Source organism: Spermophilus citellus (genome assembly GCF_964194105.1).
Source record: "Spermophilus citellus genome assembly, chromosome: 7".
NCBI classification, from domain to species: domain Eukaryota; kingdom Metazoa; phylum Chordata; class Mammalia; order Rodentia; family Sciuridae; genus Spermophilus; species Spermophilus citellus.
The window spans coordinates 137,719,428-137,791,516 of record NC_138188.1 but is presented as its reverse complement, the minus strand read 5'-3'; the positions used below and the strand labels follow the sequence as shown (position 1 = coordinate 137,791,516).

The following is a 72,089-nucleotide window of genomic DNA, read 5'->3' as shown; positions in this document are numbered from 1 at the left end:
TGGTGCTCTACTCACAAAGGAGTTGCATGATTCTTTCAATTAGCTTTAATAAATATAATTCTTATCATTCTAACTTATGGTGGGCTATAAAATTAACAAAAATGTTTAAAAAACCTCAATTTATTTAACGTGTATCCTATCTTCTAAAATAAATGAACACAAAATAGAAAAATTTTTTGGACAATTAAGTATTAGATATCAAATATTAATGAAATATCATTCTATTTACTTATTCATTATCAAGATTTAAATACATTAAACATATCCTCTCAAACCTGGCTGGCAAAAGAGGTAGATAATGTAATACTTACATAGCCAACTTAATGTTCATTATAAACAAGTAAGAAGTAAAGAGGCAGGAATCCCCATTGAACTCATATAACAAGTTAATGACTCAAAAGCCAATCCCATAATAATAATCTTTCCTTTGGTATCACTGTCATATGTCTTCATTTTATAAAATAAACCTGAAGTACAGTAAGGCTCAGAAACAACTTGAGTGAATGTAAAAAATAAAATGTTATTAACAAAGGAAACAAAGCCTGTTTATAACATATTCACTAGGAACCACATACAACTCTTAAATATTTGCATTGTTTTCTTTTGGCAAATCTAATGTTCCTAATTACAGCCTAATTGTACTTGAATATTATAGGAACAATCTAGAGAAATCACAGTACCTTATCCACAAGTGTTCAGTAGCTGACTTTTAGTTAATAGTTTAGTGAAATTTCATCATCAGTACTAAAATAAAATGATACAAAGTATATTTCTTATTGGCAATGGGTCAAATATATTATGACATACAAAAGTAGTACATTATATTATTTTTAAAAGCTTTTGTCATTTGAGGCAAAAATTGAATAGCAAATCAGGTAAGTCATGTTTTCATATATTTCAAAAAAAGACAAGACACTCAGGAAATTGGTCAGTTTTCTTTAAACAGAATCAAGATCAATGAAGATACGTATTATCTGAAGGTAATACTAATATCTTTTCTTTTTCTTACATTTTCGGAATTTTTGGCTGAATTCATTTCCTCTATTGTTTTCTGTGCTACTGTCACTGTCACTGGTTTGCTTTTGCCTCTTTCGGGTATTCATCTGATGAAGGTCAGAGTCACTTGGTTGTTGGATAGTCCATTCACAGGAGCTAGGTCCAGCATCTAGATCTGGAACATGACTCAGTGAGGAAGACCCAGACGTGCTATTGGGAAGTTGGGCTGTCATCTCATAGTAAGGAAGCTGCAGCACTGGATTATGTGCATACCGCTGCTGTGGGGGGGGGGGGAAAGACAACTTATATACCAAAACAAATCCAAAATGCTAAGTTAAATGCATATTAAAAAGTCTAATGCATGTTAAAAGTAACATGAATTATGCAAATAGTCATGAGTAAATCAAATTGTATTTTGGTATAAAAAAGGCAGTGACTTCATAGTAGGAGTGTGGGAGCTCCCTTAAATCCTTAACATAAACATTTAAAGGTTTATTAGTTTACTACAATATAGATTATCAAAGAAATATAATGCAAACCACATATGTAGTTTTAACTCTTCTAGGAGCCACAATATAAGAATAAAATGAAACAGATAAAAATTTTTACAAATGTATTAATCTCAATATATGATAGAGATGATAACTAAAATTTCTAACTACTCAAAGCAGATTAGAAATAAACTGTGATACCTTGAACTTGTCTTTCAACTCACTTCCATCTCTATGGGGGGGGGGAAGAGAGAGAGAGGGAGGGAGGGAGGGAGGGGGGGAAAGAAAAGAAAAGAAAAGAGAAGAGAAGAGAAGAGAAAAGAAAAGAAAAGCCGCAGTCTGGCTGGGCACAATTCAGGAGCCACTTGTCAAAAGAAACAAACTTTATTTTTAGAACCACACAGGCCAAACAAAACAGCTCCTCAGGAAAAACCTTCAGAGCCCAACTGCCACCACCGGCTTCCCACCAGCCTCTCACACAAACACACAAGCCTCTCCCACTCCCACAATCCTCCTGCTCTTGAGGCCGATTGGCTGGGTCACGTGGGTGGAGCCAAAGAAATCCCCCAATGAGCAGCTCCGTGGTCTGAAAGGGCAGGGAAACAGCCCAATGAGCATCACCGCAGAGGAGCCAATCAGGTAGATGTTGCTGGGGCTGCTGTGAGCCAGTCATCAGCTGGCAGTTTGCAAGGGCGGGGAAACAGCTCAATGAGCATCTCCAATGAGCATCACCACAGAGGAGCCAATCAGCTAGATGTTGCTGGGGCAGCTGTGAGCCAATCATCAGCCAGCAGCTGGAAGTTTGCTGGCAGCTGGAAGTTTGCTGGGGCCCCTTCGGCTGTGGCTCTCAACAAAGAAAAGGAAAAGAAAAGAAAAGAAAAGAAAAGAAAAGGAAAGAAAAGAGAATAGAATAGAATATGTTGGGAAAAATACTTTCATAGTTTCAGGTAATGAGTGGTTGTTCATTAATATTAACTATTTGAGAACCAAATACTAAGAATGTTTTTCATGTTCTTCATAAATTTGTGTCATACATATGCTAAACTAAATGGGTATCAAACTTACCATTTTCTGAAAGAAAAAATATTCTTGAGGTAAAGCAGTATTATTAATGGGAAAAAACTGCATGGGAAAGGAAGATCTGCCCAAGATTTCTTCATTCCTTTTGAGAAATAAAAGGGAAAGCAAAAAAACCTTAAAATTCTTAGGCACAAATATTCTTTCCTCTTAACAACTTAATGAGGGTTGTCCATAATTAGAAACAGAGACAGAAAGAACTTCTCTGATAGCAGTTAGAATTAAATATCTTAAACAAACACATGCAAATAATCAGTTATTATATTGATAATGTAGTGTCAAAACAATACATTAATTAATTATTTCATTACTAAATATTGAAATTTCAACATTCAGAGTCACATTTGGTTTTCTGATATGAAAATGTTAGACTAGCACTTGTATTTATATAAAGACATACAACATTTAGATAGTAACAGAACAATAGCAAGTCATTAATCATCACTGGGCGTACACTTCAATCTTCTACAGATATAAAAACAAAGGGGGAGAAATTATCATCAATTTATTTTTAAAGTATCTTTACTATGTAAATATATAAACTGTACTCCTTCCTAAATGGACTACTAATGTTAACACAAACATGTTGACTGATATCTTCTAGGCATTAAGATAATCAAAAAAAAACATCTCTAATTAAAAAACTGTGGTGTTCCCACATTTCATTTATACATGTGATAGTTGTTCTCATGGAGATGTTATAAATCCTGGCTAGGTTCTGCAGCTACTCTTCAATAGTCTACTAGCTCTATAGTATACCCTATTTTAATGCTAACCACTAATCCTTAGGCTAGGAAGCATACTGTAAGGGGGGCTGAAATCAGCACAGGCAGATGGGAAGAAATGACAGAATATAGTCAGATGGATGGGGGAGACTCCATTTACAAATACTGAGAGTATATCCCAGAAGTCAGTAGAAATCAGAAGTCCATTCATTAATAAAGAAATTAGAAAAATATAAGTTGTTCCATAGGGGTAAACTGAATAAACATTGAGGCTGCTGAATGGCTGATCAGAAAGTTCTCATCACCTCAGAAAGAGTAGCTCTCATATAACAGTGGGGTTAAAAAATGCACAGGAATAAAGGATGTGAAAGATAAAAATATTTATTAGTGAGAGGAAAAAGAAAAATATGGGAGCCCAGTTAGGAGACAAGGTGAAAGGTGAAGGGAAATTACAGAGTGGGGAAGACGCCGCAGCAGAGGGGAGATAAGCTGCATTATGAAAACAAGTGTCAATTGTCTAAAACCAGTATCTTTCCCACATGAATCTTTGGACACATAGTTGTCTGCATGGAGGAATCACATGTAAATTAAAAACTGTTATGGATTGATACATTCTCTTCATATTCAGTTAATGAAACCTTAGAATGTGGCCATATTTGAAAACAGGATCATTGCATATGTCATTGGTTAAGACATGTTCATGCTGAAATAGGATGGATCCATAACCCTTTATGACTGGTATTCATATAAAAAAGGAATATTTGGAGATGAAAACAGAAGAACAACATGTGAAAATAAAGGCAGAAATGTGGGTAAAGCTTCTGTCATTCAAGGAATACCAAGCAACGCTATCAAAACAACAGAAGAATAGGGGAGAGGCATGGAATAGATTCTTCCCCACAGCTTAGAAGAAATCAGTGCTTCTAATACCTTGATCCTGGATGTCTAGCCTCCAAAATTGTAAGACAATTAATTTCTGTTGTTTAAGCACTCTATAGTACATTGTTACAGTGGCCCTAGCAAATTAAAAATTAGTTCATCAAAGAGGAAGGCATAAGAGGCAATAAGAAGTCAAAAAACCCATTTACAAGGAAGACTAATGAAAGACTAGGAGATTACATTTGCACATCACAACCAGGACATGATAACTCATTCTCATCCTTACTTTATGAGATACCAAATACTAGAAAAAAGTACTACCAATGAAATGTAGTGTCATGGGATATACTCATAACTTTTTGACATTATAGTTTAGACTCTGTGATGATTTACAAACCATCTATCTAGTTATACTGCAATCTTCTATTGCCTGTCTAGTCTTTTAAACTCCAAATCCTACAAATATTTTGTTCTTTCCCCAAACCCAAAGAAAATGAAGTAGTTTTTCACTCTTGGTATTAAAGAAGAGGGGAAGCTATTACATCACATATATGGCTCAATCCATAAGTCTATAATGATTTCCCTATCTTAGTAGTAATTTTCCTTTTGTTGAATACTTACAATATATTCAGTATTTTAAGTATCTTGTATTTATTATAAAATTTTATTCTCATAAAATTTTTTAGGTATTATTTTTAGAGATAGGATACAGAAAGGTAAAATAACCTCCTCAGAGTCACAGCATTAATAAAGTGGCACTGGCAGAATTCAAATCCAGGCAATCTGATTTTATTACCTACTTTATTAAGTTCTCTTTATTCTCCCCAATATAGAAATTCTGGAGAGAATAAAAATATGGAGCACACTTATTTGGGGTTTAATACTTCTGCCAAAAATAATTGTGGGTATTTGCCAGTCCCAAAAGGTCACTCTCCCATGCCTTAGAGGGCTGATATAGTTAACAAGGGATAGGATGTTTGGTTATTATTAGTTTATTTGAAAATATTCAGTTCTGCCAAAGACAATAAGAAAACAAACAGGATGGACAAAATTCTTAAAAATGCTTAGTGTAGATTGTAAGTAAGCTATCGGTTTATTAATAGCAATGGAACTGTTAGGGATAAAATAAGCAAGAAACCTAGGAAGCCAAGATAGAATTCATAATATATATTAGAGGATAGTGAATGATTTAGATCTTATAAGACACAAGAGAGATGGATACCTACTCCTGATCATGCCTAACAGTTATATTTCTCTTCTTCCCTTCATTCTGCCTAAGATAATTTGAGATAAAATCTACAGAAAACAAGCTGATGAACCAGGATGCTTCCTCATCAAGTAAGTAATATTAGTTCCATGAACTTTCCATCCGAAGGGATAGCCTTGCTCAAACATACACTCTCATCGTCATCACCACACTATCAGTAGGGAAGGTTGACAGCACAGAAACAGTGTATGAATATTAATATAACCAGAACTCAGTAACTTCATCCTTCTGCCCACTTACAATCTATTCTAAGTGTGCTAAACTATCCACCAACCATGCTCTTACTTTTCACTGTGTTTTTCACACTGATTTAATAAACACTGTGACTTTGGAATCTTAAATTGGTTTGGCAGACTTTAGGTACCATAACCTCTGGATACCTTGCCAGACAGTTTACTGGAAGGTTATCACTGCATCAATATATCAGGCTACACCAAATTCTAGAACACAGAGAAGTTCTAAACATTAGTGAAATAAATAATTGAATGGCTTAACATCAGAAGACTTAGTTTCAAGGCTAGCACTTTATCATCCTTGTGACCTTGAGAATTGGTTAACTTTTGTGTCTGCATTTACGGAAACATAAAATATGGATAACAATATTTCTATGATCCATCACAGCAAGACTTTGTATGCTTAAATGATTTAACAGCTAAGAAAAACATACAGAAAATCATAAAGAATACCTCAAATGTAAATCTATGTCACTTACTACTTTAAATATTAAAACTGACCTTTAAATGAAAATATTTTCTCTCAGTTTCCATGGGTTCAGAAGAAATGAACTTCTTAATCTAATCCTATGTACAAATAGTAATATTCTGTAATAGTCCAGAATAGGATAGAAATCATCCTCTCACATATTTATTATTTTTCATTAATATACATTATAAGAACATATTTATTTTCTTTACCTTTATGAAAAAAATATATTTCTAATTACCTGTAGGTGTGTGAATTTATCTTAACACAGCCCTCAAAATTTTGGTTAGCTGGTTCTGAAGAGCGAGAACTTCCTTTGAAAGAAATACAATGATTACTTTAGGGTACAACTACTTGGAGTTTAAATATTAAAACATCATATAAACCAATCTTTAAAGATATGGTAGTGACTTAAAATTCCACAGTTACGTAAAATATGTGCATATCTATCTCTCAAGTCATATTTAAATATTGTATATATTACTGTAAATGAATGAAGTATAATCAATATTTATCCAAAAGCACGTCATAAATAAGAATAAAAAGATATGGAACTATATAAGATATATGATGTTGTTTTGTAATACTTACCTAGAAACTAATAATTACAAATGTCAGCACTCTTTGCCTCCAGGGTAGAAGGCATGAGCTCTCTAAACTGTTCAGACAAAAGCCAAGTCAACTTTTTATAGGATGTGTCAGAATATAATAAGCTCTGGCCTATTCTATCAGCTTGTGTGAGTTAGCTGGGTAGAATCAAAGAGCATGATGCATCCATGCATTAAACTAAAAAAGAAAATGTGAAATGCAAAGAGAAGAACTTTTACTATGCAAGAAGATATTGCTTTTTTAATTCTTATTTTTCATTTTTAGTGGATCAAGAGAAATAAAAACCAAAGGAGTGATACATCAATAAGCCTGATGATTTATGGCAGTGATACTCAATATGTCTGTACCATTTATAAAATGTTTAAACACAATATTCTAAGAATCACTCAGATTGGTCCCTGAAAAGATGTGAGGCCAATAGTAATAGTTTTCTGGGCAGCTAATCACAGATGCCTGGTTCCTAGCATGAATTCAGGACAAGGATTTGAAGCCATTGAGTCAGGAATCTTTCCTCCCCTTCTAGCAAGGCTCTACAGGTACCTTTGTCCACTTTGCTCTTATAGGGGCTTAAAACAACTCCAGGCAACAGAATGAGTTCCCCAGAAGGCTAATTTAGCCACTTATCTTCCAAATAGTAGGTATTTGATACCATACATTAGCAGTGACAAGAAGATTGGCAAACAACCTTGCTATATAAAAACTACTTATGTACCTTCAGTTCATATAAATTTGATCAATTTTAGTCAATAGCAACCTTCATAGCTATCTCCTGATTTTAAAATAGTACATTTTAAATTTTACTTAAGAAGAGATGCTACAAATTTGGTAATATAACTGGCAATATATAAATTAGATATGTGTTTGAAAAAATTAAGAGACTACAGAGAGACACTTTTATTGTCTTATACTACATGGAAAACAAAATGCTTACAACTTCTGAGACTAGCAGCAACCACAAAACACACTTTGAAAATTCATCAGTGAGAGAACCTACCAAATCGATACTGCACATTAATTGGTCTTCCATATAAACGGATTCCATTCAGCAAAGCTATTGCATAAGACACTGATTCTGGGTGCTTAAAGCAGACAAATCCAAAGGATTTCGGCTTTCCTTCTCTGTCTTTGCATATAGTCACTTTGGTTAGTGGCCCAGCCTACGAGAAACTTAAAAATTATTTTCTCATAAATCCAAAGATTTATTTTTACACTCAGAAAAATTAATTAAACTTTAAAGAAAAAAAGGTTAGCAATAGCTTTATGTAGCTCTGCTAATAATGCATTTTCCTTACAAACATCACACTTACTCATACTTCCTTTATATTTTCTTTAGCAAATTCTCCATGGGCAAAATGTAAGAACATAAGCTTACTTCCTGATCTATTAAATTAGGTTTACATTCCATTTAAGTGGAAAAAGGAAATCATAAAAAAATGAGAAGATAATATATATTGCCTTATGAATCCACACAATTGATAATTGTGATCCAGTCCTTATGGACTAGAAATCATATATTTTTTGTACAGGTAATTGCAACCCCACATTCATCTCTCCCCACCCATTTTTTGGGGGGAGGGCTCAACATGAAAAACCCTTGTCGAAGACAATAATTTTACATTCCTTTCTTCCTTTTTGGTGGTAAGATTCAAATTATATTGGTTTTTAGAAAAAGATAAGGTTTACAGGTTTTGTTTTAAAGGGCAAACTTAAAAAGGTAGCAAATTAAAAGGATAAACATAAAGTCTTAAAATTAAAAATATTTTTCAAATAATGGAAAGTTTTACAATTAGGAGAAGAAACTGTGGTCCTGAACAGAATATTCTCTACTAATCTATGTGTATCTATTATTAACATAAAGACACTTTAGTTTAGAGATAAAGTGGGTCCTTCAAAACCAAATAAATTCTTTCACCTCTGGTACTTATACTTAATCCTAGACATTTAGCTCTGCTATTGTCTCCCTTGGAACCCTCCCTTATTCTGACAGGAGGAAGTCACCTTTTATTTCTGTTAATGTTAGTTAGCATTACTACTAATACAGGCAGCAAACACCTAGTAAATGCCAGCTATAGATTTGCTTTATTTAGGTTAACTCATTTATTCATCACAATTGCATCATATGATTCTTCAATATTCTCATCATATTGTAGATACTATTACTCCCATTTGACATTTGAGGAAACTAAGAGACTCATGTACTGGCCAAAAGTCACACTGCTGACCTAAGAGCCCTGCTTTTCCCATACTATATATCCCCGTCTTTGGTAGATTACCCTAAATAATGGTAATTAATGTTCATTTTCCCCTTTAACAAAGTGTAAGGAATGTTTCTAAAATTTTTATGTCCAGCACCATACTTCGTGTTTTCCCTGTGATTCTGGATCATTAAATGGTTAGATGAGTGGCTGAATGAAGATATACCTTTGGCAAGTGAGACGTCCTGTGCACCACAGGTAAGTGTTTACAGAACACAGGAGACTGAATCCCAGACTTAATCCAGACCTCAAAAAGTTTCCTAAAGTCCTCTTGGAATGCAGAAAAAGACCTTGACCAGGGAATCAGTTGGTCACAGTCATGGTATATTAGTTGTCCATCATCTCACATCTCATTTATCATTCTAGAATAAAAATACTCCGCATAAAAGGGCTTAGGAGGATGAGTAATATATATGAAAACATTTTTAAAAGCGACACCTCTCACTTTGCAGAATGCAAGGCATAAGGGTGCTTATTATCTGAAGGAAGACAGTGACAGGGCTGTTTTCTACTGGAGCACATCCAAGGCCCGGTAAGCCCTTAATGAGGGCTGAGAGTTAGGGAGGGCCCAGCCACTGCCCATCCTCAGAACTCTGCAGTGGGGATGGGGCTAAACCATCTCCTTCACCAGCCGCTCCGCTGCGGACAGGTGCATCCAGTCAAAAATAATTAAAAGCACGGCACAAGAGGGGGCGGGAAGGGTGCCGGGCCGCCGGTGGTCCAGGTGTGCTCCGCCCCTCCGCCGCCCCTTCCCCGAGGACGGTACCTGAAGGAATAGCTCGTAAAGAATCTCTTCCCGCACGCGGGGCTCTAAATTGCCCACAAACACGGTCCTGTCGGCCTCCTCCTGAGCTGGGAACATCCCTCCGGTGTCAGCCCCAGGATGGAGGAAGGGCCAGACCCGCCCCCTTGCTCCGCTTCACTGCGCTGCTGGGGCGAGGGAGGAGGGGCGGGAAAGGGAGCGCGCTAGTAGTGGAGCTAAGCTGCGGGCCACGCCCCCCGGAGCCCGCGGGGACCGCCCACCACGCTGCCGCCACGCCCAGAATCAGGCATTGGAAGAGTGTTAGGTAAGGAAGATTGTTGTTAAGGGGCTTTGCCCTTTTGCTGGTAGAGGGTGCTCTCTATTTTCTCCTGCTTTTAATAGTCTTTATTTAAAATGTCGGTTGAGTAAATCCAAAGGCAAAGACTACAGAGATGATTTAAGGTTTTAGTAACTTCACTTCAGAAGCTGCTAGGCTAATAAGGGAAGAATAATTTGTCTCCAAAGAGTCAAAGGATGAGTCATTAAGATTTTTAAAAATTGAATTGTTATAGAAAATGATATTGAAAGAATGAATGCATGTATGGATCTTGTTACAATAGAATACTGAAATTAAAATTTTATTTACCCAGGAAGTGCTCCCAAGAGAAGTCTTTGAAAATGGCAACCCAAGTTTTTGGTGGGCTCCGAAAGCAGTTGAACTGGAGAAAACAGTCATATCAAGGAACCTTTGGAAAATGTCTACGTAGGATCCTGAAACCATCCTGTAAATATCGTAAAAGTAATGAGGACACCATTCCTTTTAGTTTGGGAATTCATTTTGAATTGAGGAGGCAAGTTTTTGCTTGTCTGATGGACCAGAAAAATCATCTTTTCAAAAAAAAAAAAAAAAAGATACATTTTAGGAAATCTGCTTTTCTCCTTTTACTCTGACATTGCTTAGCTTTAAGACTTTGAAAAAATAACTTCTGTTTGGAATTCAGGTTATGTTCCTTAAGGAATGGATCAGACTAAATATAATGACTTCATTTAATAGGTATTTTCTGATCTCTATGAAATGAAAGTGAACATAAAACTCTGCATAATGGGAGAGACAGAGGTTCTATACATACAAATGCAATAAAGTGTCAGTAACTCTAGTAATTATCTTAGTTGATAATTCATGAGTCTATAAATTGTTTCCCTTTCTTCTCTCTCTCTCTCTCTCTCTTTGTCACCAGTATAAGCATATTAGGGTAGAAGGAGGTTAAGGAAACTAGTACAGTGTAAGCAAATAACAAAGAAATGCTGACCAAATGAATGGTTACCTGCAAGTCTCTGTTATGTGTATATCTGCTGATATACATGTATTTATGTATCTTATACAAACCAACATATTCCCTCCTTGACCTACCTTCGGATACTACTTGTCTTGGAGCTGTATCTTCAGCTTTCTTTGTAAAAATAACTTCTGTTATTTTTGACTGTGCATGCTATAAATCTTTGTATTTGCAAATAGTGTAATTAGATCATATTATATTTTTATATTGAAATTTACACCATTCTTTTGTCTACAGATGCACATGAGTTTGGTGTTCTTAATACATCTTCTGTTTTGGTTGTACATAATTTATAGTGCTTATAATTCTGGAGTACTTATTCAATGTTATAAACTATAAAATTCAGCCCCTTTGGCTATTTGTTTAGAATTTAACCTCAATAGATCTTTTTTAAAATGTATATATACTGTGTCTCCTAACTCATGATAGTAAATCTAGCAATAACTAAAAAAATCACTTTACTCTCAACATTTACTGGACCATTAGTCACATAGAAGGCATTGCTTGTTTCAATATGAGGAATACTTTATTATAAAGAATTAGCTTTTCTTTATTCATACCAGGATGTCTTATACTTCTACCTGTATGAACCTGTCAAAATGAAAAAATATATATGCAAATTAGTTTATATGCTTATAAAACTGGAGCTCTTTACTCTTTCTTCTTCACCCAGATGACTCATTCTTTTTTAACTCAGTCCAGGTAGGATTCCCTGATCTCTGCAATCTAGATTAGCTGAGGGCCCCACCTGTATAAGTATCATAATTTCCTAAGTATACTTCTTTAAGCCCTCCCTTATTGTGAACTATCATGCAGTAAATATACTGTAATACCTAGAACAATCTCTGACATGTCTATAGGCCAATAATAAATAGCTGCTGAAATAATACTGTTTGAATAAATGAATATTCTTACTTTGTATTTGTATTCCCAGCAGGTTAGTCTATGCTGGGCAATCCATAGGTGCTTAATAAAAGTTGCATAAATGAATGACCAAATGAATGTCCAAATGGAAAATTGGAAATTTACTGTTAAAGGACTCTTTTTTTTTAAATTGACTTCATTTTTAAAAATTCTAATTTTGTCTTTATTATGATTTTCCTGCCCATATTTCCTCCAAGTAAATATAACATTTTTTGTTCTGGTTTTTTTTTACATGTATTTTAGATGTGGTTATTATAAAGAAACATTTTTTTTAATTTAAAGAAATAAAATTAAAAATTACCAGAAAATATATTGCATAGAGATAATAATTTTGGAGGGAAAACTTGGATTTTGAACAATATGTATGTACATATAACACAATTTTAAAATCATACTGTCTATATCATTTTTGAGCTTATCCTTTTCTCCTTAAAAGCATAATGAAGGTTTTTTCTACACCTATAAATACGGGTCTGTCTGATTTATAAATTTTAATCTGCAGTGTGGACATAGTTAGGCTAATCCTACATGGTTAGACATTTATATTTTTCCATTTTTTTGGCTATTATACCAATGCTCTGATGAACATCCTTGTTGGGATACATTTGAGCACATGTGGATTGTTATTACTTTGGAGGACCTTGGATTTTTATAGAAAAGTACCCTGGTGTTAAAAATACCTTGATGAGTGAAAGGGTAAGATTACTAAACATTTTGACACATTGCTAAGTTAAATAAAAGGTTGTAGTAAAGTGCATTCTGATAAATAGTTACTTTGCCATCACTATAAATATTATTCAACTATTATAATCACCTCAGAAGCAAGCCTGGTGCATAGAACTCAGTTTTCTTTCTTCTTAATCATTATCATCACCATTATTGTCAATGTCATCATCACCTTGGTGTTCTTGTTCACACTGTATGCATGTCAGCCAATGTCTTAAAATCATTTTTTTATATCCAAGGAAGACTAAATAAGTACACAAGTAAATAAGGACCTATTAAACTATTGGCATTTTATATATTATTTTGTCATTTCTTTATAATTTGCTATTTAATCCAATAGGCTTTAATAACCCCAACTTTCCCAATTGACAGTAAGTATATGATAATTAATACATGTATTTTGAAACTCTGCTTTGTATTGTACTATATGAAATGCCAAGTTCTTATGATCTCTTTAGAATGATAAAGATAAAAATAATGTGTGAGGGTCATATTATAGTATTACCTCAAAAGCATGAAGAAAAGGGAAATTATAAATTAAATAGGAAATATTGATCTTTTAATTTATTCAGTATACATTTGTTAAAAAATGTTTTACATGAATAATGTGTACATTATCTTTCTCCACTTTCTGAAGTGATGTGGTTTATTTATATCTCTGTTATATCCCAGTGCAGTTACTACAGCTCAGTGCTGTGGAAGGACCTACATTATTTGGTGGTAAACAAATTATAGTAATGGCAACCTTTCAAAATAAAGCCTCACATAAACATTCAGAGTTCAAACATGTCAAATGATGATGCTTTATCAGCAGTTAAATTTTCATGATTTTAAAATGAATTTTTGTTTGTGGACTTCTGAAGCATGATTCCAGACTCAGATGAGTTTCTGCTGATCTCTGATGTACACTAAACACTTCTGTTCTTACTGAATCTTTGGAAGTTACAGAGACATGAATTTTCTAAAAATAAATTCAATTTTTGAACTTATAACCCATGTACTTAGAACTCTCAATTTTATTTGCTGAAGTTCATAGCTGGGAGGAAAATAAGACTTAAGTCAACATGTAAAAAGAAAGCTTGTAATAATTTAAAATTATAGTAAAAGCAAAAGTATTTTTTTTTTATTTTCAATTTCTAGCCTTAAGAGACAAGCTAGAATTTTAAATTTAAAATAGCCTCTGTGTTTTGGATGCAAAATGATATAAACCTGAAAAGCCCATAGTTTACCCTTGACAGCTTCATGGGTATGGATTTCATTATTGGTTTTCTGGTATATAAAGACAACTTAGTTTGTAATCAAACTGAACATGAACCACAACTCTTTCTGACTCTTTCCATTTCTGGCATTTTCTAGCAACACATTTTTCTTTTCCCCCCTAGGCTTTCCACAATAGATTCTTCTAGACCACTTCTGAAATCCTGAGGCTAAAAGAAATAAAATATATAATTAGCCTTTTCATTCCCTTAAATTCAACTTGTGTAGTTGAAGCTTTGTGACTTATTACAGAGACTTTGACTTGAATATCCTTCTCACGACCTCAAGTCAAAAAGGAAAAAGAAACTACCTCACCTTTTCAACAAAGAGGGAGGAGCAAAAGTCAGTTTTACAGTAAAGCCTGCCAGCTTGTGACAAGCCTATCAAAGAGAAACCTTAATGAATTACGGAATTTCTTTTTTTTTTTTTTTTTTTTTTTTTGTGAATCTGAGTGCTTTTTTTACTTTTTCAGATTCCAAATGAGAGTATACATTTTCCTGTGTTTGATGTGCTGGGTAAGATCTGGTAAGATACTTATTAATAATTTGTCTTTAAAACCTCATATAAAATAATTAGTACAGTTTGTATTCTGGGATAAAGAATGCTATGACATCATAGTATGAAAAAAATATGCTATGATCATAGGTATATTAAACCAGATTACTATGATGATTGTATGTATATGTATACTTGTGTGTTTAATATTGGGAAATTGATGTTCTGTATTTTATTTACTTTTCAGATAATTAATAATTAGAAAACCTTTTACAAGAAGACTACATAGGGAATAAATTTATAAAGAGAAAAAATAATTGAATAATAGAGAAATTAATTCAGTGATGAAAATCATAACTTAATACTATAAAGAGAAAAAATAATTGAATAATAGAGAAATTAATTCAGTGATGACTTAATACATGTTGTATTTTAATTTCATTAATTCAAATAGCCCTCCTTTTTAGAAAACTTTTTACACAGGTAAATTATCAATTGCAAAGCAAACTAATCATAAAATACAACTTTCTTCCTTGTTTAGCATAATACAAACCAAAGCCGGTATATGCTCATAAGGAAAAACTTTATTCAATCTTGATTTACTGGTTTAGGTTAATAAACTTTACTAATTTTAGTAATTTACTACTTTATTAGTTTTTATGGCAATAAAGTAGTTCTTAATAACGTAGAGCAGTTTGTTCTACTTTATGATAATGAAAACAGCAAATTCAAAATTCAAAATGAAGAGTTTTCTGAGGAGTTTTGTGAAAGTAGATTATTTTCTTTATGTTTTAAATGTCTTCCTAAAATATTCTTGCATGTATACTAAAAAACACCATAAAATCTGAAATAGAAATTAGCAAATATATAATTTTATATTTTCAATTGCATATTTAAGCTAATTATTACTTCTGGAAACATTTGAATTTTCAAAACAGAATCTAAAGAATAGTAGTGTACAGTTTATCATATTGATTTCATCATTTATATTTATATTTTGTTGCATAAGTCTCTTAATGAGTGTTTTGTTTATGTAGTGCTTAATTTGGGCACTTTAATTTAAAAGTTAGAGAAATTTGAACTCTGGGCTCCTAACCTTATGTGTAATTTTAATGTCATAGTTTGTGATCATTTTTATATTGTAGTTTCACTATGAACCGTTGGGCAGACTTCCTGAGATTGTTTTGACTAAAGATTTAGTCAGTTGCCTGAGTTTTTAATTAGGAAAACTCAAAGAATATTACTCAGTATGTTTCTGTCTCTGTTGACAGTTTCATTCTTGTATGATAATGATTAAAATATAATAGAACCTTTGTATATTAACAATAGCAAAAAGAAAATAAGGTAATCAAAAATTTTGGTGTGTCTTGAAATCATTTTTAACCCATGCAAATTCTTAAGATTTCTCTCATCTTCCTTGAATCTATACTTGATAAGGGAATTGTGTTGAATTTTCAGTAGATTATTTCACATGATTGTTTTATTCAAATCATACCTGCTCTTCCTAAACCTCTAGATATTGACCTCTAGGATGGCATGCCTTGCTCTTGTTGACATGAGAAATCATTGATTACATCTGTCTTTTAAAAAGGAAAAACATTCTGATAAGTGAAACTAGTCAGGTATTTTTTAAAAAATGAATATAATGGAAGTGGAGACGTAACTGTACAAACAATATATAAGTATTTATATGTCTCTCTATGTATATTCTAATTATATGCATATATATTTGTAGTATAGTTGCTGACTCATACTACCTGTAAAAATGGCAGTTTTTGTTGTTGCTATTATTTCTGTAGCAAAGGTTAGCAAATATTTCTGCAAAAGGCCAGAGGGTAAATATTTTAGTTTTTGTAGGTCATCTATTCATCTCCGCCAACATAGTATGAAAGCAGCTGTAGACAGTATGTAAAAAAAAAAAAAAAAAGGGAGTGTGGCTGTGTTCTAACAAAACTTATGGATGCATGCTAAATTTTGTATTAGTTATAATTTTCACCTGTCACAAAATGTTATCATTTTGATTTTTTCAGTCATTTAACAATATGAAAGCTATTCTTAGATTTCTGACCGTATTTGTCTCATAGGATATAGTTTTCCAAATCCTATGTTTTAATATTCTGGCAAAGATGTAAAAGATAGATCAATTTAGCTTTCTCATTTCATAGATGAGGAAAGTGAAATACAGGAAATTGAGTCATTTTCCTAAAAATCATGAAACTTGCATTATATGGTAAAGTACGCTTAGCAAACTTGGTAAGATGCAAATTCTTATTCATGGGCTGGAGAGGAAGCCCCAGTTTCTGCATTGCTAATAAGCTGTTAGGTGATACATGGGTACGTGAAGCACACTTCAAATAGCAAGGGAATAGCATAGCAAGTCATGCAACCTTAATAACCAGTATGTAGGACAGTGACTTTTCCAAGACCCATGGGATTCTGAGCCCATCGTCTCAAATAAAATTGTTATATTTGTCTAAATTGTACCAATACTCTTCTGATGTGTCCAGTAATTTATTACTGTTGACTTATGAAAATCAAGTGCATACAAATGACTAATTTACTGGACTAAAGTCACTTTAATACAAGGGTGATGTGAAAGAACATGAAATGTGTTATTTTAAATTCATGTCCTGGTGGCTAGATATCAGGGCTAAGAGACTCAGCCTCCATGAACTTCAGTTTGCTCATTTTTAATTGAAATAGTTACAATACTACCTCATAAAATTGTTAAGCTCAAATGAGATAATGTAAATGTGTGATGTGATAGATTATAAAGCAATAATCCACTGTTTTCCCTTTAAATGCATTTTCTTTTAATTCTGTTGGATAATTTCCAAATGTAGATCTTCTCCATGCAGTTTCATGGACTACTTGAATCTCCTAGGCTATACATTTAAAAATGCAAATCTACCTACCAATCAGAATCTCTGGAAATTGCCCCAGGAAACCACATTCTGAACAAACTTGCCCAGTATTTTTTCACACCGTTTTTTAAACCTATGCTTGGGAAATCCTAGTTTGTTTTGCTTGTGTAGTCAGATTCCTTGCCAGTCATTGGCCACATATTTTTATAAATAAGTGATTGAATATCTTGATTTTTGTATAACATATTGAATCAATATTTATTTTCTGAATTTGCATTGATGGCTCAGAACTAAAATTTAAAATACATTTTTTGCCTTTACTTTTGCTTTTGGCCACTTTCCTTGAGGAATCTTAGAGTTTCACCTTACAATTTTGTTTTGACTGCTGCTATAACCACATAAACACCTGTCTTGGTGGCATCAGTGGGTCAATTGTTTCAGGTTTGGGATTCTGCTGTCCCCAAAGGCTCTTTATTCTTGATATACACAAATAGGCAAATGAACTAGTGAACTTCTGATGGGGTCTTATTTGTGTTGCTCAAATGTGTACAAAATAGCTTATACCATAAATATGTTCCTATGGCTTTTTTATTTCACCTGAAAATGTTCTGTTGCTTCTTATTTTATGACCTTAGGTTATTTAATCTGTTTAATCATCACTTTATTCATATGTAGAATGGATGTGAAGAGTAGGGAAATATAAAACAACACAGAAGTGAGTTGGCATGGAGTGAGTGCTAAATAATCATATGCCATATGATTGTTGTTGATATGATTGTTGTTGATAACAAATCCATTTTGTTTTCAGAAATAGGGAAAGAGAAGTAAGGAGATTTTTCATGTACACTTTTTGGGATGAAATTGTGGCTTAAGGGGATTATCATAGAATAATGGATGAAATTCAGGACATGTGTGAGGATTTGTAACTTTTTATGCAAGTGTTGGTCAACACTGAAAGTCACAAGATAAAATCATTTGTCTTAGTAGTTTACCAACCAGGAAAATGTGTTTGGAGTCAAATAATATTATAGTAGTAGAGGACATTTGTCTCAACTCCTTCCATTTAAAGATGAGGACATTATTATATTAAGTGAGTAAGTCAGAAAGATAAATGTCTCATGGCATGATCTTATTCATATGTAGAATCTTTAAAAAGTTATCTTGTAGTGGTTGAGAGTTGGATAGTGGTTACCAGAGAATTGGGAGGGGAAGTGGGAAAGGAAGATCAGGGAAAAGTAGGTCAACACATCCAAAGTTACAATTGGATAAGAATAAGCACTGGTGTTCAATCACCTGTTAGGGTGACAATATCTAATAATATATTGTATATTTCAAGATAGCTAGAAAAGAGGACCTAGACTTATCACCAGAAAGAGGTACTAACGATTGAGGTACTATATATGCCAATCTGATTCAGTTTTTTTTTTTTTTAAAGGTTTAGGCATTGAAACCGGGGGCACTCTTTGACTGACGTATATCAATAGACTTTTTATTTTTTATTTTGAGACAAGGTCTCAATAAGTTGTTCAGACTGACCTTGAATTTGTAATCCTTCTGCTTCAGCCTCTGTACAGGCATGTGCCAGTTATTCAGTGTATATACATATTGAAATTTCATTCACACTGTACTCCATAAATATGCAATTATTATATGGTTGATTATGCAAAGTAAGGCAATAAAATACTTCAAAAAGTGAAGAAACCCGGGCTCAGGGTTGAGAGGCATAAGAATTTGTTCAGAGCTGTAAGGGAAGTACGAGAGGGACTAGAGGCCCTTGGGTTTTAGATGTTCATGCCAAGGGTACTGTTCATTCTTTGGAATGTTGTGATCATTCTGTTCTCATTATTACAGCCATTGTAACTATAATGAGAATGTATTGTGAAGATACAGTTAAACAGTGTAGAACGAGTTTCCCCAACTTTACCATGTATCTGACATTTTTTAACATTTTTCTGCTACTTTATGTAAAATTTGAAACCTAAAATGATTTTCAGCATTCTTTATTAGTGTACCTCTCTTTTGAGCCAATTCCAGAATCATTATCTTCCTAAGAACTAGCAATAAAATCCTATATTGTTTCCCAGTTCTCAATTTTTAATCACAATAATGTTACATAATCTAGTCCTTAGACCCTCAGTTTGTTATTCAAAAATTAATATTTCTTTTTCTGCTTTGATTTCTTTGGCTTTTTTTTCTAATAACATTACTTTGTGGTGTTTTCAATTTTAATTCAGTGGGGTCTATTTAAACCATTTTTCCTCATGATAACAACAAAATGTGAATATTTTAGGTCCAAAAATCTAAGAAAATATAGAAATACAGGAAATAGAAAACACAAAAGTACAAATAAAGAGAAAAAAATTGCTGTAATATTAGCATCACCATAAACTATACTTTATGGATCTGTATCCTGGTTCTATTACAATAAATATGTATGGTTGTGTAAGTGCACATGTACATGTTTATATTTATATTGTGCATACACATACACTAAGTATTACAGATGAAATTAGGACTCTACCTATGTACTACATATAGAAATATATTTATGTGATTTATTTATATGTTTTTGTAATCTTGCTTTTAATTTTATTTTATATAAAAAGTTTTATAATTTATCTCTAGTTTTTATAAATGATTTTTAATTTGTCTCATAGCCTTCATCTTAAGGATCCACTATAACTTATTTTATTAGTCTCTCATTGCTATAATTTAGTTGATTACTAAATACTGACCATTAAAATTATAATACACCTTGATGTATTAATACCAATTAGGTCAATTGGTATGATAGTAAAAATAATATGGTAATATTTTAGTTAAATTTTATTTCTTTGATCATATTTTAATAATTTTGTGAGTCCTTTACTTTGGATAATATCTGTTTTTCCCTTGCTTGCAAGTATCATTTCCCTTTACTCATTTATGGTTCTTTTTTAAAATACATATATATATTTGTTTATACCTTATATTGAAAATATTTTTCTAATTTATTTTTTACATTTAGCTAGTTTATAGTTTCTATATACAGACATGTTAAGTTTATGTGCTGTGGAATATGTTGGCTTGTATTTATATTTCCACCTTTGTTTTTATGCTTAAGATAATTTATCAGTCTGTAATTGTATTAATTGTGTCCTTCTAGTTCACACAACTTGTCTTTTACATGGAATGATTTAGTATAGCTAGACTCGAATAATCATCTTAGCATTGTTTATTTAAAAATCTACTGCCTTTGACTGTTTTAATTGCCCTAGTTTTCATGGCTAGTATGATATACTTATTGGTGTCCTCATTTTGTTTCATCTATCAGTTCTTGATTCAATTTCACAGGCCTCTTTATTTATAATATTGGGATAATTTTAACCATGCCCCTTATTATCTTCAAAAGGTCATTCTTTTTAAATACATTTTCCCCTTCCTGTGACATCTCATTAACATCTTAATTTTAGAATGGTATTGCACATGTAAATTAACTTGAATAAAAATTATTTCATATTAAATCTTCCATTCTGGATTGTGGTATATCTTAGTGCTTATTTGAATCCATTCTATTTCTGTATAAAGTTTCTTTGGCTTTGTAGCTTTTTTTTTCATTTAAAAAAAATGTTTATTGTATATATTTTTGTCTTTGTTTTTTTTTTTTTTTCCTTTCTTCCTCCGTTTCTTCCTCTTATTTTTTCTCCTGGTCTCCTTTCTCCTTACACTCTGCTTCCTCTTCTTTTTTTGAAAGAACTAGTTGACTTGTAAATTATAGAACCTTGTTCAAACTAGGTTAAACAAAAACAGGAGTTTATTATCTTCCATAACTTAAAAAGAGTTTTGCATCAAATACCACTGAATACAAGTACTCAGAAAATAATAGCTTCAGGATGTATTTCCTTCTAGCTTGAGCTCTCAAAAGAATAAAGACACATTTTTACTTCAATGCCTCTCTCAAAAGGTTCCTAAGTGGGTCTGCTTAGATTTCACACACTCCTGTGGATCCAATCCTAGGTCTAGGCTGTTTGAATATTCAGAGATCTCTGAGATGGAGAGAGAATACACCTTTGCAAATTGGCTTAAAAAAAATCATTTAGGATGGGGAGAAGTTTCCAAAAATGTAAGGCAGGAGAGCTGAAAAACAAATTATACAGATAGTAATATTAATTAATATTTTTTGTGGTTCTGAATATTTTTAAAATTATAATTTATATTGACTACTGTTGCTGTGAGCCAAGTTATTGATTTTTATATATTAACACTAAAGTTTCTCACTGGATTACTTTTTCAGTTGCCATCTTCATATTTTTGGTAGAACATCATGTCATATGCAATAATAAAGAATAATATCTGCATTCTTTTGATTACATCATATTTCTTTTTCTTATTGCTAACTTAAAAATATTAAAAATGCATAGTATAATAGTATTTATTTTTATATTTTTATTATTTTAATAGATATTTGTTATTATTTCCTCATTAATAGGATAATAACTCAGCATGAAATTCATAGAATTTTCTCATTTTAATAAATAATATCTGTTTTAGCTTATGTAAAATACTTTGTAAAATTTATTCTAATTAGTTATGCATGACTAAGCAGAATGCATTTCAGTTCATAGTACACAAGTGGAGCACAACTTTTCATTTCTCTGGTTGTACAAAATGTAGAGTCAAACCATTTATGTCATCATACATGTATGTAGGGTAATGATGTCTATCTCATTCACCATCTTTCCTATCCCTATGCCTTCTCCCTTTCCCTTCTTTGCCTTTGCCCTATCTAAATTTCCTGGATTCCTCCCATGCCTCCCCCAACATCCATTAAGGATCAGCGTCTACTTATTAGAGAGAACATTTGGCCTTTGCTTTTTTGGGATGGGCGTAATTCACTTAGTATGATATTTTCCAACTCCATCCATTTACCTGTAAATGCCATGATTTTATTCTCTTTTAATGCTGAGTAATATTCCATTGTGTATATAAATCACTGTTTATTTAACCATTCAACTGTTGAAGGGCATCTAGGTTGGTTCCACAATTTAGTTATTGTGATTGTGCTGCTATGAGCATTGATGTGGCTGCATCACTGTAGTATGCTGATTTTAAGTCCTTTGGGTATAAACTAACAAGCATCATTGTTGATCCATTAAAATGTTTTTTTTTTTTCAAATTTTGTCTGATGCTGTGTATTTTTGTCAATATGTTATTTAGGCATTTTGCTTTTAAGGGGTTGCATGGCTTAGAATGATTTCTAATTCATGTATCTGTGTGTGTGTGTGTGTGTGTGTGTGTGTGTGTGTGCGCGCGCGCGCGCGCGCGCGCGCGCATGCACTTTGTGCATGTGTGTCTTTGTCTTATTTTCATGTTTGATATTAAGGTTATTGAACTTTTTAAAGTGATTTTAAAAGTTTTTTTCCTATTTGCTGCAAAATATTGGGTACTTACTATGACATTTTTATAAAATTAAGGTTATTGAGGTATAATTTAAATGCAATAAAATATATACTTTATTTATATTTGATGAGCTTTGAATATATATGTGTACAGTTTTATAAGTCTTAGTAAAAACATATTAAGATTTAAACATTTATTTTACCCTAAAAGTTAGCTCTTTGCTAACTTTTCTTTGATTCCTTATAAACTGGACATATTTTTGACATTATAGATTAAAGATCCTTTTCTAGAATTTCATATAAATGAAATCTTCTTTTCTATAGTTTTTATAGCTATAGTTTTGCTTAAAATATATTTTTTGTGATTCATCAAAGTTGTTCATGAATAAATACTTTATTCCTTTATATTGCTGGTAGCCTTACATTATATAGATAATCACACTTTGTTTATTCATGCACTTCTTGATTAGCATATTGGTTCTTTCCAATTTAGAGTTTATATGAAAAAATAGTACTGAGTGGTACATGCCTGTGATCCCAGCAACTCAGGAGGCTTTGGTGGGTGAATTGCATGTTCAAAGCCAGCCTCAGCAACTTAGCCTCAACAACTTGTTTTGAGTCCTGTCTCCAAATTAAAAATAAAAAGGGCTGGGGATGTTGCTCAGTAGTTGAACATTCCTGAGTTCCATCCCCAATACTGAAAAAGAAAAGAAAAAGTGCTACTATGAAGATGTACATGTTGTGGTGAGGACATGTTTTCAGTTCTCAAGGGTTAATACCTAGATGTGAGCTTTTTGTAGTTTTTTTAATTTTAAGTTACATATTTAGCATTATAAAAAAGTTATCAACCTTTTTCCCCAAAGTATTGTATTATTTTGTCCTTTTTATTCAGTAATGTAGAACGGTTTCAGCTTGCTTTTGCCAGTTTTTTAAAATTCTAGTGGGTGAGTAGTGGTGTATTATTTTGTTTTTGATTTGCATTTTTTGAATGACTAAGGACGTTGAGCATCATTTCTTGAGATTCTGGGCCATTATTACAATCTTCTGTTAAATGTCTTCAGTTCTTTTGCCTATTAAAAAATTGATATGTCTTATTATTATATGTATATTCTACACACACTCACACACACAAATCGTTTGAGCCCAAGTATTTGTCAGATATACATATTGCAGGTCTGCATGTTTGTATCCTTGACACTGTTCTTTGAGGAGAAAATCTGTTTCATTATGAGAAGGTCCAATATATCACTTGTTTCTTTTTTGTTTCATCCTTACAGTTTCTTATATGAGAAATCCTGGCTTCACTCAAGATTGTTACTGTTTTCTCTCAATTCATACACATATCCTGCTTCCTGCCATTAAATGAGACTGAAATCAAAGCAAGTAGAGCTGAAAACATGAGAGGGAGAAAGGGCGTGTCTAAGTTCTCTTTTACTTTATATGTTGTTTAGCAGCATGGCAACTAATGTGTGAATTTCTGGGGTCTCTAGAGGATGGACATGCCTTTCATTAATGTCCCTCTACTCTATCTAGTTGAGACATTAGTGTCTTCTTTCCCTGCATGACCTCTGGAGTTGTTCAGCTTGTAGCTCCTTGTGCTTTATTCTATGCATGCATAGGTTTGTATACAGCAACAGACACAAAGAAACTGCCCTATAGATTTCAAAGCTCTTCTTCTTCATGGCTTCTTCCTCTCTAACATTCTGCTCTTTAAACTTCAATGGTCAAACTCCAGCTTTCTCCTATGTTAGCAGGATCGCCATGCTCTAACTGGATTCACCCTTCCTACACTGCAGTCAAGAAAGGACCTCCTAGCAGAAAGATATTAGATTATAGGATTCAAATAATTTGTTTCTCTTATTTCAGGGAACACATTCCTGTGATTGTTGTTGTCCAATTTTAAACTTATTTGTTCCAATTCTTTTCCAGTATTCTGTTTTTAGAGAAATATCTGCAATGGATATCCATCATGACAGGAATTGGATTCTGTTAAGCATTTACTTATCTATTTATTTTTGTTCTTAATTGAGGTAAAACACATACAAATTTACATTTTAGCCATTTCAAGTGTATAATTCTATGGCATTAAGTATAAAAATATTGTCATGTAACCATCATCACTAACCATCTCCAGAACTTTTTCTCCTTCCCAAACTGAAACAATGTTCCTTTGAAACATTAACTCCCCTTTACCTCTTTCTGTTCAGCCCTTGGAAACCACCATTCTACTTTCTCTCTGAAATCAACTATTTTGGTCATTGAAACTAAGTTGATCATGTAAGTGGAACCATAGAATATTTGATCTATTTTTGACTGTTGTATTTTTACTTTATCATATCTAGTCAAGGTTTTCCCCTATTGTAACATGTATAAAATTTTCTTCCTTTTTAAGGTTGAATAACATTCCATTGTATATTAGAGATTTTGCTAATCCATTAATTTATTGATGGATATGTAGGTTGTTTCTACTCTTTAGCTATTCTAAATAATATTGCCATGAACATGGCATTGAAGTCTATCTTCAAGCCTCAGCCTTCAATTATTTGGTTATTTACCTAGGAATGGAATTACTAGATTTGTTTTTCTTCTTTCAGGGAACACATTGTGGTAATTCTATTTAAATTTTTTTTTTGAGAAGACATCATATTGTTTCCACAGCAGTGGTACCATTTTGCATTCTCATCATCAATGCAAAAGAATTCCATTTTTCCATATCTTTATCAATAGTTGTATTTTTTTATGTTTTAAAAAAACAGTAGAGGTTCTAAAGAGTTGGAAGTGATATTCAATTATGGTTTTAATTTAATTTTCTTAAATTTAGTATTTTTTAAATCAGTTTATTAACCATTTACTTTTCCTTATTGATATGTCTATTCTAGTCCTCTGCCCATTTATTTTTTAAAATTTGAGTGTTTGATTTTTATTTGTTACATTGTGGTATTAATCTGAAAATTATCTGTTTTTTTATGAATATATTTCCCCATTCTGTGGGTTGTCTTTTCATTTTGTTGATTCTGTCCTTTAATGCACAAAAGCTTTTAATTTTGATAAAACTAAACTTATCTATTTTTTCTTTCATTGCTTGTGTTTTTTAAAATCTTTTTGGTATTCTTTGATAAATCAGGGAATCAGTGCTAAATCCAATTTAATAAAGTTTTCTATTTCTGTTTTCTTTGGAGGTTTTATTGTTTAAGCTTTATAGTGTTTTTCCTAATCTTTTAACAATTTTTAATTTATAAAGTTATTTTGTCTGGTATTAGTGTAGCATTTCTACTCTCTTTTGAATTGAATATTTTTTTTCATCTTTTGACAAAATGAGTCTGTTATAAATAGAATATAGTTGGAGGCTAGATTTTTTGTTTTGTTTTGTTTGTTTGTTTCCCATTCTGCCAATGTACATCTTTAGATTAGGGGTTTCAAGACACCTACATTCATCTGTGGTGATCTACTCTTTTGTCATTAGTTTTCTACATGTCTTCAAGTCTTTTTTGTTCCTCATTTCCTACATCAGTGCCTTTTGTTGTGTTTAGTTGGCTTTCATACTGACATGCTTTTAGTCTCATTCCCTTTCTTATAAATCCTATAGATAGTTTCTATGAGGTTACGATGGAGACCACAAATAACATACTAAAATTATACCAATCCAACTTAAACTGATACTAACTTAAATTCAATCCCATAAAAATACTACCTCTCTAAAGTTCCACTCCACCCTACTTAATGTTACTGATGACAAAACTTTTGTCTTTATACATTGTCTACCCTTGAACATGCACTTACAGTTATTTCTATGCATTTGTCTTTTAAATCCTTTTTTGTTCTTCATTTCCTACATTATTACCTTTTGTTATGTTTAGTTAATTTTCATACTGACATGCTTTTACAGAAAAGTAAAGTTATAAACCAAAATTATGATAGTATTGTTTTCTGTATTTGTCATGTGTTTTGTCTTTACTGGAGAACTTTGTATTTTCATGACTTCAAATTACTAGCTAGTGGACTTTTATTTCAATTTGAAAGATGCATTAGCATTTCTTATAGGGCAAGTCTAGTAAGTAAAGGAGCTTCCAGCTTGTTTGGGAATATTTCAATTTATACCTAATTGTTAATGTTAATTTTATGAGGATTCTGATATATTTTTGATGCCTAGAATTTTATTCTTCTTTCTACTCCAAAGATCTAGAATTAAATCAATTTAATGCTTTTTAAGTCTAACAATACACTATGTTAACTCTTTTGTATTATTTGGTATCTCTTGTTTTTACTCACTTTCCTACAATATTATAATCAGGCAAAAATAAAGCCAAAACAAAATAAAAGCTAACATCCTTAGTGGCACTTGATGTGACTCCCTTATTCTCACCTGTGGACTCAGTGGAACATAATAAGGAACAATTATTATTCTTGCTTTTGGTTGTGATCACCAGCATGTCTGACTGTTGAGTGACCATCATCTGGACTGACTAGTGCCTAGCACAACTGAGGAAATAAGCTTTTCCACACCTGTCTCATCTTCTAGCTGGACAGACCAGGGTTGTTTTCATGTGATGGCAGAGGTGTGGAAGTGTAAGTCGCCTGGTACAAGTCCATTTCAAGCCTCTGCTTCCTTCAAGTCTCTTAAGGTACTATTTGTCAAAGAAAGTCCTATTTTTGTTTCTTCATTGTGGGTTTGGGGCAAATCACCTCACTTAAATGAGAGAATACCTCAAAGTGACACAGTAAATGGCCCGGAATTGGGAAAGGGTGATGAATTGGAACCATCATTGTGCTCTAACAAAGCTGCCTATGCCCCTTTTGTGAGGAATATACTTATCTGTCCATTTATATTCTTATTTATTTTTAAAATATTTTTAGTTGTAGATGGACACAATATCTTTATTTTGTTTATTTATTTTTTTTATGTGGTGCTGGGGAACAAACCTAGCGCCTCATGCATGCTACGCCATGCATGCTAGGCAAGCACTCTTACCACTAAGCCACGACCCCAGCCCTGTGTTCTTATTCTAAATGTGTTATTCTTATTTATTTATTTATTTATTTTTACAAAAGCTGAAATTGATTGCTTTTTAATAGGCCAACTTTACAGTTACATGTCTATTTACATATCATATTTTTTTTCTCTAGTGTAACTTTATCGTTGTCTTATGCTTTCTAGTTTCATTACTTCAATTTTCAAATTTTCTTTTCTTTTGTATATATATACTGTTATACGAGTAAATATTTAATTTATATTCTAAATATTTTTATATTTAGAAATTTATGTGTTATGTTTTACATAGCATAGCAGTTGACATTTGGGTTTTCAATATTTTTTTAAAACCCTGTTTTTCTATTTCTACAGTTAAAAATTTTGAAATTTTACAAATTCCTCTATTAAGGACTTTTTGCACCAAGCCCACTTCCTCTATACTCCTTTTAATATATTCTTCTATCTTATTAGTTTAATTTGGACATACAGAAATAACTTTTGGTATTGCTTTTCTGTTTTATCCAATTTTGTAACATTCAACCTAAATCAGTGTTCACTTTCAATCTTTTTTATACTATGAAATTCTGTCAATCTTATCTCCAATAAATCCAACATTTTTAAGTAACAATGATGATTCAGAAGGTGTGCTGTACTATTCTTAGTAGAGCCCTCTAGAAAGACATAGACTTCTTAGGCCCCCAACTTTCCACTTATAACTTTTGTCTGTCTGATGTATTCATTTAAAGGAAAACATGAAGTCATCATTACTTCATTCCTCTGTTTGTAACCTATATTTTCTGCCTTACTATTTTTAGGATATTTCTCTCTTTCATGGAACTCCAAACGAATTTCTAGGAAACCTCTTGGTGAGTCTGATTAACTGACTTTCTCTGCATTGTAGTGAACCTTCTCAGTTTGCAACTCCTGGTATGCAATTCTCTTAATTTTTGTAGTTTCTACCTACCCCCTCCCCAATGCCCCAGCCCATGGAACAACAACATTTTAAGATTTGAATCATCTTTCTTTCTCTTGTATGTATGTTTCCCTTCATAATTTTAATTTTTCTTGTTTTATTTCTTGCTATAAGAGAGTTCCATGTTTGTTATAACATTTATAATATGAATTTTAATTCTGCAGTTGCTTCTTTTTACTTTCATAAACTAGAATATTTCATTATTCTGTTCTCCATGTGATGCTGTGTTTTTTTTTTCTTTTTTAACCTCAGTTAATTTTCTCTTAATGGCTTCCTGCTTTGTGTTTCTGAAATGAGATTTTTCTTCGCATTCCAATGGGGATGCTATCTCTATAGAAATTATTTCTGCAATTATTTGTACATCTGGTAATAAATAATATATTTCTCTGCTGGTGGTTTTGGATGATAATTTCTTTCCTTTAGTTTTTTTTTCACAGTAATCCTACTGAATAATTCCCCATTATTCATTCTAGGGCCATGTAACAGCTACCTAGAGTTGGAGTGGGTCAGCAGTTTGGATTCATTGATTGCATTTGGCCCTTGTCCAAGTTCTGCTGATAAGATAAGGTGGAGGTACAGAATTTCTTACACAACTTGAACAGTGTAGCAAGCATTCATAGGCACTATGATTCAATCTATTCCTTCTCTTACTTCCTCATTCTCTAGTACTTAAAACATATAAAGAATCAAAGTTTTAACTTTTCCAAGGATACCTTAGTATTTTTGCCTGGGAATTGAATGTATAACTTGCTTCTCCTTCAATGTCTTTCTCCTTTTACTGTATCTCAGTGATTATGACAATATTGTAAATATATAGTCACAATTAAGATTATTATAAAATATATATGTCCAGTAATAAAATAATATTTGTTAGTTCATTTCTTTTTGTTTTTTTTCTGATGGATTCTTAGAAGTAGATTTGCTGAGATAAAATATACTAACACATTTGTGAATATTTCATATATGTTGACAAATTCTCTTCCGAATATTATAGAGCTAATGTTCAAGAAGGAATATAAGCACACATTCTCATTAAAAGTTCATTTGGAAAAAAACTTTTGGGATTATGTTGTTATTATGAAAAGAGTTACAATTCTGAAAATCTATGAAAGAGAAAATAAAAAGCGGCTGTTGTTTAACTATGTGGCAATGAGCATTTTTAATCTTTCTTAGTTATTTTATTTTCTGCCTTGGTTTCTTCTGGGAATTATAAAGGGAGAGAGAAAGAAAGAGAAAGAGAGAGGGAGAGAGAGAGGGAGAGAACACATATAGTTTCATAATGACATTTAAAGTGATTTATAATTTTGTGCCAAGAATAAGTGTGTGGTGCACACATATGGAGATACACACATAAATATAAATTTTTCAAAGACTGTGTCATTTTATATGTTCTCACTGTTTGTGTTTATCAGTCATTTGGTATTTACCCTTATCAATGGTATAGGAAGATTTTTCTATTTTTATTTGATAGGAAAATGTTATCTTGTTTTTATTCATATTCATTAGAGAACTGGTCAAGTAAAATGTCTTTTTACCTAAAGCTTATTATTCATATATAAGTACTATTCTATAAAGCTATTGTTAAAGTTCATAATTCAAAATCAATTTATCTATCTTATTGGTGGTGGGCTCATCATTTCTTTATTAGCAATATTCATGACTTTAGTCACAAACATTGCTATAATTTCCTATTTTATACAGATAAACAACTCATGATTTTAACCAATCATATTTATTTATATTTTCTATTGTAACTTTTTTTATTATTTCTAGTTTAGAAATTATAATTTTTTGCCTAATCAGTGCATTACTTTGAACAGTGCAGTTGATTAGTGAATTATATTTGATTGCTAATAAAATTTTGAAATCCCCCAACCCTCATATTCAATTCTGTTCTTTATAACAGCATCAAGAATCCAATAATATCTAAGTTCTCAGCTTGATTGACTTTTTTAATTTTAATTTCAGAGAATAAAAGACCATGCATTGAATTCTCTCATCTAAGTGTAAAGGATTCCTTAAAAGATTTGTTTATTCCCAGATTAAAGATAGTTCTGATGATGTATACAAGGAACAACCTGAACTGTGCTGAGCCACTTTTAGGGCTCAATAACTCACTCAATGTTAATTTCAACACACAAAAGAAAACAGTCTGGCTGATTCATGGATACAGACCAATGGGCTCCACCCCATCATGGCTTTCAAATTTTGTAAGGAGTTTATTGCATAAAGAAGATATTAATGTAATTGTAGTAGACTGGAACCATGGTGCTACAACTTTTATTTACAACAGAGCAGTTAAAAACACCAGAAAAGTTGCTGAGGCTTTGACTGAATACATTCAATATCTTTTGGTAAGTCTGGAAATTTTATCATTAATCTTGCTATACAATATAGAATGTGTTATGTAATACTACTTGTGATAATAAAAGTCATACTTTTTTTCATAAGCATTTAGAATTATAGCTTTGAAATTCTAATTTGTGCAGTCTTATTATTTTGCATCAAAATATAATTGTATATCTAGATTTTACCTTATTTTAAAATAATTCTCATAAACACTTGTTATGATTAATTTAAAACATTGTAAGACTTTTTGACTCTAACTAAATTAACTTCAGAATAAAGTAGTGATCCTATGTGGGCAGAGGGGATAAAGTATATAATCTTTTCATTCTTTAGATATTCTCCCTAAAATATGTCTTAACATGTTTACATTAATCAAATATGAATTTGGTAAAAGACAGGAGAAAACAGTCTGAAAAGTAGATTAATTTTATCAATGTCAAAGGAAATTCCATTCAGGTTTGCTCAAAGTGGGGGTCAGGTAAATTTAGGCCAGTTCTGGGTCATCTATAGTTTGAATGATTTTTCTTAACCGTGTCAACCTTTATGGAGACTCATGTTTGTCCTGAGAGGTGGTGGTTATGGGTAATTGAAAGACAGAAGGGTTAATTTGGTCTGTGGTACATTCTTGGGCTTGAAATTGCACATGTTGTACTGAACTTCCAAGTCTTTGCTGAAATTAAACAAGCATAGGAAATCCAAGAAGCAGCTACATCTAGTGGCTAGAAGTCAGACTCAGCGGTTCAAAGTCGAAATCCTTCACTAACCATCACAATTCGTTAGCCTCTCTATGTGCATTTCCTTATTTTTGCATTTAAGATAAAATTTTATAATAATGTTTATAGAAATATTAGAAGAATACATAGATATATAAAAAATGTTAATGTGTATGTGTGTGTTTAACCAATGAATAACATTTAGTAATCATTGAATACAGTCAACTTTCATTATTATTTTTATGTTTCCTAATTTGGAGAAAACAATACCATCCCTGTGAAAGGCAGAGGAGATAATTACCTTACTCATTGCTATCAGTAGGTTATAAAAGTGCACAATCAATTTTTTTTTGGTTATAGATTTTACATAATAGAAATGAACCTCAAAGTATGGAAAGGGTGAGAGATAAGTAGAGAAATTTGGGAAAATTTGAAGCATAGATAAATTTCTAGCAATACTTCAAAGTTCAGTAACTGTTTTTAAAAATAACATAAATCGATCAGTAGCACTACACTTTGGAGAAATATTTCCTTCAAGTTTTGGGGCATTGCTCTGAAGTATTTGGAGACCTTTATTGCTTGGTGCTGGGAAAACCTGTCTAGTTTTCCCTTAGTGGCAATTTACATCTTTCTGTAAGCCTTCAGACATGTCACCATATAGACTAGACATGATCTGCTCACAAGTCTTCTACAATTTCCTTATGAATATGATGGAAGAAATATACCCTCATGTAAACTCCTAACACCTCCATCCTCCCACCTCTACTCATTGACTAATAGGTTTTCAAACCCTGACCTTGGCAGATTAGATTCCATCACTATCCAGCTTGTGATAGGGGAAGCCACTTAAAATCCATAATCCTCATTTTATCATCTCTGAAGTAGAAATGATTATTACACTTTCACCAGCTTTTCTAGGATTTTTGATAGAATCTAACCAGAGAAAATGGAGAGACAGATTAGCATAAACTTTGGAGTCAGATTGATCTGGGGTATGTCTTAATTCATTTGAGCTGCTGTAACAAAAAGCAAGCTATACATAGTGACTTACCTTTAAATAAAAGTTTAATGATAATTAAATAAAAGTTTAACTTGTTTCAAAAATTAAAAAAAGTTATCTTCTCTATCTCCCAGAAATGAATTAAGCCATGAGAAAAAAAAGAATGAGTTTTAGAATATGGTTGTGTGAGACAAGATTGGTAAATACCCAAAATGAAAATTGTGACATTCTTATTTTCAATTGTAGACACATGGAGCATCTCTTGACAATTTTCACTTCATAGGCATGAGCTTGGGAGCTCATATTAGTGGTTTTGTTGGAAAGATATTTCATGGTGGACTTGGAAGAATAACAGGTAAAACTATTTTTAATAAATTATTATTTTAGCACACTTTTAAGTATCAGAAGTTATTTAAAATTTAGCAGGTACAAAAACGAAGCAATAGAAATTATGTATGCACATTTATTTTTCTGTACTTGTCTTCAAATATTAGATATAAGTAAGATTCTAAAATATTTTTTTAGTTCTGAATACAGCTCATGTGACTTGAGATAGAAATGAGAGGAAAAGATCTATCCCTGTATTTCTATCTAAATTATTGTTGTAAGAATACACAGGAAAATTCGGCACATTAAATTAAACTTTATTGTACTTCATGTATGCTGAGATAAGAATGATAAGAATATGGCGATGTACTTAATTTTCACAAAACTGTATTTCAGTTTTTAAAGTGTTTTACTTGAGTGCTAGAAGAATCAAGAGTCGGTATCCAAGTTTGAGGAGTTCTGATTCCCAATTTCTCACATATTCCCATGACAGAGTTACTGTATCCACAAAACTCCGTAACCAAATAATGCCAACATAGACTTTCTTCCTTCCTCTAGAAGTGGTGGTGATTTTAGAAGAAGTATAATATCCTTCCTTGAACAATTTATGTTATTTTTAAAACAGTTATTTATATGTATGTCCATAGAATATTGATAACATTTTGAAGTATTAATAAAAGACAATAAACTTTTAGTTGAATTTTAGAAAAGAGAAAAAGGAGACGTGAAAAAATCTGTATGGATGGATATATATTTCTACCTATTAGTCAAATTTAATGGCTACATATTGGGGCTATTTAAATAAAATAAAAAATGCTCACCATCTCTAGCAGTTAAGGAAATGCAAATCAAAACCACCCTAAGATACCATCTCACCCCAGTAAGATTGGCAGCCATTATGAAGTCAAACAACAACGAGTGCTGGCGAGGATGTGGGGAAAAGGGTACTCTTGTACATTGCTGGTGGGACTGCAAATTGGTGCAGCCAATTTGGAAAGCAGTATGGAGATTCCTGAGCTTTGTAATGTTGTGAACAACCAATAATAATAAAAAAAAAAAGAATACTAGAAGGGCCCAAGATGAGCAATATATTTTTCAAATAAATTTTTAAGATGGTACTTTCTTCCACTGCATAGATGCTTTCAAGGAAATTAATTTTATCTCCCCTGACTTTTGATACAATTCAGAAAGTCATGAGTCTAGAATTTTATGTAAAATTTAAGCTACTCTATAAGTAATATTTATATTACATAGAAATTTTAAATATTTTTTTTTCTTAAGAGAATGTGAACACATACTATTTATTATCTTTTCCCCTCCAGGAGAAGTCATAGTTGTTATTAAACACAGAACTTCTAATTTGCTAACAATTGTTACCTAAATGAAAATTCTAGAAATGTTTCAAAATATTGTGTGTAGGTATCTTTAAGGTGTTTTAGTTTGACTGTCTTCAAATGTTGATATTAAATATTCAAATAATGAAGATTCATGCTATTTATCAAGTTTTACTTACCTTTAAATATGGTTTTGGGGCATATTTCAACTTAAAGTGCTTAGTATGTTTCTAATGTAAAATTAATAGTACAACCATGCAATAAATGAGCATCAAGTAAGACTTGATTAGATTAATCATTCCTTTCTTGAATTTCAGGTCTTGATCCTGCTGGGCCAAAATTTACTGGAAAGCCATCAAATAGTAGATTAGATTACACTGATGCAAAATTTGTAGATGTCATCCATTCTGATGCCAAAGGTAAAGCAGTGGCTTAATGATTTAAAAATGAAAAATTAAATGTAGATCCTGGAGAAGAGGAGATAATAAGAGGAAGAAGGGATGTGGATAAGATGTTTCATGTTAATGATTTCCTGCATTGTCGAATGACACTGCTCGCCTCAGTTTGCCTCATTCAGGTTTCAAGAAGTATCACATCATCCTAAAAATGAAAATTTTGGGAAACATAATTTGTTCTATTCAAGCCATTAATAGTCATTGATTTTATCCTCTTCCCCCCTTTTTTAAACCTAAATTCCATCTTTTAAAAAATAACTTCAGAATCTAAGTATTAAATTAATTTGGAATAAAAAGGGCTAAGTATTGCTAAGGCAGTCTTGAAGAAAAAAGGTACATATTTTTAACAGATGTCAAATTTTATTATACACTCATAGAAATGAAGACAGTGTGGCACTAACATAAGTAAGACAAAAAATTCAATAAAATAAAATAAGTTTCTTGTAAAACTTCTGAGATTTATGGCAGGTGGGGCACAGCTGGGCAAAATGAAATGAAAATGAAATTTCAACAAATATTTCTGTTTCAACCTGTTAATTGTTGAAGTTTGGAAAAAACCCTCTAACTGACATATAATTAAAATACTGTCCACATTTCGCATATAGTATGGAAAAGGAAAAACAAATAGTTTATGTAGTATCAATTTTAAAATCTTCATAATATTGGATTAGATAATAGTATTTTTTCCAAATCACACAAAGCTCATAACCCAAGTGAGAAGACTTAAATATTTGTTTACATTAAGACTGATAACTTAATAAAAAAAAACTTTCAGAAAGTAAAAAGCAAGGGGTTGGGGTTCTGGCTCAGTGGTACAACACTTGTCTATCATGTATGAGGCACTGGGTTCAATTCTCAGCACCTCATATAAATAAATAAAATAAATGTCCATTGACAACTAAAATATATGGAAAAAAATAAAAGAAAGAGCAAACCAAAAATATGGGGAGAAAGAGCTTTAAAAACAAGAGTGCATTAAATAATAAGGACAAAAATAATCAAATTTTAAAAATCAAGTCTTGGGCTGGGTTTGTGGCTCAGTGGTAGAACACTTGCCTGGCATGTGAGAGGCACTGGGTTCAATCCTCAGCACCACATAAAAATAAATAAATAAATAAATAAAGATATTGTGTTCATATACAACTAAAAAGTATTTTTAAAAAATCAAGGCTTGGGGCTGGGAATGTGGCTCAGGCGGTAGCGCGCTCGTCTGGCATGCGTGCGGCCCGGGTTCGATCCTCAGCACCACATACCAACAAAGATGTTGTGTCTGCTGAGAACTAAGAAATAAATATTAAAAAATTCTCTCTCTCTCTCTCTCTCTCTCTCTTTCTTTAAAAAAAAAATCAAGGCTTGACCAGGCATTTTTATAAAGGAAAAATTCCAAATAAACAATAACCATATGGAACATTTTTAAAGTTAGTAAAAAGAAAAATGCAAATTAAAACTTGAATGAAATACCACATGCTTATAAAGAGACCCAAAATTCAAAACCCTGGCAAGACCATTTGTTAAAGAGGTTATAGAACAACAGAAATATTCAAATGTGGTTGATAGAGGCTCAAATTGGTGCTGCCATTTTGGAAACACTTTTGCATTATTTATTAAAACTGAAGATATTCATGGTCTATAAAACAGCAATTCCACTTCCAAGTGTACAGTCAACAGATTTGCATTTGTATGTACATGAATATATGTTCAATACTATTCAGAGTATGAATGAATATTATCCCGAAAATAGAAACAACACAAATGTCTCCCAACTGGAGAGGACAAATAAAGCTGTGGAATGCTCATACACTGAAGGGCTACGTAGCAGTAAATAACCTTCACACCTGATCATGTGGAGTAACATCAAAAACAGACTGATCATTAGAAAAAACCAGACACAAAAACATATGCATATGTTTTATGTATATGTAGTGTCTTGTATGTATTCATAGTGTATAAATTTATATAAAAAAATGATTTCATTAAAGGAAAGGATGTTTGTTATCTTTAGAGGATACATAAAAGCTTGTGATTGGATAAAGGCCAATGAGGTTTCTAGGTGCTGTTCCTTGACATGAGTAGGTACGAGGCTACTTGCCTCATAATAGTGTATTTGTAGCCCTTTATTTTATGTTACTTTCTTATGTTGTTATAATTTAAAATAAATAGAAAATGGAAAGGCCATATTTGTTCTCCCCATCATTCTTAAAATCAAGGGAATTAATGATCTAAGCTGACCAAGCCACCCTGTTATCTGATAAGAAGAAAACTAACATGCCTGAATGAAGGGCTGTTTCTAAGTTTATAATAAGTATCTTTTGCTTCCCCTTGATCCTGGAGCTTTCCTGTTTGGGTCAACCCCAGTGGCAGATTGGAGAAATAGCTGGTTCCAAAATTAGAACCCAATGTTGCACTTAGATGTTAGGAAACTTCAGAGAACTCCAAATTGTTGGATTTCATATTTGCTTAAATGCCATAAGCTGAGCATAAGATGAGATGTAAAGAGGGACTGACTCTTCTTTCAGTCATACAACGCATAAGCTGCCCTGGAATCTGGAGACGTTAAATAAAGTCATCTAAGTTGTCTTTTATATTTCCTTATATGCTAAAGGTCCTCACTTCCCCACCATTATGTATATCACCAGTACTCTCATGTCCCTCTAATACTTCCCTAGCTGTTACTGTGTTCTCTTAGTATTATATACTAGTTAAATTTCCTGGATCTTAATCTTTGGCATTTTATTTTTTTGTACCAGAGATTGAACCCAGCTTAACCACTGAGCATATTACCATAGATATAGATAGAGATAGAGATATTTTTTTAATTTATAGAGAGGGTCTCATTAAGTTTCTTAGGACCCCACTAAATTGCTGAGGCTGAATCTTTGGCATCATAATAGTTAATGCCAGACCCAATTATTTTATTGTTATGCTAAACCTTTTGCTGATTTCTTCCAAGTGTTAACTGTGTTAATTTCTTGTGCCTTAAGCCAAAGTATTTCTTACTTGGCAACAGGGTTTTATAATTGTAGTCCTGAATTTTCTGAGCTTGCTACCCTTTTTTCATTCTAGTGGCTCCCTGAGTATTAGACTGCATATTGATAATGGACTCAGAATTTCAACCTTCACCAGTGCCCCAAAGATCTACAGATCTACAGAATCCTGGGACTCATAGCTGTATGTTGCAAGCCACCCTGACCCAAGTCATACCAGCTGAGGCAGTGTGCTCTTTAGGTTTTACCAGTTAGCATCAGCTGTTCCCAGGCATGAAAACCCCAAATGAGAATAAATCCTCACCCTGACCAGAAGGGTCATATATGGTGTGAATTCTTGTCTTCTGATGATCCAGCCACCTGGCTTCCTTAAATACCCCAAGTCTACTCGCACACATATCACCCGTGGCTTACTGCTCACATCCTCCATATCTTTATTCACTTTCAGCCTCCTCAGTGGGAAGCACAAACTACTGAAAAGTTCAGCTACCACCCTAGCTAGGTGTGCTCTGCGCCCTGTTCCACTTGCTCCATAGCACTTATCTTTAATATTATATTTTTATTTGTCTCATATTTTTCTTCCACTAGAAAGTATATTCCACTACAAGGATTTTTGCTCTATTTTAAAAAAACTTATTTATGCACTAATAGCATAAAGAACTTTGACTGGCCCATAGTAAACTGGTGACTGGTAAATATATTGAATCAATAAAATATAATCTCACAAAGAATTAATTTGAAAAACTAACATGATAGAAACTCATATCTGAAAAAAATAGCTTTTATTTTATTTTCAATTTAAAAATTTAAAGAGTACTTTTCAATAGATTTTGTAAGCAATTTTGTTTTAAGTGATTGTTGCCTACCTGATTATATATACTTTGTGATTCTTGGGTACTTTTCTTCTTAGGTTTAGGTATCCAAGAGCCATTGGGACATATAGATTTTTATCCAAATGGAGGAAAAAAACAACCTGGATGTCCTAAGTCAATTTTTTCAGGTATATGAAATAGTATTTGCAAATGAACTACACATGATTGGAAATGGTAAAAGAAAATAATTTATTTTTCTTTTTCAATCTTTGAGCAATAGTTTGATTTAATCTTCTTTTCCCCAAGATTCAGGATAGTTATTGATCATAAATACTTTAATCTGACCCTGAGTCATTCATAAAGATTGCCAGTAGTCATATCATTTGTTTATGAATGAGACCTATTATGTAATGGTTCCAGTGATTTTAGTTCATCATTTTAAATGTTAGGAAAATTTTTAAGTTATTGAGAAAGTACTATGTAGCTAAAGTATCATGTAATACACATTTGATCTCAAAATTCAACATTCACCATCACCATTTTACTGTACAAACAAACATTCTCAACTCTTGATTGTCTTATATATAGAGATAAATGAGCAGCTGCTACAGGTGTGGAATTTGGCTCATCTTAGAGACATGGTGATAAATATTCTTAGGTCCACAGCAATAATGAGTAAGACATATCACAGGGCCAAAGGCTGCTGAAGATAGACGAGTTTGGTCAAAGGGAGAGGATGCTACACCTTGGGAAAAGAAAGAGAGGTCATAAAGTTTCATTGTCATCTGCTTCCATAGGTATTTCTTAGGCTGGGTGGAAATCTTAGAGGTAGAGGATTAGAAGGGAGAGATGTACACTAGTTATTAAATATGCTAGCTTTGTGTTTTTACAACCTGCTTCTATTGAAATTAAACATCCTTTCTGTATTAGTAATTACTTTATGAAAAATTTTATTAATTTTCTGCAAAAGACATGCTAAAGTTAAGTTTTTAATGGTACTCTTTGTTAAGGGGCTTGCGATATAACTATATTGTAGTCAAAAATTTCATTTGTGAGGTGCACAGAATTTAGTAGAACTTAATCTTCTGTTTTTCTCTAATTGATCTCAGTTTAATACATCTATAGTTATTTTGCTTTTTTTTTCTTAAAGGATTGGAATATATTAAGTGTGATCACCAGCGAGCAATTCACTTGTTCATGGCAACTTTGGAAACAAACTGCATTTTTGTTTCATTTCCTTGTTCTTCATACAGAGATTACAAGGCTAGTTTATGTGTGGACTGTGGCAGCTTTAAGGAAAACTCATGTCCTAGGCTAGGTAAGAGGGATTGGTATAGTTACTGTAATTCCTTTTGAAAATGAATACCCAAATTGTTAGTATTTTCTGTTGAATTTAAATCATAAAATCAATTTTTTATGTTTGTGTGTTAATTTGCTAACATTTTATGGAAAATGTATCTGTGGAGATGTGGTACTGTCAGAATAAATATTTTATTTACTACTAAATTTTAAAATATAATTAATGAGAGAAATAGATCTGCCCTCTATACTTAATATACTCTTATGACCCATGTTCTTGATAGCCAAATGGATCTAACTATTTATCATCAAATTACATTTACAGTTAAATAAAAAATTTGCACATTCTTTGCAGCCCTGAGAATTTGTTTTTAATGTGAAGTTTGAGGAGCAAGTGAAGAGGTGTGAACTACAGATAGATTTCCATTTGGTATCAGCAAGTAGTCATGAATCCTACATGGTTCACACCTTCTAAATCAATAAAGCTTGGTAAGAGCATTTAAGCATTGCAGCTTCTGAAAATTAAAGCCTTCCAGTGGGAAATTATAAGGCAAAAAGAGTGTATAGGAAAATAGAATGTTAGAATTTCAGGGACTGTTCAGTGTTTTCCAAAGAAAATACTAGAGCCTAGCATATAAATGTCCAGTCACTATCAAGGAAAAATATTCCAGAAATGTTTTTAAAACCAAAGGAGCTCTAGTAGTGTTTACAAAGGCTGAATCCAATCATATGCAACCAGTTTTCTTTAGCAGGACTAAGGTATATGGAGAATCTCTAGGCAGGCATGCATTATACCAAATTTTTATTATCCTAGTTCACGTCTGCCCACATGACATCATGTGGGTTCATTTTCTGCAGAGTTCTTTTGGGATTGTTTTTTTGGTCTTATTGTTTTTTCATATTTGACCCAGATTGGTTAAGAGCATAAGTGGGGCCTGGGGTTGTGGCTCAGTAGTAGAGCGCTCATCTAGCACATGCAAGGCCCTGGGTTCGATCATCAGCACAACATAAAAATAAATAAAAAGAGATATTGTGTCCAACCAAAAAATAAATGTTAAAAAAAGAGAGCATAAACTAAAGTTTATGCTAAATTTAACTAAAGTTAAACTTGTGAAATCTCCATTAAGCATTCTTTCTACTTCATTCAAATCTCCAATGTTGGAGGTAGGAGTTGAGGAACAAAGAAGCATTTGAAATATGTATGTGTATATATTATTAATAAATATTTAAATTTTATAAATATGGAAATCTGTTATATATAATACACATTCTATGTGCATATGTGTACATTTATTAAATATATGTTATCTACTATGTGACTGTGTATAGATGCCCTTTATGCTATTTATATATTTATATTGTATATCATATATATACATGCATATCATATGTGTATGTATGTATGCATGTGTATATAGGAAAACTGAGGGCTATACCCAAAGAACTAAATTATATGTTCATTTACTACATTGTATTCTGCAGAACTTACTAAAGAGTTACAAGTAAAATTATGAATTCATAATATAGTAGTAAATCCTATTATAAATAGACTATAAGTCTTTCGATGTGTTAAATTCTGATTAGACTTTTAGAGAGTGCATTTATTAATGAATCCTGAATTTGAATTATTATTGTAGTCGAAATAAGTAGAATACTACACTTTTTTTTTTTAGTTGTCAGTGGACCTATTTATTTATTTATATGCAATGCTGAGGATCAAACCCAGGGCCTCACACGTGCCAGGCGAGAACTGTACCACTGAGACCAGCTCCAGTTACCAATACCGCATCATTTGAAAAATGTTTTTAAATTATTAAATAAATCTATGACTGTGATTATCGCAATGATTATGTTTATTAATTCTTTAGTTATACTTTAGTGATTTGAAATATGCATGTTATTTGATAGAAGTTCAGTATCCAATGTTCTGTTCCTTAAATCTCAGGTTATGAAGCTGAGCTATGGAAAATTGGCATGAAAGGAAGAGTGGAAGGATGGCCTCATAGGACCATTGTGTATTTGGATACTAGTAGTACAAGTCCATTTTGTAGTAAGTTGTTAACATTTTTAACAAATAAAAAAATATTATTTTTTTGTATTCCTTTTTAAATTTTTTTTTTTGTACCAAGGATTGAACTCAGGGGCGTTAACCACTAAGCCACATCCCCAGTCCTTTTTTATATTTTATTTTGAGACAGGGTCTTCCTTAGTTGCTGAGGGCCTCCCTAAATTGCAGGGTCTGGCTTTGAATTTGAGATCCTCCTGCCTCAGCCTCCCAAGCTGCTGGGATTATAGGCATGTGCCACCATGCCTGCTGTAGTCCTTTTTATTTTATTGAAAATATGCTTTGCACTCTCCCAAATTCCATCACTTTAAAAAATTTGTTATAGATAGTTGAACAAATTTGACTAAGGACTTAATTTTTTTAGATAAGCTGATCAGATGCTTGTATAATATTTTCCTAAAGAAATCATCCTAGCCTTCTTCAAATTCACATGATTTTTTTTTTCCAGAAATCATTTCAGCATATAACATGTTAGGAAGCTTAAGACTTTTGTATATACTACTTATACCAAATTAAGACTTAAACTATATAGTCTGAAAATAGCAAATGAATAATAATCTCCCTAATAAGAGTTAAATTAGAGAAAATGTGTAGAACAGGAGAGAATGTTATGCTAGTTGTATTACATAATTAACATAAAGAGGACCTATGAAAGATAGCACAATTATTTTCTTTAGAGATGAAAAAACTGGAAGTGATTTATAAAGAAATCACTTTATGTGGATATTATGAGGTCAGTTTCTAGTTAGTGGCATTGACTTTGGTGTCTGAGGAATTTAGGTGGGCCAGTTACTGTTAAGGTTTTGAAGTTGTACTCACTGTCATTTCAAGATACTATAATCCTTTAAACCTTAATTGTATGTCCTGTTATACTGAATCGAGTCTGTCCACTAATGAATTAAAATTTTTATTTATTAATTTTAGATTTGCAAATAGAAGAACTAATACAGAGCTACACACCTTTTATCCAATTTCCCTCCATGGTAACATTTTATAATACTATAGGTAATATAATTTCATTAGCAGTGTATTGATGTTTGTACAGTCCATCTACTTTATTCAGATCTTTTCCTAAATTGTGTGTGTGTGTGTGTGTATGTGTGTGTGTGTATGTATAATCTGTATACAGATTAGTCACATGTATATGGTATGTCTCTACCACAACAGTTAAGATACTGAGCAGTTCCTCACCACAAGGACCCCTTATGTTGTGCTTTTATAACCATATATGCTATTTCCCAGCTGTCTCTGACTTCTGACATCCATTAAAATATATTTCTAAAATTTTGTCATTTCAAAAATGTTATATAAAAGGAATTATTTAGTATGTGATTTTGTTGTTGGCTCTTCTTCATGCAACATAACCTGAAAGGTCATTCATGTAACATGTATGAATAATTCATTCCTTTTCTTTAGTGAGTAGTATTCCAGAGTATGTATGCACTATAGTTTGACCTTTCAGCTATTAAAGAGCATAGAGGATGAATTTAGTTTTTGGCTATTACAAATAATGCTATTAAGAATTTTGTGTACAAATTTTTGTGTGAATATGTTTTCATTTTTGTCACAAAGGCTCAGGAGTGCAATTTTTGAATCATAAACTAATTGCTTGCTTAGGTTTATAAGAGACTGACAAAATGGCTATATCATTTTGTATTCCCCTGAGCAAACTATGGGTGATCTATTTTCTCTGATTCCCACTTGGCTTTGTCATTATTTTTGAAATCTTACTGATTCTGATGAGTATATACTGACACCACATTTGACTTTAACTTGCGTTGCCTGATATGTGATTATATTGAATATCTCTTTATAAGTCCTTTTTAGGTGAAGAGTGTGTTCACGCCTTTTTTGGCATTTTCCAATTGGATTATTTTTTAACTATTGAGTTTGAGATTTCTTTACATATTGTAGAAAGTAGTACTCATTAGTTATTTGGTCTAAAAATATTTTCTCAGGTTCTGCAACTCGTCTTCACAGTTTTTTACTGTTTCATGTTAGTTATACACGACATTAAGATTCATTTTTACGTAATTTTTAAAAAATGTAATGTAAGTTGATTAAATTCTGTCCCCAGTATTTCCCCTTCCTCTTGCAGTTTCCTTTCCTCTACTCTATAGACTTTTCTGCTATTTATTTTTTAGGTTTCTTTTTGTTGTTGTTAGTGTTTTGTGGAGATACCTGATGGTGAGATTCATGGTGGTATATTCATATATATGCATAGGAAAGTTGGGTTAGATTGATTCCTTTATTCTTCATTTATCCTGCCCCTTCTCCCCCCCAACTTAGTCTCCTCCATATAGCTTACCCATCTTTCTTTTATTTGATGGAATCTCCCCACTGTTCCCTGCCTTTCTTTCTCTCTCTCATTTTTTCCTCCTTACTTTTGGCTTGATTTCACATATGAGGGAAAACATTGGGCCTTTCACTTTCTGAGCGTAGCTTATTTCTCATAGCATCATAGTCTCCAGTTCCATCCATTTACCAGCAAATGCCGTAATTTTATTCATTTTTATGGCTGAGTAAAACTCCATCGTGTACGTGTACCACATTTTCTTTATCTACTCTTCTGCTGAAGCACACCTGGGTTGGTTCCATATTTCAGCTATTGTGAATTGTCCTTCTGTAAACATTCATGTGGCTGTGTCACTGTAGTATGCTTATTTTAGTTATTTTGGATATGTGCTGAGGAGTGGTGTAGCTGGATCATATGGTAAATCCATTCCTAGTTTTTTGACAAATCTCCGCACTGCTTTCCATACTTGTTGCACTAGTTTGCAGTCCCATCAACAATGCATGAGTGTACTTTTTCTCTCATATCCTCACCAACACTTACTATCATTTGTATTCTTGATAATTGCTATTCTGACTAGAGTGAGATGAAGTCTCACCATAGTTTTGATTTGCATTTCCTTGATTGCCAGCGATGTTGAACATTTTAAAAATAGATTTGTTGGCTAATGGTATTTTTTCTTTTGTGAGGTGTGTGTTCAGTTCGTCTGCCTAATTATTAATTGGGTTATTTGTTTTTGGTGTCAAGTTTTTGAGTTCTTTATATATATTCTTAATATTAATACCCTACCAGAGGTGTGGGTGGACAAAGATCTTTATTGTGTAGGAATTCTTAATTCTTTCCTTTGCTGTATAGAAGCTTTTTAATTCGATGAGATCTTACTTATTGGTTTTTAAGTTTATTTCTTACATTTTAGGGGGCTTGTTAAGCAAGCAGTTCCTGTGCCAACATGTTACAGTGTTGGGTCTACATTTTCTTTGAACAGTTGGAGAGTTTCAGACCTAATTCTGAGGTCTTTGATCCACTTTGAATTAACTTATGTATAGGGTGAGAGATAGAGGCTAAGTTTCATTCTTCTACATATAGGGTTTTAGTTTTCCCAGTTCCATTTGTAAAAAAAGGATATCTTTTCTCCAGTGTGTATTTTTAGCAACTTTCTTTAGTGTAAGATAACTGTATCTATATGGATTTGTCTCTGTCTTCTATTCTGTTCCATTAATTTTCATGTCTGTCTGGGTTGTCAGTACCATGCTGTTTTGTTACTATAGCTCTCTTGTGTATTTCAAAGTCTGGTGTTGTGATGTCTCCAGCATCATTTTTTTTAAAGGATTGCTTTGGCTATTCTACATCTCTTATTTTTCCAAATGGATTTTAGAATTGCTTTTTCTAATTCTGTGAAGAATACCATTGGCAATTCAATGGAGATTGCATTGAATCTGTATATAATGCTTTTGGTTATTTTAATAATATTGATTCTCCAGATCCAAGAACAAGATGTAAAGTGTTCCTTTACATCTCTTGCATTAGAAATTTTCATATTCTAAGGTCTTCAGTTTCTTTCTTCAGTGTTCTATAGTTTGCACTGTAGAGATTCTTGACATCTTTTGTTAGATTCATTCCCATGTATTTTATTTTATTTTCTGAGGTTAGAGTGAATGAAATAGTTTTCCCAATTTCTTTTTCAGTGGGTCTATTATTGGGTTTATTATGTGTGTTGATCTTGTATCCTGCTGCTTTACTAAAACTTTTTATTAGCTCTAGAAGTCTTCTGGCTGTAACTTGTCTTTTCATCCTTTTCACAGTCATTTGCAGAGCAAAATGTTTACTCTGATAAGGAATGAATTCTATATTGATGCTTGATATAAATTTATATTCTGCTTTTGCTGTTTGGAATGTATATAGTGCTGTTATGTTTCCCTGAATATATTATATATCATATTTGCTGCTTTTATTTTTGCTTTATATGTAAAAATTTATCTTACCCCCATGGACTATTTTATTAGATTATATTCACAGCAATAATTTACCTCACAGATTCTTTGAATCTTTTCTTTTTATCTATCTTTAATATTTTATTCTGTGGTATTTTGCTTCCATTTATTTAATACTCAATATTAATTATAAATATCATTATTGCATTAACTATTCAATTTTATTTCCAAATTTATTTTTTCTATATATGTGTCTGGAGTTCTGATCCTACATTTCTTCCTTTCAATGTTGACTTCTTCCTGACATATACCCTGTCAGTGACTTTTCACTAGTGGTCTCTACCTCTATTTTTTCCCCTTGAAAATATTCTTATCTTTTTCTCACTTAGAAATGAAAACATAGTTTGAGATAAGTTCTATATCAACATTTTTGTTCAGCTTATTGAAAATATTAATTCTCTTATGTTCGTTCATTCAAGCTTTTTTCCCCCAGGTTTTATGAACCTAATTATTTCCTGAAGATAATCTGTCACTTTCCTCTTATTGTATTCATTAATTTATTTTGTTTTGGTGTTATTTTTCAATATTGATGCTCCCTTCAAGTCTGGATTAATTGTTAATGAAAAATCTGTGCTCTTTTAAATCAGAAATTCATGTGCTTCATATATATAGAAAATGTTCAGCAGCCAGCTGTTTTTCAAAATTCTCAGAGCACATTGGACTCCTTTTTTTTCTAGAACTATATCATTACAATCCTAGAGGACTCTTATGTAAATTGTTTGGGGTTCTTCATTAAATGACTTGTATTAATTTAAATTTCATGTTGTTATTATTTTCTTAACCTTAATACCTGCTGGGTTTGTATCTCGGTGGTACAATGCCTGTCTTGCCTTGGGTTCAATCCTTAGAACCTCAAAAAGAAGAAAAGAAATGATTTTAAAAAAAGATTCATACAGGCACAGAACCAGGAGGAGTAATTTCCCCTTTGATCACTTCAATGATGAGGCAGGAAATTGAGGTTCCTGGATCTCTACAGGGACCTGCATTTCAGCTCTGTCACTTAGTATCAGGTCTCTTTTTCCTTTGTGGAGGTTGATACTGCAGCCTCACTTTCCTTCATTCACCCAGTTCTCAGGTCCCAGGGCTTCAACTCTTATGGCCTTGAATTTTTTTCTTCATTTCTACTTCCTCCTTTTGGGCTTGATTTTGTATGAAAATATATATTGCTCACCTACCACTTCTACATATTTATAGTAGGATGGTGGCTTATTCTGTAACATTTTAATATACGGTGCTGCCAGAAATTATCTGAGCCAATTTATGGGTGAGGTGGGTGAAAATACTCTGCCTGAAGCTGGGCATAAACTTCAGAATAAGAAGTGTTTCTTTATATCTCTTGCATTAGTAATTTACAAGATGCAGTCATAAATGCATTACTTCATTTGAGGTAATTCTAAGCACAATGAATGATGTTACTTCTGACTGTTTAGTGGAAACAATTACCAGGAGCATTTATAACTTTTGTATATCTCACAGGAAAATTTACAGATTTCACATTATGTTTGAATATGTATATTGTCTTCTAGGGAAGACCCAAGATAACTGGCAGAGTCAGGGCTTCCTGTGTAATCCTGAAACTGTTGAGAATAGGGGTGATTTCACTAGTTTTGCCTCTGGAAGGTATACCATACTAAATTTTCATGAGGGCATTTTGAATAGGAGCTACAGTGAACTTACTCTACTGGAGTTATTTAATTTAATAGAGTCATTTAATTTACTCTTTCAGCTGCCAAAAAATTGGGGATGATGGTAGTCAAGCAGATGTAGCTTGGACTATTAATCAGATAATTAAGAAACCTTATCATATTTACCTTAGATATCTTATTGAAAAGTACAAATTGTTTAATTGGCCCAAATTTTGAATGTTGCTTATTTTCTGATTTGCAGATTAATTAGAATTTATTAGGTATTTGGCCAAATCCTAACCACAATCATGACTAGGTTCTTATTCTTTGTTTTTAAGACTAATCAAAAGTTGACAAACAAGCCAGGTGCAGTAGTACACACCTTAAATCCCAGCAGCTCAATAGGCTAAGACAGGAGGATTTTGAGTTCAAAGCCAGAGTCAGCAATGACAAGGCTCTAAGGAATTCATTGAGAGACTCTGGCTCTAAACAAAATACAAAATAGGACTAGGGATGTGACTCAGTGGTTGAGTGCCTCTGAGTTCAATTCCTGGTATTCCCTCCCTCAAAGAAAAAAAAAAAGCTGACAAACAAGCAAAATATATTACTTAAGGACAAAAAGAGAGCTTCTAATGAATATCATTTAACATATACAATATAGGACTAAATTAAATAATATATATCTCTGTGTATTTGTATATGTACCAAAATTAAAGTTTAAAAAAATAATGTGAATGGCCTTTTATATTTTTATTTCGTAGCTTATTATTTTGTTCTCAGTATAGTTGCTGTGGGTGAAGCTATGAGTGATGGCTATATTTCATTTAGATTATTAAACCAACTTGGAACCATTGAAAATCCAAGGCTCTATGAGTAAGTACCATTTCATGTTTTCTTCTTTCATACATTAAATGTTTGCTATCGTGAGTATCCAGTTTAGAAGATAGTACAAACAGAGTAAATTTCTATCCAAAGAGTATTAAAATGTTAGATATTACAAGGATCCATGTGTCACCTTTGGATTCTTTCATTTTAAAGAGGAAGATATTGAATATAAGGCCGAATAGCTAATTAATATTATAGAACTGGTTACTACCTCAGTTACAAGAGTACAAGAAGAAATGTTTTCTCTCTGTCTTTTCATTCTTTTTTTTAAATTTGGATGTGGGCATGATACCTTATTTATTTTTACATAGTGCTGAGAATTGAACCCAGTGCCTCACACGTGCTAGGCAAGTACTCTACTGCTGAGCTATAACTTCAGCCTCATCTTTCCATTCTTAATTCCAGTATTTTTCCTAACAATCTTGCTTTCCCAATTTCTCCAGTTTTCATGCAACATCATGTTCACAGTGGCGAAAGTGAAGGTCCAGTGGCATCAGTTAATAACCAAGTGATGCCATTTTAGTATTTCAGAAAACCATGCTCAGCCACAAAGTTCCTAAATAATAGGAGAGGGATGTTTTTCCTTAATCTTCTATTTAGTTTCTTATGCATGTGCATAATGTTATCTAATCATCTCAAAGCCAACTATCATGTGGGTTTCTTGAATGCCTGTGTGTTTAATAAATTCTTAAAGTAGGAAATTTATTTTCTCTCAGAAGTATGACAAACAGGTATGTGTTACAGTTGAAATTATGACTTCCAATATAGTGTGTTGGACTTCTAGAAAGTCATTAAATAACAGAGTTGCTTTCAAAAGACTCACAGTTACCATATCAGGTGATTAAATAAAAGATAAATTTTATTTTGCTATGACTGCACATATAATAGTTTGGTTTAACTTTTGAATGGCTATTGATGATATTGGAGTTTCAGGAGGTTTAGTTGGTATCTCAAATATTTGCTCCTGTCACATTTTAGGTAGTCCTAGTACCTGAATTGGCAAATTGATTAAATCTAATGTGTGAGGGACCTCGGACCTGAGTATACAGTGACATATAGATTTATTCAGCCATTAACTATGAACTAGGAAAAAGTTCCTGCCTATTTTATTTGCACAACAATAGCAGTGTCTTTAATATTATACTATTATTAACATTTAATTAAAATAAGAATAACATTAAAATATAAAAGGAGACACACTTTACAACTGATACAGTGTTTAAGACAAAATATTTTAGACCATGCACTACACAAAGAAAATGATTTAAAAAAAGTTCATGTTGATAAAAATCACTGAAAACTTCTGTACTGAAGTAAAATAAAGACCTTCCAACATGGAAAGCAATGATCATCCTCAGGAATAATATTCTTGGTTGAGTCAGGCAATTTTTAAAAACTTTTGAGAAAAATGCATTTTTTAATATTAAAAACTCTAACATTGATTTTCTAAAGTTAGTAAAAGCATTGCAGATAATTTAATGGTAAAATGAATGTAGTAGGGCTGGGGATGTGGCTCAAGTGGTAGCACGCTCGCCTGGCATGTTTGGGGCACTGGGTTTGATCCTCAGCACCACATACTAATAAAATAAAGATGTTGTGTCCACTGAAAACTAAAAAATAAATATTAAAAAATTCTCTCTCTCTCTCTAGAAAAAAATAAATGTAATAATAATGCAAGAGTACCAATTATTCTTGTTCTTTTCCTTTTTTAAACCTTCCTTTAGTCACTTAGAAAAGAAGATAAAAGAAATCAAATTAGAATTTCAATCCAGATTTTTTTTACTTTTATCAAGCCCCCGTCTTTTATTATAAAAAGCTTTAAAGCATTATTTATCTAATTTTGAACATTGGTCAAATGTGTTGTCATTGTATATATTATTGTATCATTGTATGTAATTCTAATTTGAGTATGTATATTTATGCATATTCATATAGTCAATTATTTAGTCTTATTAGAAATATGCTTTTTTAGCTTTGGTATGAATTTACTTATCTAACACATTATTCATCACAAATCTTATTCAGACATTTTACAGAGTACTAGAACTCAAACTGAAATAGTTTTATTGTTCACAAGGAAGGCACAGAATACTGAAGACTAAGCCATAATTGCATCTCTGAGTAATCAGTTTTATGATAGGATGTCACTAAATTACTGTTAAAGCACAGAGGAGAAGCAAGGGAGCATTTGAAAATAAGGTGATGGACTCCAAAAACAGAGAGAAGTTATTTTCAAACATAGGGAGATGGGAAAACACATAATTTAAGAATAGTGCACAGAGTAGAGTTCTCAAGCAGTTGCTTTGAATTTTTCTGGAAAGCAAACTTATGTCCTGATTTACTTTGCAAACATATGGAACACCATGGAGAAATGTAAAATATGGGAACATTCTGTGGTAAAATCTGCCCATCTAACCCTGGCTAATGGCTTTATTGTTTATATATTAATTATTTTGGGGATTTGAACTACATTTTAGATGCTCTGGGAGTCAGAAAATGTTAATGATCTTTTATTTGCCTTTCCAAAATTGAAACAGGAATATTTCCTCACTGTAGAAAATGTGTCATTTTATAGAATGGAGAATGAGAATTGCCTATAATTGTATCACCCAAGAATATTCACACTTAACCATTTTTTTAAAAAAATAATCATTCCACCCCTTCTTTCTCCTCTTTTCCCCCTTTCTTGTTCTTTTCCTTCTCTGTCCTCTTCTGAGCCTCTTTTTTGGTGGTTGTTGTTTTTGCACATGACCCTGTGGATATATTTTTTTATTTAGCAAAATGTGTATCTTACTGAAAATGTGGTCTGCATCCTGATTGTTATACTTAGTAATATAGTGTGGACACATTTCCTTTGTAACTAAAAATCACTTAGATCTTGTGAGACCAAAAGTATGAATATGCCAATGCAGGACTTTAAACAGGAAATACCAGTATTACAAGTTCAGATTGTAACAATTCCCTAGATGGATGAGCAGTAGGTAGATTAGAGGGAACGAGATTGGTGCCAAGAGTCCACAGATAGAGCTACTGCCATATTCCTATAAAAGATGAGGGGGCGTGGATCAAGCCAGTGGGCATGAAAAAGAAGTGTGAGACTCTAGAGGTTTTAAGGCTTACAAATAGTTATGTGGTATGTTTTTATGATTAAATGAACGTGAAAATCAAAAAAAGAAATCAATCTAGAGTAACTTCATGTGTGGAGCTTGGTGGCTATTTAAAAAGTGTATACTATTACATAGTAAGGTGAGACTTATTTAGGGATGATCCAATTTAATCATTAAATTAAAAAATGTTGAGAGTTTTCATAGCCCAGGAACAATGCTAGGAATGGGAAAGAAACTCTTCGACAAATTGGATCTCTGCCCTTATATGATTTCAGCATATAGGTTTTAAATTAATGATAGAAGGAACACAAGTATGTACATCATCCCTATTTTCAAACAATTTTATGTACATTGAGTCAGGCCCTCTGCTAAGTGTTTAGAATATTGCAATGAGCAAAACAGACTTGGTCCTCTCCTCATTAAGCTTGAAGCACAGTGAGGAATAAAAGGGTATTATAAATAAGTTAAAAGTAAAATTTGTCCAGGAAAAATATCTTGAGACAAATTTGTACTTAAGTATGGAAACTTAAAGTAGGGAATATGAATTAGTGAGGTCATTAAAACATTTTTGTGGGTATTTTTTCATTAGTTGTGATCTAAATGATCAATGGGTCACTGCCCTGCTGCATTCTAGGCTGGGGACCCACAAATGCAAAGAACTTGATGCAGAAAGCAGCACAAGCCACTCTGGGACCTGACAGGAGCTCTGTGTTTCAGAATAGGGGCAGAACAAATGAGAGGGGCGGGGAGGGAGAAAGATGAGATAGAGATCTCCCAGATATCGCAGGAACAAGAATTCATAGGCATGCTCCAGAATTTGTAATAAATTCACTGGACAAATGAAAATCACTGAAATGTTTTCATTGGGAAGTTTGACTGGGGCCAAGACTGTATTTTTATTTTGGAAAAACAATAGACCACATTGGTTAGAGAGAAAATTGGAGAGGGGATTGAGTGCTATTGCAATTATATATATAGGCAAGATACAATGGTCTCCTGGGTAAGAGGATTTGCAAAGGAGATAGAAAACTGAGATTGGATTCAAAGATTCAAGATATTTTTTAGGTAAGGTTCATAATAAGAATTTATGATAGACTAGATGTGGGGATTGACTGGAGAGTGGTATTAGTGATGAATCCTGATTTTTTGGGTAAGGCAATAGAGGGTAGTGTGAATTTACTTATCCAACACATTAATTTACTTATCCATCACCATAAAGATAATAATGCCCTTTAATATCATTAGGAAATTTATGTTTTGTTTAGATTTTATTTTCTTCTTGTGGTCAGGGGAAGGTGTTAGGGAAAATTATTCGTTTAGATTTGAAACTTCTAAGCTTTAGGCATCCTTGTGATATTCAAATGTCAAAGTGAAAACTGGAGGATATATGTTTCTGGACTCTCAATTTGAGGTAGCTACTTGGTGATCATGAGCAACCTGTTGGCATTTAAAACCACTGGGGTGGATGCAAATTGGTGGGAAAGGTAACATGTTCCTATATGGATATGTTGAATTTGAAGTATTGAAATCCAGATAACTTCTTGGAAAAACATTAGGGAGATATCCAATGACATATTCTGTGAAAGAGGAGGAGGTGGCTCTGCTGGGAGGGAGCTGGGATAAACCTTAAGGATAATAATGGCATCCTTCTTTGGGCCTAGCTGTTGTGAAGGAATAAAACAGGAGGGCAATAAAAAATAAGATATGGTAGGAAATGTTTGTTCTTCAGTGTTTCTGTATGAGATTTTCACCTTGGTTTAAGCAAGTCTTTCTTCTCTCAAAAGAGAAGCTTCTTTCAATAAGATTTTCTTTCCTTCCTTCCTTCTTTCTTTCTTTCTTTATGTTTTTACAGATTTTATTTCAATAGACTTTAAAAAACAATGTTCTCCCTTCTCTCCTTTCCTTTCCTCTCCTTAACTTTGTTTCTTTTCTTTTCCTCTCCTTCCCTTCCTTCTCTCATTCTTCTCCCCTGTTCCCTTTTTCCTCCATTTTGATCCACCTCCCCCTCATATGCTGCCTCCACTTTTTCTTTTCTTTGCTCTTAGTTTTATCTAAAGAAACACAATGCAGTAGAGTGGGTTGAGTCTCTTTGCAGACAGGTAAATCCATGTTAATTCAAACAATTCCAGGGACACGGAAATGAAGAATCGGCAGAGAAGCACCAGTGAGGCTGTTGACATCCCACGTGCTTGTCTGTCAGCTGTGTGACTTTAAGAAAGGCATCTGGATGCTCTGCTACTCACTTTTCTCATCTGTATAATAGTAATGCTCAGAATTCCTATAAAAAGAGTTGTTGAAATAGTTAAATGAGGTCTAATATGTGGAGTGTTGTTAGAATTCTGGGTACTTCATCAGTGCTGAGGAAATTGTATTCACTAAATATTACCCTTGATTTTTCTTTTGAATCTCTGGCTTTTATAGATTATCCCTTTAAGTATAGAATCTTTGATAAGATGGCATAGAACAGTGGAGTTATTATTTGAACTTCTAATCTATTTAAGGAATTGTGATATTGAAGTGTCCAAAGAAAGAAATGTAAAACAAATAATCTTAAACAAATGTATAATCTAGGCACTCACTCAGAAAAACAAGATAGCTCACTTTTTAAAAAAATTATTTATTTGCTCTTATCAGTTATACATGACAGCAGAATGCTCTTCCATTCATTATACACAAATGGAGCACAGTTTTTTACTTCTCTGGTTGTACCCAAAGTAGGGTCACACCATTCGTGCAATCATACATGCATGTAGGGTAATGATGTCCATCTCATCTCACCATCTTTCCTACCCCCATGTCCCTTTCCCTCCTCCTCTTTGCCCAATCTAAAGTTTCTCCATTCGTCCCTGCCCCTGCACCCCATTATGTATAAGCATCTACTTATCATAGAAAAACATTTAGCCTTTGTTTTTTTTTTTGGGGGGGGGGGTTGGCTTACTTGGCTTAGCATGATATTCTCTAACTCCACCATTTATCTGCAAATGCCATCATTTTATTCTCTTATATTGCTGAGTAATACTCCATTGCATATATATACCACAGTTTCTTTATTAATTCATCTATTGAAGGGCATCTAGGTTGGTTCCACAGTTTAGCTATTGTGAATTGGGCTGCTATAAACATTGATTTGGCTATGTTACTGTAGTATGCTGCTGTTAAGTCCTTTGGGTATAGAACAAGGAGTGGGATAGCTGGGTCAAATGGTGGTTCCATTCCAAGGTTTTTAAGGAATCTCCATATTGCTTTCCAGATTGACTGCACCAGCAGATTGGCTGCACCAGCAATGTTTGAGTGTACCTTTTCTCCCACATCCTTGCCAACACTTATTGTTGTTTATATTCTCGATAACTGCCATTCTGACTAGAGTGAGACAGGATATCTCACTTTTTTTTTCCTCAAAAGTATTCCCCCAATATATCTGTGGTAATGTATGTATGTATTATTATTTTATTAGGTTTATAGTAAATTACTGTTTAGGTTATTTTAATAAATATTTAACAAGTATTTTATTTGGCCTTTTCCATATCAAATTGTTTTCTAAATCCTGCCTCATTAGGATTATACTGATTTTAGACATAATGTATGTTTAAAATCATTAATATGCAAATTTTTTATTTAGGAAGAGCAAACCATTTTATAGACTTCAAGAAGTCAATATTCTTGCTCAATTTTTCACTGATGTTGTAAATATTTCAAGCATTGGTTTGACGTATTTCCAGACCTCAAATATACAATGTTCCACATGCAACTACAGGATCCAGAGTCTCATGTTAAAATCACTCACGTACCCACAGAGGTAAGACCACTCAATTTTTATTTCAATGTGTCATCTTTAACTTGAAAATCCCTTGTTAAGTAATGTTGTAAATATTCATGTATAAATATTCAAGTATCTGTTTATTGTTGATTTCAGACTATATTATACAGAGATATTAGAGTGTTCAAAAGGTATGAAATACATTTTTTTTTTGGCTTGGATAAAATTTATTTGAAATTACATTACCTAAGCAAAGAAAATGCACAGACACAATCACTTCCTAAGACAAAACAAACATGAAAAAGTGAGACAATGTGTGCCTTAGAGGTTTATCTCTAGTTTCTTATTTATAATACATTTTCACGGAGTGGTTGAGAGCTGTCCTTTAGGTGGTGTCCAGTGGTTGAAAACTGTGATGAAACACAGGGTCACAGCAGATGGAGGTCGTCATGACTTCTAGCCATTCATTCTTTCTCCTAATTTTATTACCCTTTGGTTGGGGAAGGAAGAAAGTCCATTTTCATCTGATGCCCCTAAGATTCTGGAGATAACTGGAGATTCAACACAAGAACAGAGTGAGACTCTGGGATGCGTACCACAACAGCATGAAGAGAAGCTGACTCTACACACTTTAGTTTTATAGTCATAGTCATCTGTCTTGTTTGTCACTTATGTCACTGTTGCCTCCATTCCTATTGAAATGTGACACCATCATGATCATCTGGGGTATATTGTCTTGGGGATCATCAGCTTAGCAGTAGTTTGCTTCAGCCCACTGACTGTTCTTGATTTCTTATACTCACAACTACAAAGGACTCCTTGTCCTCATGGTAGTGATGAACATGTTCACCAAAGAATTCATATCTCCATCAATAACACCCTTGTGAAGGTACTAGGAACACTGAAGAGCTCCTTTGTGAGTTGGTCACCTGTCATTTGCATGTGTGAGTGTTTCCAACAGTAAGCATCAACTGAGAGCCAGTAGAAAAGCCATGTGTGGATTGCTGGAAATCTTTCTTTACTTGACTATGATGCTTTCTCTTTATGTACTTGTGCATTTATATATCTGATTTCCCAATTACCTTCCTATGAATGTTGATAATAGTAAATACGAATTTGTGGAGAGTAAAAATAAAAATGATAAGTGATAAGAATACAGATTTACATGAAGTCTATATCAACAGAGAGGAGTTGGGGAAATTCTCTGAAGTATAAGTCATTTTATAACTTTGGGGGCAATATTTAGACACTAAAATGTCAACAAAATGCCATTATAATTACAAAAAACTAAGTATTATTTCATTGTCATTTGTCTTGGATTAAAATGTCTACAAAAAATATATGGACATTTTTAGCAGGAGCATTTTGCTTCATCATTCTCTACCAAAGTACAAGGTAATGATGGTGGTGAGGTCATGCCTTGAATGACTAAAACTGTAAATATTTCAATCTTCAACCAACCTCCATATTTACTTTGTTAAAGGTACAAGGTCTCCATTAAACACAAGCATAGAAATTGTATTTGCAGTCCCCAAAGCTGGGCTTAGAAGAGGTCAGAGTTGTAACAGCATCATATTGTCCTCATCTCCTCTGTCCATACCTTTCTGAGTGTAAAGATGGAGGATATTAATGCAGAAGTCTAGAGGTTGTAATTTTGCATCTTGTCTATAGACTTTAAGGGATTCATATTGTCCAGGAATAGTCTTTTTTTTTATTTGGTATCATAAATGGAAAGAAAAATGAAGAATTTTCTTCTCAGTCCAGAAGAAGCACCCAATATAAATCCTAACAAGATACCAGGCATTTAACAAGAATATTTGTATACAGAACAGCACACAAGCTCAAGATGAGCAAAAGAAGTTTTGTTGTAAGCATGAATATAGTAAGAAACCACTCAGACTCCATTCTTTGCGAGCATGGGTAAATATGGAGGTAGACATTCCACTTACTGTTTAAACTGAAATGAAATGAAAACACAACAACACAGGTAATAATACAGTGTTGAAAACAAAAGAAAATTTTACAATCAAGCTTTAGTAATAAGTTTACTTTAAAAATGTTTATCAAGGAAATTACATAAAGCATTGCTCAGGGTTCTCACTGATATTTAAGAAAACAAATTCAGAAAAGAACAAGTGAAGAATGATATGATGAAACAAATAATAGTGGTTAAAAGAGACTTGGCTGAGATAATTGAAATCAATATCAAAATTGGTATTGGTATTACAAACAATAAAGGAAGGTTAAATAATGTAGAAAATGCATTATAACCTCCTGAATAAGGAGATATAAATATTTGAGAATATTGGATAATATAGATATGGGAAAATAATTGAAATGCAAAGTGGATGCCTGATGTCACTAAAGAAGAGACAGAAGAGAAGTACTCCATTTGTGATAAAATAAATCTCCCTTTAATTGAAGAAAAGAAGATAAAGATCTCAAATGGAAAGGCTGAACTAAAAAGCAGGAAACCAAGAGGCCAACACTTAGACTATTCTTATAAAATTTATTTTAAAATTTTGATGATAAAGAGAATTTTTCAAATATTCAAAGAAATCTTTAGGGAGTGGAAAATTCAATGTTTTAGCAATGAGAGTTTTTATTAAATGCATGTGCAGGTTTAATGTGATGCCAATAAAAAATGTAATATTTGAATCTTCTAACCAATCTGAAATTAGAAATATCAAGATGAGCCAAGAAAGCTTGAGTAATTAGTATAATTTTATAACTTTAAGTGTGAAGCAGTAAAGAGTTTATCATTGCTTCCATGCAGCAATAATTTAAAAAGTCTGAAATTGGCAGATAAATTTAAATGTAGTTTAATGAATAAATAGAAAACCCCCAAATCTTATGGATGTCGAGGATAGCAGTCAAATAATGACACTATACCAAATGATTGACAAGTAAAAATTTTGACATTTTCTTATCACACATCAAAATTAGTTCCAAATATAGTGAAGTATTAAATGTAAACTGGTAAACAAAGAACAGAAAGAAATTTATAACATGTTTGTGTTTGCACTAAATTAAAGCTGAGATAGAAAACAAAAAAAAATGTTAATCAGTTTGCCTATATAAAAATCTAAAAAACAAGTATGTATATGTCAAAGATACCATTAACAAAAATAAAATAAGCTTAGAAAATTTTATAATGTATATGATATTGGATGACTTTAAACTATATGTAAGTAATTTTTACAAAACCTATTAATATGCATTTTAGTTGGAGTATGGAGTAAAAGACCTTCAAATTATTTAAAACCCAATTTCTGAGCTTATCTTCATTTATCATAGCCTAGATTCTCTGTCTTACATTCCACATCCAGTTTTGATATTGCTTGTCTCTACCTTCTAATCATTCTCAGAATTCATCCATTCTTCCCATCTCCACTGCTACAAACTCTATTAATCTGGACTGTCCGCTAGAAACATTTTAATAGCCTCTTACCTGTTCTCTTTACCTTAGCCAAATATCCTATAATTTATTTTTTTCCTTTCCTCCCCCCACATTTTTCTCCTTTTCTTGGGGGTTGGGTATTTGGGTTGAACTCAAGGATGTTTTACCCCTGAGCTACATCCTCAGCCATTTTTTCATTTTGAAACAGGGTCTCATTAAGTTGCTAAGGTTTTCACTAAGATTTCTGAGGCTGGCCTTGAACTTGCTATCCTTGGGCTTCGTTCTCCCCAGTTTCTGGGGTTCTAGATGTGCATCACTGTGCCTGGCCTATAGTTTGTTTTTAAAACAGTGCCCAGAGTGATCCTGTGAATGGTGGCTTTGGTCCTGTTAAACTGACTCACTTAGCTCTTCTCAAAGGCTTTCTTGATGTCCTTGGATACCCTGGACTGATACTCCTTACTGTAACTTCTCCCTCCATGCTATTCCTCTGGTTGGTTCCTCTACCTGGAAATTTCTGCTGCTTGATATGCCCCTGGCTAACTTTCTTGTTTCCAAAATTTTTCTCAAACATGGTTTTCTCAACGAAACCTACCTTACCATTCGGTTTACAGTGTTCCCAGCAGTCTTACCACTCCTAACCTGCTTCTTTATCATTGTAGCACTTGTTATTTATGGTGAACTCTATACTTATTCCTTATTTTTGTTGTTTGTTTCTCCCCGGAAGACTGTAAGCATCTTGAGGACACTGATTTTATCTCTTCTGCTCAAAATATTTCAAGTGCCTTAAAATGTGCTTGAGACATAATGGTCACTAAATGAATGGTTATTGGATGAAGAAATGCAGATGTATCTTGTCATAGAACAACTTTAAAAGTTGAAGTAACAAATGGTTAATAGAATCTTTAATCCTGATTGTATTCAAGTAAATTAAAATTAAGGCAAGGAAACATAGCATATTTTTCCCAAGTTGGCAAAACAAAGTCTGTTGTTGAATTCATACTGAAATTGCCTTCCTGTTTTACTGCTGGTAGGTATGTAAGCTTTTACACATATTCCATAAAAAAATTAGTAAAATATATCAAGAACTCCCAAATGTTAATACATCATTTTGTTTTTAAGAATTTATATTTTAGAGACATGGGGTGGTGTTTAAGAGCATCAACTCTGCAGTCAGAGTGTCTTGATTTGATCAATTAATTACTGTTTTTGTCATCTTGAACAAATGAATTAATCATCTGTGCTTTAGTGTCCTTGTCTGAAAATAGGAATAATAATATTTTACTTTGTAGAATTAAGAAGGTTAAATAGTATAAAGGAAATCTATAATAGATACAATAGTTTAGATATTTAAACTATTGCCTGGCATATAGTAAGTGCTATGTAAATGTTTGTTAAAGGAAATATCAGAAATATATATAAGTATTTCTATATAAGAAATGTATACACAGTTTGACTTACAATACTAAAATAGAAATAAATTAACTGCATTTGGTGGGATAATTGATACATTTATTATGGAATATCTATAGTATGAAATGTTAGGTAGTCATCAAAATGGGCCAATTAACACAGCATATTGTTTAATGACTAATTTTTTCAAATATAATCAATGTATTCCACAATTAGGAAAAAAATTAATGAAATATATTTTTTTTCTCTTGGGGGGACTTGATGAAAATAATTTAAATATATACTAACATAATAATTCTGTAAATTTAGTCTAAATATTTTTCTTATTTCATGTTAAATTCTCCAGTTACTTAAATGTAGTTACATATAGTTCAATAGTTTCAAGATTCTTTTGGAAATATATACAAGGATTAAATTTAACGAAGGGCAAGCATTTGAAGAAGAAGAGTCAAGAAGCTGTCTTTAATTTAGAAAATAGCCTCAGAAAGCCAATTTATAGTTACATACTTTGTGGTGAAATAGAGATTTCATTTTTGTCCTTTAAACTTCATGCCCAAAACACCAAAGAACTCTGAGAAATTGTGGGAATTGGTGCTCCAGATCTCTGAGGTGTATAAAAGTAGCAACTTTTGCAAAACCTCTGAAGTACATTTTTCCAAAATGTGTTCATACAATCTGAAGCTTTCTATCCTCACTATCCACTCCCTTGCCCCCCCCCCCTTCTCAAATGATGTGATCCAGTTCCAGGGGATTGTGGAGAGGTGGCATAGATAAAGCACCCCAATGTCAGTAGTGTGAGGCACATATGCATGTGTTTTAGTAAGCTTTTTGCTGCTGGGAATAAAAGCCCCAACCAATACCATTGTAGAAGAGGAAAACTTTGTGGGCTCAGGGTTTCAGGGATCTCAATCCATAGACAGCAAGCAGGCTCCAAATCTCGGGCTCAAGGTGAGGCAGAACATCATGGCAGACAATTTTGGCAGAGAGAAGCAGAACTCACTCACATGATGATCAGAAAGCAGAGAAAGACTCCACTTGCCAGATACAAATATATACCCCAAGGCCCAATAGCCCCAAAGCCCAACCTTCTCCAGCCACACCCCAGCTGCCTTCAGCCATCATTTAATCCCATCAGGTGATTAATTCACTGATTGGGTTAAGGCTCTCATGACCCAATCATTTCTTCTTCAAACCTCCTTGCAATGTCTCACGCAAGAGCTTTTGGGGGACACCTCACATCCAAACCATAACAGTGCATTTCTGTATGGAGTGTAAGGCACACCTTAACAAGAAGAATCTAACAGGTTTAGGAGGCCTGAAATCAATGCTCCTCACATGTACCAGTATAGTCACTACTAAATAAAAAGAAAATTAAGTCTATTTTTAGAAATACAATTTAATAATCATATTAAGGGAAAGGGCATTTTATTTATATTTTACTTCTAAAACTATTTGGTTTAAATCATTTTTTTTTCCTGTAGTTACATTACATAAGATTTTTTTTTTACACCAAGTGCATTGGCACTTGCCTGTCATCTGAACCACACAGCTGGTTGAGATGGGAAGACTGTGTACCCAGGGCTAGCCTGGGCCACTGGTGAGACCCACATCTCAAAAAACAAAAACAAAGAAACTAAAAAACCAAAAATAAAACGAATGATTTTTAAAATTATGAATAATTGCATAAAATGATAGAAAATAAGAAGTTCCACTGAACTATTGCACAGCAGGGTGACTATAAATAATGATAGTATTCTATATATTTCAAAAATCTAGAAGAAATGATTTTGAATATTTCTATCATAAAGAAATGGTGTTTGAGAGCCGGGCACAGTGGTGCATACCTGTAATCCCAGCAACTGGGGAGTTGAGGCAGGAGGTCCTCAAGTTTGAGACCAGCCTCAGCAACTTATTGAGACCCTATTTAACTTAGTGAGACACTGTCTCCAAAAATAATCAATAAAAAGGGTTGGGGGATATTGCTCAGTGGTTAAACACCCCTGGGTTCAATCTCCTTTACCTTGAAGAAATGATGTTTGTGGAGACAGACATGTTTAACCTGATTTAAACATTACATAGCTTACATATGTTTATATACGGTAGTCCATGAAACAATTTTCATCGTTTTGTTTCTGTTAAAAGGACTTAATTTAAATTTAAAAAATAAAATAAACAAGTCTCTCCTTAATTTGCCTGGAAGTTATTATGAAATAATTTATGGTAGTAATTGTGTAATTGCACAGTGTAATCAACAATTTTAAGGTGGTAATCCTGAAAACTGAAGCATGTATATTTTAACTAACTATTTTAAAACAATTATATTATTGCATAAATATTCAATTCTCAATTAAAATCTCAATAAAATTTGATTAAAAGTATATTACATATGTAGATAAGTGTGTTTAATGATCATTCCTTCTGGTTCATAAAATAATTGCTTTTCCTACTATATTTGTCTTGTAATTTGTTTCATACATTTTCAGTTACATAATATGTGTAAAGTATATATTTTGTCCATAGTGGATACTCCATCTTTTCTTCTAATTTTTCTTCCTTTAACTGTTTAGTCCCCAATTTACCTTTCTATACACGTCCTTGCATCTGTAAATACATAGTTCAATCAGCAGACAGACCAAGATAATAATTATATGAAACATATTTTCCCATTGTTGAAATTATCAATAAAATGATTTACAACCCTATTCCCAATACTTCTGTGAATAGGTTTTATTTCATAACCATATAAATTCTCCTAGCTTCTTGTAAATATTGCAATTATTAGAACACTCTCGACTTCTTATCAAGGCTCTATTCTCACTTCTACCACTCTGGTAACTGCAGTGCTATGCATTCTAATCCAAGAGAGTTTGGGGTGGATATAGGAAGACTGAGCAAAACTAAGAAATTTGGAAAAAGGAATCTTTCATTGATTGAAATTGCATCTCATAAGGTAGAATTTATCTTCAGAGTTATTTATCCCAACTTTAGTTTAACCTCTTCCTGCAGAGAATTGAAGGGACTTTTAGTTTTATCCAAGGTGCAGGTTTTAGACAACACACGTGATTTAAATGCAATATATTGTGTACCAAGGATGGATAATTTTAAATATTTGAGCACTAAAGATACATTTTTTGAGAATTTTTATGTGATTGAACTGCTTTCTAGGTAAATAATCATGTGAACATTTGTATATAATATGCTAAATTGCAGATGCTATTTTTTGTGATATTTAACACAATCCTTTGAGATATTTTGTTTTATTTAGCCAGGAGACAGAAATTCACTAGTGGAAAGAACATATCTAAGCTTTATTAGCTACTTAATATATTCTAATATTCACTGCAGAACTTTTGAAAGTTTTAATTATTATATCATCCTTCAAATAAAAGATAACAATTATTAATATTTTGTCATATTAAGCATATAAATATAAGCATGCATGCTACAATTAAACCATGCATTTAATTTTTTATATCATGGTAGAAGCAGGGTCTATTTGTGAAATCATGCAGTTCTATTTATTGACTGCAATAAAGTCAGGTATTCACTGTACCTGTGGACATCAACATGAACACAATGTATCCAACCTGCGCTGCACTGTGGACCAGGCTATCAGCCATTTTTTTTTTCTTTCTAACTATAAGTTAATCGCTACATTGTATTTCACCTTTTGTGGAATATTTAACCTTATATTTCATGATTTTCAGATCCTTCATTTTTTTACAATGTGCTATTATGATAAACAATGAATATATGTACATATATGACTATTTGCATTTTAAGCAATTTTCTTCTTAAGTATTCATAGTTGAGAGATTAAGGAGGAGAAACATTTTCAAATATTTCATTTCACCCCATAATGCTCATACCTTTATTCAGACTGTTGGAGAACCTATAGGTAGTCCCTGTTCTCCCAGTGTATTTCCTTCTTTAAGATCACTTATTATAGTTGGTAAAGGAAACAGAAGAGGCAACACAGATAACCACCATTATATTTGATTCATTATCAAATAGTGTGTAAAATTTATTCACAGGTTAAGAAGTAGAGTGAAGTTATTGGGATATGCCCCAGTGTAAAAAAAATGCTCTGGTTTGTAATTTTAAATTTAATGTGAAATCTAAACCATGGATAGAATATGAAAATTCACTACGTTTATGAAATTTGGAAGCAGTTGTTTCTACTCAGGAAAAAGATATCTAAATACATTTTGTGGGTGTGTAGCAAAACTTAACATTCCCTACCGGCTGGAGATGCTAACAGATGCTTAGATGAAAGTATGCTGTAAGTTTAATTACCTAGATAATTGCTATAACCATCTAGTGGATTTTCCTATTTAGATCTGTCCATACAGATAATGTGCAATTAATGAGAATTATCACTGCCAAATTATTGTAAATGTGAGTTATAAAAATGTGATGCCTTATGGTCTAGATTAAACTGCAGGCACTCAACAATAATTATTTCTATAATGAGTGTGATAGAGACTACAAGAACTCTTTCCTTCCAGACAGTTAAGTAGGACTTTAGAATTTAGGGAGTGAAGAATATACATGGCAGATGTGACCTGGGATGCCTTCTGGAGAATAATCGGGCTACGTGTCCCCCAAAACTCATGCTCTCAAAAGAGAGTACAGAAATCTTCAGAAGTGAAACGATTAGATCACAAGAGTCATAACCTAATTGGTAGATTAATCCATTTGATGGATTAATGAGAAGTAACTGTAGGCAGATAGTGAAGGAAGTAGGTCATTGGGGGCATTCCTTTATAGTTTATGTTTTTTCCCCTGGCACCTCTCCCCCTCAGGACCCCTGACCTTTCCTGACTCTACTTTCTGTCTTGAACTGAGCTGCTTTCCTCTATCACACCCTTCTGCTATGATTTCTGCCTCAACTTGGGCCCAGAGCTATGGAGTAGGCCAACCATGAACTGAGGCTTTGAAACTAAGCCAAAATAAACATTTCCTCCCCTAAGTTGTTCTTGTCAGGTGTATTGGTCACAGAAATACAAAGTTGACTAAAACAGTCACAAAAATTCCCTGGTACTGCCCCTTGGTTTTCCACACCATTCGCCATCGCCACCCACTGACAACCAGTCTGGTATTGCCTTTTCCAGATATAAACAAAATATGTTATATTATGTAAATTGAATTGTATAATATGTTATCTTTTAGGTGTGGCTTCTTTCATTTAGCTGCTTAAAATTTATCCATATTGCTGCTCCCATCAATGGAATGTGTAGATGAGTAGTGTTCCATTGGTGCAAATAGACCACAGTTCATTTATCCATTTACCAGGTAGAGGTCATATGGCTTCCTTGAAGTTTTTGTTGTCTATTAATAAAACTGCCTTAAATATTTGCATGTAAGTTTTTATGTGAACATAGTTTTTGTTTCTCTTAGATAGATATCTCAAAAATGGATTGCTGGGTGATATGTAAGTGTGTATTTAACTTTATAAGAAACTCAGTGATTTTCCAGAGTGACTATATACACAGAAGTTTTATTCCTCTCCTGCACTCAAACTGTATTTTATCAGTTTGTTGTGTTGTTTTGCTTGCTAGTTGGTTTCATTTTAGCTCTGCTAATGGGTGTCTAGAGGCATGTTGTCATTTTAAATTTTCATTTCTCAAATTAAAATATGACTTTGGTGATGTCTGACATTTAATTGAGGGTATTTACATATTAATTTAATGCAATAAGTGATATGGCTGGTTTTAATTCTATTATCTTGCTGTTTTGTTATCTATTTTTCCATTAGTTGTTTCATTTTTTCTTATTATCCGTCTTCCTTTGGATAAATTGAGTAGTTTTATGGTACCATTTTATCTCTTTGTGGGTTGTTAGATATGTATCTTTGTTTTATCATTCTGATATTTTTAGGGATTTGCATTATAATATTTTGTTTACTATAGTTCATCTTCAAGTGGATTTTATCATTTCACATGTACACAGTAGCATACTTCCAATCTCTCACCCAGCTTTTATGCTGTTGTTGGAAAACATTTTCCTATACATATGCTAAAAACCTCCATAATACACTGTATCATTGTTGTTTGAATGATCAATTGAAGAGATATAAGTAGTTAGGAAAAATCATATATGGTTACTCACAGAATTTCCATATCTGGTCCCTTCAGACCCCTATGTAAGTACACGATTTTATCTGGTATAATTCTTCCAAATTGAAGTAGCTTCTTTAACATACTTTTTTTTTTTAATTTTTTTTTAGAGAGAGTGAGAGAGGAGAGAGAGAGAGAGAGAGAGAGAGAGAGAGAGAGAGAGAGAGAGAGAGAATTTTTAATATTTATTTTTTAGTTCTCGGTGGACACAACATCTTTGTTGGTATGTGGTGCTGAGGATCGAACCCGGGTCGCACGCATGCCAGGCGAGCGCGCTACCGCTTGAGCCACATCCCCTGCCCAACATACTTTTATACTACAGGTGTCCAGGTGGTAAATGATTTAAGTTTGGGGTGCCTGAAAACATCTTGATGTTGCCTTCATTCTGGAAAATAATTTGAGTACAGAATTTACATTCATTATTTTAACATTTCTATACAATGCAGCATCTACCAAACATTGATCCTAATGAGAAACCTATTGCTCTCCTTTCTTTTGTTTTAAACCCAGAGCCTTGTGCATGCTAAACAAGTGCTCTCCCACTGAGATACATGCTCATCCCTGCTTGCTAATTCTTGATTAACTGTCAGACATTGTGCATTTAATCATGTGGATTTTCTATATTTGTGTTCCTATACATTTTCTTGAGGTTTATTTTCAAGCTGCTGTTAAGTTATCTGTAGTAAAGTATTCATTTCTGGTCCTCTTTTCAACATGTAATTAGGCAGCCAGGTCTGGCCAAGTGCTCAGTCTAGGCTCAATAACTTGCACTACTTAAAAAAGACTTATTTGTGTGCTTTATCTTGTGCCCTTGGATCATTGGTTTTTCCCACTTGGAAGGTAGGAACTGGCACTATTTTTGTTCCTGTCTTGGTGTATAGAATCTTATCCTAAGTAAAACAAAAAAGTCTCAAAAAGAGATTTTTTAACTGAAAAAAAAATACATTCCTTTCTTATAATTTAGTATGTTATATATGGATTAAAATTAAAAACTATGTTGTATTTAAAATTTAGGGGCTATTTATTTCAGGACTTCTTCCATTATATTCATTAAAGTTTATACTCTGTCAAGGTAATGTGCTCATTTCTGTGAATTTATGGTCAGCAAAACACTGGAAATGTAATAGTATACTTTTTGAGATTAAAAAAGTAAACACAATATTCTTCTCAAAGTAGTTTCACATAGATCATACATTATCTTCTAAATTATGGTGTTTTAATTTCATATTGTTTGGAGAGAAGGAACTATTGATAATAAAATAAAAAGGTGGTTATATGTTTTGGTGAAATTTAACTTTGGCAGGCATTGCAAACCTGCTAAAGCTTTTTTTTTTTTTTAATGCTTTCAGAGGCTTTATGAAATGTGGAATCTTTAATAATGGTGTGTATTTACTATGTTAACAATAGAATACATATCAGTGGTCATAAGGTGTGCATTTTCATTCTATTGTAAAAAAGAGACAAAAACATACTTGCCTTCATATTATATTATAGATATGAAACAGAAAAATTACTAAATGACAAAGGTAACATTTCTAATGACATGTTTACTGAATTTGATAAATTTAAAATGAGATGAGTCTAGGAAATTCAGTGCACTGAAAGTACATTCAGTGATAAGAACAGATGACAAGTTATCATAATTGTATATACATTTGTATGGGGAATAAAAAAATAATTCCTCTACTTATTTCTTAATGGAGAAGGATAACATCAGATTTCTTAATCATATGCAATTATTCTAAAGATAGATGTGCACATTTTACTCTCTGATAGCTTAACAAAAAACTACTTTGCCAACATCCAAAAGATCTTCCATATTGAAACATTATTATTTCAAATTTACTGTTAGAGTATTAAAATGGAATTTCAAATTGCCTTTATTAGTCCAAATGGAAAATACTGTACTATCCTTTATCAACTTCCATAAATGAAGATGAATGTCTATCTTTTATGACTTTTGTGACTTCTAAGAATGTGTAGAAATTTAATTTGTTATTTAAAAAATGAATGATTTAAACTTAAAATGCTCTTGAGTGTTTACAAAATGTGTTCAGTGGTATCTTAACCAAGCTGGGAGGACCGTGGGAGCCATGGACCTTCTGAATGAGAGTTCTCCATGTCACATTAAGGTGAGCTGCCACCACCTCTGCAGTCCCTTTTCTTTAACTGGTGATGGTTGCTGATACAGATTTTTTAAAATTTATTTTTACTATTTTACTTTGTCTTTTATTGAGATTTTACCACCTTTTTTCATTTTAGCTGATCACTTTTTTTGAGAGTTTTTCAAGACATTAAAAGGAAAATTTATAGCTTGACAAGATGCCTTATCTTGTATTTGAAGATACTCTCTTCACGTACACTCTTCACGTAGTATACATATAATCTCTCCAAGAGAGATTGTATTGTTATGTCCATTTTAATGGGTGGCAAAGAAAAAAAAAAGGACTGATTGAAGAATTTAGGCAAAATTTGCCTATACAATTCACTTCACTCTTCTTTTGAGGTAGTCATGAGAGTGGCCTGGCCACTTAGTGAATACAGGTTAAGCTATTTCAGTGTCCAACTATGTCTCCCATACAATGTAAACTTCCAGTAAAGCAAAAAGTACATATGCTGAAATGGAGAATTTCTTCTTCATCAGTGTTATATCTTCTTCATCCCTACATGACTAAATTAGATGGAATGTCTTTGAGCCTGTAGGTTTGTTGGAAATCCCTGCATTTGGAGAACTAGTTAGTTACAGGCATAGACTATCCTAATACTTCTATAAAAGGGAAATAAAATTTGTTCTTTTACTAATCAATATATTTCTCTCTTTTTTTTATATTTTACAGACCACCACTCTGCAGGTATAATTTTACACTTAAAGAGGGAAAAGAAATATTTCTTAAACTACGCGCATGTACACCAAAGAATATTTAAACTCCTTCTCCCATCAACTGTAAACTTATTTGTGAATTAAAGAACTTTCAAATTAGAAAAATACCATCATTCTTTCTTTTAGAATGCATTGTTCAATCAGATGCATTGAGTTCTTAAGTAAAATTTTTAGAATCAAGAATATTAAAAATAAAAATGCATATGAAAAAATATTCTGAAGCAGTTTATTGCTCTTTACCTCATCTACTTCCTAAATCATAGACTTACCATTGAATGTTTACCTCAATTTGTTATTTTAGTAAATATGTTAAAAAATTTTCTAAAGGAAAAATGGTGAAGAACTTAATGGGTCCCTTCTAATCAATATCATTGTACAACTCTGCAGTAATAAATTAATTTTTAAAAAATTTATAAATTTGGGCTAATGTAATCTTTGTAAATATAAATACTTGGTACTTTTGGTAAAGTTTTGTAAATAAAGGATTTGCTAGTATGAGCATAATAAATAAATAACATATAGGCCTCTAAACTTGTGTTTAAATCCTGTGTTCATTATTTATTAATGTTGAAATCCTGAGTAAGTTAATTTATTTTACCATGTCTCAATCATCTAAGGAAATTTTGTGAAGATTGACTCAATAAAGCACTTTGAATAGTGTATGTCTATAATAATGATAATAAGAATGATGATAGCTATTACATATATTTATCATTGTGTTCTTGGAAAATATTAATTAGTTTAATATTACAAAAACTCATGAAGTTAGTCTTGTTTTCTCCATAGATAAAGAAACTAAGGCCTAGAAATGTTCACTGACTTACCGAGGATCACACATAGAACCAGAAGTCAAACCTAAGAAGTTTGGGTTCATAGTTTTTTTTTGTTTCTTCAAAGTTTGATGTGTGTTAACCATATTAGTAGCCATATTTATTAATGATCACATTCAAAATAATAATATGAACACAGTTGAAATTTTCCAACTTATCTGTTCAGTTCAAGAATTTCTGGGCAAGGATCCCTCTCACTTATGTTTCAATGCCCTGTCTTTTATGTTTTCCTCTGAAGCGGACTATCAACAATAGTCGGTATCTATAGTATTTATTGTCTACTGTTATGGTTTGCATATGAAGTGTCCTCCAATAAACTCAGGTAATAGACAATGAGGAATGGCCAGAGGTGAAAGGATTTGATTATGTGAACAGTGACCTAATCAGTGGATTAATCCATTTGATGGATTAATACTTCAAAAGGACTACTTACTGGGTGATAACTGGGGCATGACAGGAGGAAGTAGGGCTCTGGGGCATGCTATTAGGGATTACATCTAGTCCCTTGGGTTCAAGTTTCTCTCTCTGTCTGCTTCCTGGCTGCTATGAGGTAAGCAGCTTTCTTTCACCAATCCCTTCTGCCATGATGGTCTGCCTTACCTGGGCCACAGAGCAATAAAGTTGGTCAACCATGGACTTAACCTGTGTAACTGTGAACACAAAACTAACTTTTCATCCTCTAATTTGTTATTGTCTCGTGTCTTAGACACAGCAATGAAAAGTTAACTAACATACCTCCTGTATTAGTTTTTCATAGATTCCAGAACAAAATACCATATATTGAGGGGTTGAAGCAACAGAAATGTATTTTCTCAGCATTCTGGAGCCTAGGAGTGCAGGATCAAGAGTTGGCAGGTTTGGTTTCCTGTGAGGCCTCTCTCCTTGAAATGCAGATGGCTTCCTTCTTGTTGTGTCTTTTTAAGGCCTTTCTTATGTGCATATTTATCCTGTGTCTCTGTATCCAAATTTTCTCTTGTTGTAAGGTTGCTTGCCAGAATGGATTAGGGTCCACCCCAATGGCCTCAGTTTAAATTAATCCTTACTATAAAGGTCCTATCCCTAAATATAGTCACATTTGGAAGTAGTGAGAACTAGGGTTTTAACATGAATTGTAAGGGTACACATTTGAGTATGTAACCCTTAACTTAATTACCCACTTGAAGATGAACTGGGGCCATTGTGGGGTGCCCACCAGGAAAATACTGACTGTGAAGTCCTTGAGATATCAGTTGCATGCTCTAGGTAGAAACACAAAGATGCTTCACTGTTTACCTAAGGATTTAAGAAGTGTTGCCTGCACCTCTACTAAATGACTATACTTCAGGAAAACAGCTCCTTTGATTTTTGCTGTCGTCCTTCACTCCATAGGCCCATGACTATAGTCCACAGAGATAACTTCTCTCTCCTTTCTGCCACTGACATGTCTACTCACAGGCTTTCCACATTCTTAAGCAAACCCAAAAACTTTTTATAATGATACTCTCCATTAATTTTTGAGATATTCCTAGAAGCTTTTGAATCTCACAATGATATTAGAATAATTTAAAATAAAATAAAAATACTATAGATATGCTTCTAGGGACACCAGAAGTGTTCCTGATTGCTTACAGTCTCTGGGCATTAGGAAAAACAGTAGCCTACTTTTCTCATAGGATATTGGACCACTTTACCTTCATAATGAAACTTCCATCCACAAATGATTCAATCTTCCAAGGATAACTCAAAGATGAAGATGTTTACAGGTTTTCACAATGCCATGCCTTCCAACTTTTTTCAGGGTAAAAATT

At 32.8% G+C, this 72,089-nt stretch overlaps 2 protein-coding genes across 4 annotated transcripts; one reads left to right on the top strand and one right to left on the bottom strand.

The window, feature by feature from the left end:
- Window positions 1-986: 986 nt before the first annotated feature.
- Window positions 987-9,863, bottom strand: RBM11 (RNA binding motif protein 11; the record flags this gene model as incomplete). Of its 3 annotated transcripts, none has more annotated exons than XM_081302738.1 (5): window positions 987-1,298; window positions 2,553-2,649; window positions 6,379-6,451; window positions 7,741-7,903; window positions 9,768-9,863. In XM_081302738.1, 5 exons carry the CDS (start codon window positions 9,861-9,863, stop codon window positions 987-989), a joined length of 741 nt encoding a protein of 246 aa, XP_081158864.1. The 3 variants fall into 3 exon arrangements, with proteins under 3 accessions (XP_081158864.1, XP_081158865.1, XP_081158866.1); XM_081302739.1 differs by having other exon boundaries at window positions 987-1,274; XM_081302740.1 differs by having other exon boundaries at window positions 987-1,271.
- A 4,603-nt stretch (window positions 9,864-14,466) lies between these two features.
- On the top strand, window positions 14,467-69,516 carry LIPI (lipase I; the record flags this gene model as incomplete). The annotated part of the gene is made up of 10 exons (XM_081302692.1): window positions 14,467-14,512; window positions 30,635-31,020; window positions 32,975-33,083; window positions 34,707-34,808; window positions 38,739-38,828; window positions 39,791-39,958; window positions 41,885-41,989; window positions 48,675-48,786; window positions 55,525-55,701; window positions 69,429-69,516. 10 exons carry the CDS (start codon window positions 14,467-14,469, stop codon window positions 69,514-69,516), a joined length of 1,383 nt encoding a protein of 460 aa, XP_081158818.1.
- Between the last annotated feature and the right edge of the window lie 2,573 nt (window positions 69,517-72,089).